Source organism: Asparagus officinalis, chromosome 2 (assembly GCF_001876935.1).
Source record: "Asparagus officinalis chromosome 2, Aspof.V1, whole genome shotgun sequence".
In the NCBI taxonomy this organism is placed as follows: Eukaryota; Viridiplantae; Streptophyta; class Magnoliopsida; order Asparagales; family Asparagaceae; genus Asparagus; species Asparagus officinalis.
Window position 1 is genome coordinate 81,029,195 of NC_033795.1, and position 61,653 is coordinate 81,090,847.

General features: G+C 35.3%; 3 protein-coding genes and 1 long non-coding RNA gene across 4 annotated transcripts in view; 3 read left to right on the forward strand and 1 right to left on the reverse strand.

Annotated features, from left to right (window-relative positions):
- LOC109829690 lies at positions 2,087–3,730 on the forward strand. Its single transcript, XR_002244117.1, has 5 exons — positions 2,087–2,518; positions 2,704–2,839; positions 2,945–2,990; positions 3,235–3,334; positions 3,416–3,730. It is a non-coding gene; the product is annotated as an uncharacterized LOC109829690 (long non-coding RNA).
- Positions 15,907–28,318, forward strand: LOC109831797 (acyl-CoA-binding domain-containing protein 4-like). Its single transcript, XM_020399233.1, has 18 exons — positions 15,907–16,240; positions 16,413–16,483; positions 17,607–17,670; positions 17,746–17,817; positions 19,769–19,972; positions 20,064–20,141; positions 20,418–20,525; positions 20,614–20,680; positions 20,766–20,827; positions 21,802–21,941; positions 23,163–23,289; positions 23,379–23,493; positions 24,581–24,669; positions 25,321–25,404; positions 25,481–25,666; positions 26,026–26,181; positions 27,395–27,454; positions 27,851–28,318. Exons 1-18 carry the CDS (start codon positions 16,091–16,093, stop codon positions 28,025–28,027), a joined length of 2,010 nt encoding a protein of 669 aa, XP_020254822.1. The 5' UTR covers positions 15,907–16,090; the 3' UTR covers positions 28,028–28,318.
- Positions 28,534–48,840, reverse strand: LOC109831798 (tubulin gamma-2 chain). The gene is made up of 12 exons (XM_020399234.1): positions 48,624–48,840; positions 39,689–39,889; positions 39,111–39,222; positions 37,938–38,338; positions 36,473–36,526; positions 36,287–36,391; positions 31,918–31,992; positions 31,783–31,827; positions 31,432–31,560; positions 29,596–29,700; positions 29,452–29,524; positions 28,534–28,749 (listed from the first exon to the last, which is right to left on the reverse strand). Exons 1-11 carry the CDS (start codon positions 48,750–48,752, stop codon positions 29,456–29,458), a joined length of 1,425 nt encoding a protein of 474 aa, XP_020254823.1. The 5' UTR covers positions 48,753–48,840; the 3' UTR covers positions 28,534–28,749; positions 29,452–29,455.
- LOC109831405 overlaps positions 57,813–61,653 on the forward strand; it is a 4,410-nt gene continuing 569 nt past the window's right edge. Inside the window, exon 1 of the mRNA XM_020398730.1 lies at positions 57,813–58,843. Within this exon, the coding sequence (XP_020254319.1) occupies positions 57,976–58,843 (868 nt within the window). The 5' untranslated portion in view covers positions 57,813–57,975. The remainder of the gene's footprint in view (positions 58,844–61,653) is intronic.

Here is a 61,653-nt window from a genome sequence, read left to right on the forward strand (position 1 = left end):
TGAATTATCTGCAATATTAGATCTGTTAATAATTATCTGTGTGGGCTTATTGATGAAATTATGAATTATTGGTTATGTTAATTTGTGGTAAAATTATCTGCGCGGATGTGATGAATAATATTAAATAAATTTTAATTATGTGATAAATAGTATTTTCAGGATAAATATAATAGATTAAAGAATTTATTTTGATGATGGGGTTATTTTAGAATAATTATAATATTTTTTGAATTTATGTTGTGGAAGGAAATTATTTAGAATGATAAATGTTTTTAAAGAAGTTATTTTGGAAAAGGATTATTTTTATGACCGTGTGATTGATTAGTTGAAGAACACGACATTTCATGTACATTGACACCGACATGTTGACACTCTTATTTATACTCATTCATTGTCATAATTTCATGTACATTGACACCGACATGTTGACACTCTTATTTATACTCATTCATTGTCATATATGCATACGTAATTCATCGCTAGTCTATATAGTCATGTTCATCATATGATTTGCATAAAATAGTTATATTTATTTATTATTTTTGTTTTGTTGATAACCGTTAGTAGTTCATGTCCTTAGTGGCCTAGCGTGTCGTGTATAGGACCTAGATACCTGTGTTTGTGTGTAGCGTTGGGGTGGGTCTGAGGAGTTGTGATATGTGGTATTGTTGATTATTCCAGGCTCGCACCAACGATATTCCTGTGTAGCGTTGGGGTGGGTCTGAGGTGATATGATATTGTGATTATTGATTATTTCCAGGCTCGCACCAACGATATTCCTGTGTAGCGTTGGGGTGGGTCTAAGGTGATATGATATTATGATTATTGATTATTTCCAGGCTCGTACCAACGATATTCCTGTGTAGCGTTGGGGTGGGTCTGAGGTGATGTGATATTATGCTTGTTGATTATTTCCAGGCTCGCACCAGTGAAATTCTTGTGTAGCACTGGGGTGAGTCTGAGGGGGGTAGTGAAACGTTGTGCGTGGATGATTTGTGAACAACCGGTTATTCATGAATATGAGTTTTGACTATATGTGAGAGGTAGACCAGTGACCTGTGTAGGATGGCTAGTTGTGTTCTTTTCATACATAGATTGGAGTTAATATTTAGTTATCTACAATTTGAGACATATGGTATATACATGAGGGTTTCCTTGTTTGGATTATTTCGCTCGACGTACTACGTCTCTTGTTGTAGATTTTTAAATATTAATTCCATCTATTGTATGATCTTGTTGCTTGGATGATTTCTGATCGCTACCTGCATGATCTTGTTACTTGGTTGATTTTTGGATTCGTCTGATTATTAGTATTCCAGTTGTACACCTCTATCGTTATTACTACTATCATCACATGTTCTATTTTTATTTCTGCTATAGCATTGACCACGCATATATTATCATTACTGTTATTGTATTTGTTCCTGCCTTGGGGGATCTTGCCGTGTGTTTCACACGCTGACGTACTCCTATTTTCTAGGTGTACGTCAGATTTAGGAGATGAGCAGCCTCAGTTCGGGATAGTACAGTAGCCAGAAGATTCTTAGCAGGGGTGTCTTGCAGAAGGAGTAGAAGAACCAGCTGAAGCGTAGTGGTTTTCTTTCATAGTAGTAGTTGGATATTAAAACTCTTTTACCGTACTTTTCTTTAGTTTGATGATAGATTTAGTTATTTTATCTCCTTTTATTATGGACTATGTATTTCTTATTTCCTAGTTGAACTGTTATTGTAATAAGGGTACGTTTGACCCATATTTTATGTCTGGGATGATTTACCATTGATGATATGCCTATTTTTATTCTGGGTTGTCTTTATATTCTTGCTATGTGTGATCGGGGACCTGTGACTTCGTATTGTACTTATTTCCAGACGCTTAGCGTATTGGATTGAGAAGAAAAGAAAAGAGAAAAAAAGTAGAGTATATTTCTTCTCAATCTAATACGTCGCGGGCTTGCTCGCTTCCCGATTCCCGGTATTTTGGGAAGCGGGGCGTGACATGGGTACCAAGTCCATTTCATCTGAAGGCCACTCAGCTGTTCTTATAAATAAAAATCAGATCTAATCAGATCTTGATCCTTACGGGGGGGGGTCTCCTCTTTATGATTGCACCTGGTTTCTTGAGGTTTGTCATCTTCATATTGTTTTCATCTTGTATTTCAGACTTTTTGAAATTGACAGTTTATAGTTAGTTGCTTGATATGAAGTTGTAGCTTGGAGTAAGGGAGTCAGAGGCAGTGGCCTAAAGCCAATTGAAATCAGTGGCCCCTCAGGAGTCGGCAAGGGAACTCTGATATCAAAGCTAATGAAAGAATACCCCTCAATGTTTGGGTTTTTTGTAAGCCACACAACTTGAGCTCTGAGATAGAAAGAAGTCAATGGGGTTCACTATCATTTCACAGAACGAAGCCTAATGGAGAAAGCCATACTAGAGGGGAAATTCCTTGAATCTGCATCAGTACATGGTAATCTTTATGACACGATCATTGAGGCAGTTGAAACAGTAACAGGTTCTGGCAAGGTAAAAATACACAATTTTTGTAATTATCTGCCCCCAATCATTTGATGAGCTTGAGAAGCGCCTTCGCTCTCGGTATATAAGAGATTTTAGAATGTTTTCAAAAGCGTAACTCACTATACAGACATATATTCTCTTATATTATAAATCTTATGTAGTGTACTTGTGTCTTGTTGTGCTTTATGTAGGGGAACAAAAACTGAGGAACAAGTTCAAAAGAGGCTAAGAAATGCGAAAGCTGAGCTCGAGCAAGGAAGAGGCCCAGGTCTTTTTGACCATGATTTGGTTAATGATGACCTTGAAAAGTGCTATCAAAATCTGAAGGTTCTCTTTTACCACTTCTCTCTATACATAAAGCCATACATTTCAATATTCTAAAGTCTTATGTTTTGCCAGACATTTCTGTAATAAAATATTTGTTTCATGCAGAAATTCCTTGCCCTAGATGAAACCCCTGATGTCTCTAATGAGTCAGGTGACTTATGTTGTTTCATGCAGAAATTCCTTGCCCTAGATGAAACCCCTGATGTCTCTAATGAGTCAGGTGACTTATGTTGTCATAAACTTCTTCTAGCATAACAAGTCACGGAAAGAGAAGAGGGGGGAAACTTATATTACTGATGGTTCGTTTATTTTTCTTTTAATTTCTTTGTTCCAATTTGTTAAACGTATTAATTTTTAATAATATCGTTAATGCTAAATTCTCTTGTATCTTGCAGCATTGGACAAAATTCCTCTTATTCATTCTGTGTCTAAAAAGGATCAGAAGACTCTGATAAACTGTGGCAGGAGCCAATTCAAATCTACAACTCCTACCATGTATGTTGATTTCACTATGCTCTGCAGATCAACACTTGAATCATTCATTTTAATTAATTCAAGCTGCTGCTTCTCTTGTAGGTTTTTCATCGATGTATCTCTGCAATCAACTCATCAACATATAATATTAATAGGTTCGAACAACTTTAACAATCCATACATCAAGCAACCGGAGCAAGATTTCTGCACTATCACTGACATGTTATTGATTTTGTATTACGACATAAGAGATGATACAAAGTAGTGTTTGAACACCAAAAGAGCTAGCATGTTAAGTTGCAGTTGAGACATGGTTATGTTTCATTCGTTGCTATTAGATAAATCATTATGTTCCATGATCTAAGTGAAATCAGGTTGCAAACATTTGTCTCATGGGTGGTGATGCCTACAGTTATAGTATCATTGTTTTTAGCCTGTGCTAAGTCAGCTTCAGTGGATCTATGCGACATCTAAAATACATTCTAAAAAGAAACTTATTTGATCCCAATCTGAGAGTGAACTCTACAGAAGCTCAAAATATCCAATGATAAAGATAGATATTTATAGTATCTATACTGTTTGTTGCATGACTATTAATTGTTTTGAGGAGATATAAATAAGTAAGACTAAAGAAAAAAAATTGATGTAACTATTTTAGTAACATTTACATAGGATGATTATGATTAAATAGGTCGACTACTGTCAACTATATATAACTATATATAGGTAGCATAGGTTGATTGAAAATCAATGGTGTATATCAAATAAACTTCTTTTATAAAATTATTCATTGTTTTCTATTATTAAGGATGCAAACAATCTATTATCACCTAGTTGATACATAAATGTAACTACATTTTTTAATCATTTCTAATTTTTAAATTCTATCAATATGCATGTTTGAAACATGGTTTAAATGAAATGAATTAATAATAAAATATTAAATTAAAAAATTTACCACGTTCATTGCACGTGCAACCCAACTAGTACCTTTACGTTTTTAAAACTTTTTTTTTTAGCCTGAAAAACAGGGTGAGGTACCCTGTTCATAGATAGAATATAAGAAGTTTAGAAATTTACAACAGATCTAGTTGAAGGAACACTATAGGAGAAAGTGAGTAAGGAGGGGACCATTGTCGTCACCTACCACACTTGACCTACAGCATTCCCGGCAACTATAGACAGACCAAAAGGAAAACAAACACAACGTAAAAGATAGTATTACATCAAAGACAGTGGCTAATCATAAAAAGTGCTAGACACAGCTAGCGGCCACAAACCAAAAAGTATCATCTACCCAAAAAAAACGTCAACTTCCAGCAGAGATAGAAAACAACAGGGGTTACGTGTTGTTAGAGAGATTGTCACCAGCGACATCAGGGTCATTTGTCTTGGCGAGTTCCTGGAAGCCGAGGTTGAGAGATGCCTTACGAAGCCTCCCAGCCGTCCTGTCCTTTTCATTACCTGACCAAAGTATGAAAAATCTCGCAATGTTAGAAGCTGTGATAAGCGGGATTGGCTGAATTTCCTTAAATATAAGAGAGTTTCTACTGAACCAGATCCACCAACAAACACAGGGCAACAAGATCTTCCATATTGCTTTGGTATCCGAACAAATATGAGGAACTTTGTGAAGAACAAACAACTTTTCCGTAGTTGTAGGCCAGATGTTAGGAGGAAAGAGGGGGAGAAAGGAATTCCATATTGATCGAGCAAAGGAGCAATGGATAAAAAGATGGTCGTGAGTTTCTGTTACCAGATGATCGTGAGTCTACAATTTTTTAGTTATCGATCATGAGCTGATTCTAAGCCATTATGGGGTGGTTTAGTATGTCAGATGGCGAAGCCGTGTTGGCTAAGTTCAATTAACATGTACGTTAGAGACTTAATAGTTAAGACCATTGGTGTTGCTGTTATATGAGTCAAAAACATATTTTCCTATTAAAGAATCTAAACCATTATGTAGCAATTATGAGATTGAGATCTGCAACTTTTCATAGATCATCTATTGTTATACCGGGGGGTACTTCCAAAAATCTTAAAATGCTAATGAGTTAATTATTTTAGTTAAAACCGATTTAACAATTCATGTTTTTTATTGCTTTAACTTTGAGGATATTTTTTTCGTCTCACGAAGGAATAAATTAAAACCCAACTATGTATATGAAAAATATAAATTTAAATCATGGAAAATAGCTGACTTAATTAAAATCGACATAAACATATTTATATAGAAAACTAGCATTACAATTCTAACAATTATGAACAAACATATTGTAATTCCTACTCTGAAGTTTCTTACCAACTAACTAAACAAGAGATTCAAACACTGTTGAACCACATCACAACATAAGATGAGAACTCATAAATGTTACATCTCATTATTTTATAATCTTCAAAAAAAAAAAAAATCAAAAGTCTTCATAGAATTCTCAATTATTGGACATACGATGGTTAAATAATTCAAGTAACATTTGCCTCCTGTCACCGGCTGCTAACTCTCACTAATTGGTCTAATTCTAGGTTTAAATTAGATTAAGAGCGTGATATTGTAATTAACAATTATAATCACAAATTATTAATCATTATATATTAATTAAATCCTCTCAGCGTCTCCTAAGCTGGCGGACAAAAAGGTGTAGGGCCCTTTGTCCTATAGCTGTAGGCCTGTAGATTATACAAATATTAATTAGTTAAAATATATTTATTTTATATATATAATAAACCAATTATAAATTGGGTCAAGTATTAACTGAAATTACAGAAATGCCACTGTGCCAACAGCCTCACGACAACTGAAAAGGCCGGCACCCTCTCTTGTTCGGTCCTCTAGTGATGGAGACTACCCAAGTTTATAACCATGATGGGGACATAAAGGTAATTTACAACAAAATGCGGAATTTTAAAACTAAATCTAGAGCTTTGACGGTCATATATATTTGTAGTATAAAAATGAAAATATCTGAACGTAGACGAGTAGTTAACATGCATGAGAGGTATGCGTGTGAATTCTTAGAAAATACTGCGTGATAATAGCTTGCCATCTTTTTCCATGATCTCATCGTTACCTCCATTTTTTCCCCTTAATTAATTTTCTCCCTGTGATTTGAATTTTGTTTGTTGATAGGTATATTATATACGAAAATCTTGTGCATGAGAATGTTATTTCTGCTCAACAATTTACTAGCTAGTATCTTGTTATAGTAACGATGGAGGGAAATTTTTGCACATCAAACAAAACAAAGTATTATTGAAATGATAATTAATGACACATGCTAAACTAAGTTTAGGATAGGATTATGTGCAAAACCCCCAAAGTTAGGGAATGTGAAATTTTCTCTAGTACGTACGATAATGAAAATTTTCCACTCCCCTAATTTCATATTCCACAATTTTTTTTTTCACCTTTCGATGAGAGGATTGGGATCTTGGACTTCGTTAATTACGAAAAAGATAAAATGGGATATTCCTGTAACAAGGTTGTAAATAATAGTTGATACCGATGGCTATTCTTAAACACGTGATTAGACTTAAGCTTTGATAATATCATTGATTAATACAAAAGGATATGTGTACAAAAAATTCCTGAGTTGGCTATTAATGATGGCCAACTCATTATCTAATAAGAAGGGGACACCTCACTTGTCCCCCCTATTGGTCCTATATTTTGGGTCACTGTAGCAAAGCTCATTTGGATATTATCTAAATTCAAGCTATATATGTTGTGTATTTAGGAGTTGTTTTGCTACAGGAACCCAAAACATGGGACCAACAATGGAGGACAAGTGATGTGTCCCCCTCCTATTACATAATGAGCTGGTCATCATTAATGATGATTAGTTCATTATGCAATAGGAGTGAGACACGTCACATATCTCCCCTGTTGGTCTCATATTTTGGGTCATTGGGGATTTTTTTCTAAGAGATGTTTTCTTTTTCTTCTTTAATAAGAAAAAAATTTGTAATTGCTAAGGTTAATTTTTTTCAAAGAGGTATTTGCGCTTCGAGCTTTCTGAAAGAATTCTTTTTTTTAAACATTAAACTTGTGAACGGTTAAAATCGGAGGACTAGTTTTGATAAAGTTCTCAAAATTAATTATATTGCATATATAAGGGGAAAAAGCTTTAACCTAGCTAGCTATTATAACCTAGACTGTGAATTGATCCGAGAAAACGTAAAATTATAATATAAACTCAATAATTAATGATGGCTCAAGAGAAACTTCTATGAGGGATCTAGGAGAGGGTTGATTATAATATACAATCCTGACCTAGCTAGCTATAGGATTAAGCTGGCTAATTATTATTTAACAACTGCTTCCCTCGTAGGATCTAAAATTTTAGGCTCTGCATTGCAGCTAATATTAATACGCGTTTTCTAGAAAACGCAATTAATTGTTAGTTTTTGACTAAGCACCATAATCAGCACACATTTTAAGGACTTAGTGCCACCATTAATGTAGTTTGTCCCTTGATCAACAACAGTACAATAAAAAGAATTTAATTGGACCCTCTTCACTACAAGAAATTAGTGGAGAGACCACTATTTTTAATCTCAATCGTTAATTATTTAGTAGGCGGTCATGATGCAATCTAAATCTAACACTCACCGTACCACGTGTATTGCCCTGAAAAAAAAATTCACAACTACCAACTAGATAATCAATGGTTGTGATCATGTAGTGGTCCCTCCACTACTTTTTAGATGGTGGAGATGATCCGAATCCCAATAAAAAAATAGCTTCGGGTTCTTTTCACCGAGAGCGAACCGTAAATCCTCAATCATAATCACCGGTCATTTAATATACGGCTGTGATCTTTCCTCGGTGAGAAAGTTTGATCAATGTTTGAATGATCAGTGCGAGAAAAGAAAATTTATGTGCTAATTAGTTACGCTGAGAACAAATCATTATTAGTCTATAATTAAATTAATCAATTATAATTAAGAGAGTGGTCACCCTCTTCAAACGGAGAGGATCAAAATTGATTAAAAAAAACATACTCATGCTTGATTAAATGGTCAATGAAATGCCCAATGAGCTTTAGTAAAGTAGACCCAATGAAAAGCATGTCTATGTCTTGAAGTGCATGCTCGCTAGTATGCCCCCCCCCCCCCCTACCCACCCAGCCCCCCCCTCCTTGTGTTAACTAGCTTATTGCATGGAGACACTCTATGACTATATAATATGGTAAATCCAGTGGCTTATATGTCGAGTCGTTAGCTTTAAAGAATAGTGATTATGATATGAAATATTTTTTCTTTCTAATTATTATTAATTTGCATTAGGTCTTCCCATCTAATCTACGTGGCAGTTGTAGCTGTGACGCCTCAAACATTAGCTCTGCATCATGTAGCCCATAAGATCCGCATTGCATATGTCCACATTTACAGAATGCTTACGCTTAAAAAGAGGTGGGCGGGCGGTCCCCGCGCGAACCCCCCCCCCCCCCACCGCAACCCCCACCCACCCACACCCCACACACACACACATACCCTGGCCCCTCAACGCTGAGGGGGGGGGGGGGGGTTGAGGCAGAACAATGTAGAATAAGTTTGTTATTCCTTGAAAAGCTACAACAATTATTTTCAATATCCTATAACAAAATATAAAGTTTGTTGCCAATTATAATTCTTTCGAAGAAATTTTGAAGACCAAAATAGTATTTAGATCTTTTGTATGACTCTCAATAAATACGGCAGACGTTATATATATATTTTTTTGACAGAAAAACAAGGTGAGGTACCCTGTTCCAAATATATTACTAAAATATAAAAGAAATACAAGAGAGTCTGAAGGCAGACGTTATATTTAAATGAATCTTATGCATCTTTAAGTATTTAAATTTTAAGACGTTGACTCCCGAGTGGGATAAGTAAAATCAAATTCCTGAATTTATTTTGAAGATACTAGAAATTAAATCAAAGTAGAGAGTTTGATACGGAAGGACATGCGTTGCTTTTCCTGAAAAAACAAAGGAAAAAAAAATAAGGCACTTTCTAAATTGACGGTTGAAATGAGCTAAGCTCTAAACATTGCGGAAAGTTTGTGTAGTTTTTCTTCTAATAATCATACTCCCTTTAAAAAGTGTGATTTTGAGAAAAAAAATTATAGATAAAAATAACTTTGATCCTTTTAGATATTACATTGCTATCCTATCCTAATTAATACAAACAACACATTAAATGAGAAATTATGGGTAAAAAAAATTGAATATATCATACGCATGTGGTTTACTACATGTGAAAATGTATGAATTTATGATAAGGAATTGATAATTAGGACTTAACTTTTATCTTTAAATTTTATCATCTATGATAATTAGTAAAGAGATAAAAAAAAATTATCTTATCCTTTTAACTTAGGAGATAAGGAGTCGATACTTAGGAATTAGCTTTTGTCTTTAAATTTAATTATGTATAGTAATTATTTAGGAGATGAAAAAAGTTGTTATCCTATCCTAATATTTTTGAACTACAACATCGTGAATGTATATATATAATTGCACATGAAATTGGATTGATAAAAACTAAGCAATTGATCAATTAGGAGTCATTTTTATTTTTAAATTTCATTGTCTATAATAATTAACAAAGAGATTAAAAAACTTTGTAGATATCAAAGATTTGAGGGCTATGTATACATAAATCCCAACTTCATTTTTTATTCATGCTAACTTCTTTTTAATTGGAAAAAAAATTCATTAAGATATATGCACTGATCAGACATTAAGGGGGTGTTTGTTTGCATGCAAGTGAAAGATGAAAGTGAGGAAGTTACTTTCATTTAACAATTAAAGTGTTTGTTTTCATGTAAGTGGTTATGAAAGTGAGATGTAAGAAAGTTGTCACATAAGATTTAATGCAATTTTGACTTCCCCTAAAAAAGTGGTGAAGTCACATGAAAGTGACAAAAAGGTAACTAATTTAATTAAATAATTTTAATTATATTTTCTAATTAATCTTATTTTGCCACATCATCTTCACATTGCACTTTCGATAATAATTTAATTTTTCAAACAAACATTGTATTTCACTTGCGTGCTGACATAGATGTAAAAGTCATTTGCAAAAAAAAAGTAACTTACATATTTTAAATTCACTTTCAGATTGCCAAACACCCCCTAAACTAAACAAGATCTATATTGTGGGCCCACAGTGAATTACATTTAGGCCTATCTGGAATTATAAGCCTCTACAGTCATCCCTTTAATACCAACAGTTATCAAACTCAAATTGTATATACAAGCATTATGCCCCGTGCTCGCATGTAGTACTTTTTTTAAAATTTTAAGGGTTTGTATGTAATTTTTAGACTGAAGTGGCTATTTTTAATTTTCAAATTTTAACTGGGGCTATAATTTTAGGTTTTTGCATGGAGCTAATTGTAACATTCATATTTTTTTTGGATAACTGTTTGTAATAGTCAAATATTTATAGTTTGCTTGCAATGTTTAGATTATTCAGAAGGATTTTTGCAATTTTATTTTTTCAGTGGGATTTTTATAATTTTCATATTTTCCAGGGGCTTGTTTGTCATTTTGAGGTTTATTTGTAATTTTTAACATTTAAAGGGGAATGTTTGTTATTTTTAAATTCTTCACTGGATTGTTTGTAGATTTATATTTTTTCAGAGTAATATTAATAATAATATTTTTTAGGAATTATGTACATTTTTATGGATTAATCTACAAATACAAATGATTTTAGAGCTATATTGGCTTTGAGGAATAATGTTCAAGTGTAAAATTATGGGTTTAAGGCAAAAAATCAAAAAGTTTTCAGGGATTTTCTGAATTTTCATATTTACGAGGAGTTTTAAAATTTTGTGGCCTTAGTGTAAAATGACTAAAATTTATTTTAGGAATAGTGACATTTATTCTTTTAGGTACTGTTTGGCAAAGAGTTAAGAGAGGGGTTAAGGAGACTTAACCCCTTCTTAACCTGCAAAACACAACAAATCTATATAAGGGTTAAAGTGAGTTAACCCTCCATAATTTGCCAAACATAAAAAATATAGAAGGGTTAAGTTAACCCCTCTAGAGGGGTTAAAATGAGTTAACCCCTCAAAATGAGGGGTTTACTAATACTCCTATTTAGATGGAATAAGAGTTAACCCTTCTAATTAAGTAATTATAAAAAAAATAGTCAAAATCATTGTTATTCCCAAACACTAAAACTAATCATAAGGGCTAAAATAAAACTTATTTAACGGGTTAATAATTTAGTCCTTCGGATTATCAAATGCGCTAAGTACATTAATCCTTCTCTTTAACCCCTCTTCATTAACCATTTGCCAAACGGGACCTTAGATTATCAAATGGGCTACCCCCACACACCCCCACACCCACCCCAACAAACCACCTGCGCCACCAAAAAAAAATTCCCCTAATCTTGTCCTCTAACTTAACTTATAAAATATCACCATAGAATATTCTGTCAAAATTATATGTAACAATTTCTCATCTATTCCTTTATACAAATAGGAGGATCAGAGATTCACTGTTCATGCTACAGTAACTGCTACAGTAGCATTTACTGTAGCATTATTACTGTAGCTAATGATTACTTTAAAATAGTACTGTAGCACACGGGTATACTGTAACATTTAAAAGGTACTGTAGCAGAGCGGGATACTGTAGCACTTCTAAAAATTCAAATCATACCATATTAAAAAAAAGGGATTACTGTAGCAAAAAAACCCGTGCCGCAAACTAGTTACATATAAAGAAGAGAATAACAACATATTAGTAATAATAGAATATCATATTAATAATAATGTTATGCTATATAATATAAAACAATAGCATATTAACATACAAAAAAGTATTATCATTTAAAAATAATATGTACTTATTACAGTACAAGATATGACAAATACAATATAATAATATATACATTACATTATAGGGCCATCTGCCTATATACCCTCCAATTCTTCTATATTTGCATATTTATCCCCCAAATGTTTATTACGAAGCTAGTGTACCCTGAAATGGTTTATTTAAGTAATGTTTCTGGAATATATTAGTGCAATTTTAGAAGCCTTCGGAGGTTCATTTCAAAGCGCTAAAAATTATTGATGGTTTGGTGTAATTTACCCTAGAATATGATTATACCCTTCTCATCTTCTTCTTAGAGCACTCCTTTAATTATGGGAAAATGATTTAAGGACCCAAAATATGGGACCAAGGGAGGGGACATGTGAGGTGTCCCCTCCCTATTGCATAATAAGTTGGCATGGCCAACTCATTATGCAATAGAGAGGGGACACCTCACCTGTCCCCTCCCATTGGTCCTATATTTTGGATCCCTGTAGCAGCACTCTTAATTATGACGAGAAGATGACTGAGTATTTGCACTTTTTAACTAAGCGAGCAAACTGATGAAACTAAGGGAAGAAGCATTAACAAAGAGCAAACACAAAAGACCAAAATTGACCTTAATTTGTTCTCAAATGTGTTGATTTTCATGATTTTTGTTTAGCAATGAACGCTTCTTTGGATCTAGTCGATAACATGACAAGGTCACTTTATATTAAAAGAACAAGAGCCAAATATATTCCAGAAAAAAGTAAAATAGTGTGCGATTAATTCCAAGGCACGTAGAATCGGACGTAGCATTCTACAATTCTTCCCTCTAATCTTTCGCGTTTATATTAAAGCTGGTAAATTTCAAAATAATCCCCAAAATGTTGTGAATTTTTCGCTTAACTCCAAATACTACTTTGCAGTGTTTATATGATATTTTTGTTTAAGAACTCAGAACATGACAAAAACGTTTTAGGGATTTTTTAAAATTCCGGTGGGAGTTCCAAGCCTTTTGAGGTTAAGTGCCAAATGGCCAAATTTAATGGGGGGTTTGGTGAAATCTACTTAAAGGAAAATTTGCAAAATAGACCTATTTTGTTAAATATTTAGCAAAACATATCGTTTTGCTGAATATTTAGCAAAATAGATATTTTTGGTCTGTTGGTCAAAAAGATGTCGATTTTGCTAAACAGACTATTCGAAACATACGGGACTAGTACTCTCGTATGATTTAAATCATACAGGACTACTAGTCCCGTATGTTTCGAATGGTCTGTTTTGTAAAATCGATCTGACATGTTGGTCAAAAAAAGGTCTACTTTGCTAAATATTTAGCAAAACGGTCAGTTTTGCTAAATATTTAGCAAAAGAGGTCTATTTTGCAAATTTCTTCTTACTTAAAAGTTTAGTAGCAGATAAAAGAGGAGGAAAAATCCGGTGATGATGATGTTGATGGCTAAAAGGGAGAACTTAATTATATTGGGGCATGGAGGCTGTCACCTTGATGTAGAAACTCCATGAAAAATGCCTCCATGTATAATTATATTCGTTGAAGGGGAAATATAAATTTGTTGCATCAGCTAACTTCACCGCCGATTTGAAACTTTTATAGCATATTTTTCTCTAATAAAAAGGGTAAACTAAATTTTAGATAACCCCTTCATCTATATCTTCAATAGCGGGTAGCCCCTTCATCTAATAACAAAGATTCCCCCATATTTGGAAGGACAAATGAAGAGGCAGAAAGTGAACTAGGCTTTAAAACTTAAAGTGACTTATAATTCAGCCCATTTCCCATTTAATTTCTTTTTTTAATGAACATATGACTCTGTGAGATTTCGAGATCGAATTTCATCTCAGGGCCTGTTTGGTTGTTTTCCGGAAAAAAAAAGGAAATGAAAAACACACATTTTCAACTCATTTCAAGACTTTTCAACACATTTTCCGTTTTTCTTTTTTTTTTCGTTTGTTTCGCAATGAAACCTCTGCCACGTCACATTTAAAGAAAATCTAGCCGCAAAAGCAATACTGTTTTCAGCAAATAAATATTGCCTTTTAATCATCTATTTTTATTTTTTGTGCTTGTTTGAACATAAAAAAAAGGAATTGGAAATCAGCAGCAAAAGCAATAGTATTTTTAGCAATTAAATAATTCTTTTTATTCCTAGCCATTGTTTCAACAGTGCTTTTAGTAATTAAAAATTCTCTGAAGTGACATTTCCAAGTGTTTTCAGAGGGTTTTGGTCTGAAATGAGTTTTCAAAAAAATTTAACGTGACATCCTACGTGGCACCCTCATTTCTTTAAATTACAAAACGAAACAAATGTGTGCTTTGAAAATCGGTTAAAACCAAAATCCTACGTGACGGGGGAAAATTTCTTGAAATCATACATGGCGGGGGGTTCTTTTTTTTAGCAAACAAACAGCCCCTCAAACAACTTAGCTGTTATAGATAATAAAATATAATATAACATAGACAATATTTGACTATGATCGCAATGAAACGAAAGAATATATTTAGCCAAAAAAAACATGATGATTATTTCGTAAGCATTGTTTAAGCATTGTTTGAGGATATTCATGGCTTCAGGCTTACTCGTGGACCACCAATCAGCCCAAAAAAGAACACTAAACATGGCCCATCAACAATGTGACTAGCAAATTATACACGGGCTAAAGTACTCGGGCCAGCCCATAATTATACTTCACCTCACAGACATCATTTTCTTGCCAAAAAAAAAAAAAAATTATTCACAGCAAATTAGAGCAAATATCCAAAAATTTGGATTTACGGTCAAAGATCTGCGTGGTTGAACTCAGTGCGTTTTCACTCTTCCTACTTTTGACATCTTATCAAATATCTGATAGGTTCATATAAATCTTATCTAAGATAACCACCAATCAAGCATAGGATTATTATGAGCATGAAATTATAATGGTTGCTGCCCACCTTACTTTCTATAAATAGGGGCTGTTTGGTTAATTTCCTAGAAGGCCAGGAAAAAGATTTTTTTTTTTAATTTCTTAGAAACCCATGGTTTCAACCAAGTTTCTAGAAAAAATGGTCTAAAAAATGAGCCCTCTTGGTTTCCAAGTGTGAACCAAACATTTAAAAAAAAGTATCATAAGAAATGGTCTTGTGTAATATATTTCCCTAGCTTTTTTGGGTAACCAAGCAGCTCATTTTGAACGAAAAATTAGCTTTTTTGGAGCTTCTGTAATGAGTATAAAATTAAACCCTTCGTGTCCTCGTAGTTGTTTAAAAATGGAAAAATCACATAATAAAACTAGTAAGAGTTAAAAATTTTATAAATCATATTCATTAAATGATAAATAGAACTATAAACTTTCAAATATGCATAAGAATATCATATATTATTATAAAATATTCTTACGATATTAACAAAAATTGTTAAAACATTCCCAACATTATGCAATAAAGAGAGAACCGTTACAGAATAAGCAGCAATAAAGACCTCCGAAATATGTCATGTGACAACTTACATTAGCACCCATGTGAAATTTTTTACCTTAAAATTTTTTATGACAACTTACATTAAGCAAAAACTATAAAAATTAATTGTTTTGTGACATTTGGCCCTTATAAATTGTATTTCAAAAGTGAGACGAGACGTAGCACCCCAAAACAAAATATAAGGAGGACAAAAATCCAAAGCTAGGCATCTTACAGTGTTCCTGCGGAACAGCGAGAAGTGTCACCGTCTCCTCACTCTCTCGCATAAGCAAACTCCCCCCCCCATTTATAAGCAAAACAGCAGAAGAATAAACATCCATTTTTTTTTCATTCTCAGATCCCCACATCGACCGCTAAAGAAAATAAAAAAATAAAAAAAAAAAGAGGAGAAGAAAGGAATCAAGAAACAGCTCCAGATCTCAAAGAGATCCTCCCTCTTCTCCTCTCTCTCCAGATCTCCTGGATCTCGAGAGATCGATCTCCTCTTCGATCTCAATGGCGAGGGCGAGCTCCGGCCTCGCTTACCCCGAGAGATTCTACGCCGCCGCGGCCTACGCTGGATACGGCGACGGATCCAACGGCAGCGGAGCGACCTCCAAGTTCCAGAACGATGTCGCGCTCCTCCTCTACGGACTGTATCAGCAAGTAAGGGATCTCGACCGATCTGTTGATTTTTTTGTGTGTGTTGGATCTAGGGTTTGGATCCGAGGTTTTGCTAGGGTTTTCTTTGGTTTGACCTGTGAATTGGAGTGGAATGCATGTTTGATTTGTGTAGTTGGGTTGAATTTGTGGTGGTGTTGATGGATTTTCTGTGCAGGCGATTGTGGGACCTTGCAATACGGCGAAACCTAGGGCTTGGAATCCAGTGGAGCACAGCAAGTGGACTAGGTTGGTGATTTTCTTATGTTTAATGATAGTATATTTGGCAAATTATCTATTTTTTGTGAAAACGTTCGGAAAAAAAATTATTTAATTTTTTTTTAGATTTTACGTGAAATGAGAATGCAGTTCATGTATCGCAACTAGCCTGCATCTTTTTGGAAACTTTGGGGGTTGCTACTTATGAGATCAAATTAAATGTCCAAGATTGTAGGTTTAAACATTTGCCAGTTTAAATTATAGGACTTTTATTCGATTAGCTCTTTGCCTCTTTCTGCTGTTGTTTAGTGGTCTAAGGACTTGGATTCAATTTGAAGAGAAGATTGGTCTTTAGATTTTGGGTGTGTTGTCAGAGTTTGGAAAATCTTCAAACAGATCCATCTTGACCTGGCATTGTACTTTGTGACTGATATATCAGCATTTAAATGTTTTTGGTGCGTGGGATGAAATGATTTTATCTTTGACAGTCTGCAAGGGAACAGAGGGCATTAGCTGTTCGGTGAGGCTTCTTTTGACCTATGTGCATAATATGAATATCAAGTAGCAATCACAACTCCATATGTTTAGTTGTACTGCCTTCATTTGAGTAGTATTACCCTCTAGCTTCATTGAAGAGAAAGGGAACCGCTGGATCATTTTCTATTTGGAATCACAAACGGTGATACTTTTCTTTACTTGCAGCGGATTTTCCTTCTTCGTATAAATGCACTCTTGACCTATGATATGCTTGTAAAGATGTTACATGAATGTGCCAGAAAGTGATTGGGTTCTTTTGCCATCTTTTTGTGGCTGGAAAACATGATTAATTCGCAATTGATAATGGATTTTTGCTGAAGTTCAATGAACAAATGTATTAGCCACCTGAGTTTTATTATTTTTATTGCTTTCAATTTTATATGACAGTAATAGCTACGCTTGTTTATGCATAACTGCTTTGTAGTCATTATCCATCTTGTTTATTCCATTTATGACATTTTTTTTGTACATCCAACAAATGAATCTTTTTGACTGAAACTTTTAATACTTTTACCGATTGTGTTATAGTATCATCGTTCAGTGGTTGCTTCTAACCTTTTTAGAAAAAGTATCTGGATTTCTAGTTAGCTACTAATGTTTTACATGGTCCTTGCAGTTGGCATGGGCTTGGAAACATGGCCTCAACAGAAGCGATGCGTCTTTTCGTGAAGATTCTAGAGGTGCATACTAAGCCTTTCCTTGTTTATGAAAACTTGTGAGATGTTAGCTGATAATTGTTTTAGCATATAAAATAGGAGGAAGATCCTGGTTGGTTTTCGAGGGTCCCGGAATTCACAGTGGAGCCCATCGTAGACGTTGAAATGCATGTAAGTATTTTTAAAATAACTTGGTTGGGCAGTGATTTGTTTTATGAAGAAAATCCACTTTCTTCATTGTTTCATATCATCTGGTGCATATATGTGTAGATTTGTTGTGACAATGTGTATTTTCGTGGATTGGTATCATGGCAGTTGTGGAGAATCTGGAGATTGTGCAACGTGTTGTAAGAATGTATTTCATTAGTTCCATAAGCAGATAGAAGGAATTTCCTAATATACAGTTCTTAATTCAATGAATAAATTATTATATCAAGTTATTTATTTTTTATTTTTTATTGAGAAGAATCTAAAAACCTTTGGGTAATTTCACCTCATGTGACAGTATAATGTAGATAACTACATATCATGTTTTGGCTAACTGAGATTTATAGCAGAACTTTTCTCTCCTTCCTCCTTCCTATTCTTCTTTCTTTTTTGGCATGACATAAAATATAGATGTGGACTGTTTTGAATAACATTAATATTTTATCTTGTGCACTTGACTATGTCTTTATGCTCCATAATTTACTCAGCTTCAACCGGAATAAAGCGGAAGAGCACTATGGACCACTGTATGAGTGTATGCTATGCATTACTCATTTCCTTAGTTTAGATAAAAAGAAAACAATTGTTGCCAATACCATTGATGAACATCATGTCTCATGCTTGTCACCTGATCCTGTGATCAGTGAGGAATGTTGCATACCTTCCCAATAATGATAACTGGTATTTCACTAGCATGTTCAAGAATTTAGTCTGAGTAACTGGAGTAGAATGATATTTAGTAGGACTGTGAAATGTGATCTAGAGGAGACATGCTAATAGATAACATTAATTGTAAAAACCTAGAAAATTTAGTCATTGCAAGCATAGATATTTCACTGGCTAGAAGGATGCCCGTTCAGGTGGCAATTCCATAAGTGTCTTAAACCTGATAAAGATATCCCAGGTGAGTTATACTAGTTGCATGCATATAGTGGAGAAGTCAAATATAATGTGAGACAAGACAGAAAAATAAAGTCTGCAGGAAATTGCTGAAATCTAAGCCAAAATGAGTCCCAAAGGGAGTTTAAAATGGGTGTAGTTAATTCTAAAACCAAAAGTAACATATAGTGCATTGATTCTAACATTAGAGAAGAGACATGAAATTAGTTCAATCAGATGAGTACAGGTTCACATTTTAGAACCTATATTCTTGTAAATTATTACAACTTGTTTATGAAGGGCGAAAAATGGAAGTTTAAAGTGTGTTTGGCTTAAAAGGCCTTTGAACAGCTATGTTGCTGATTGTGCGATGGAGGATGTTGAATACCATGTCAGACTTCCCACTCAATTGCCAGCTGACGAATTCTTTTAACTAACTTGGCACTTTGGCGAAGAAGGATTTTAAAATTTTAAAGCATAAAAATCTAGCGACTTGTCTTAAGAAAGAGTACAGTTTGAAGAATTTTTCCTATAGATTGTCACCTTGTAGAATGAATAGTTCAAATGAGCATGTTTGTTGGATCATGTACATGAAAATAAAAACTGACGAGCCTGATCTAGAACCTTATTCCTTAAGTTGATAATTAGATGGCTAAATTCTTTTTTTATTTTATAGTTAGCAACTAAATATTTTCTAAATAAAGTATGACAATCCAATGTTACGCAGAATCCAGTATACCAGTATTTAGTGCTTTGGCAAGATTTAATTGGTTCGTACGGAGTCAAACTGCATTCTTTTCAGGGACTCTGGGTTATTGTTACTGGCATTGTTTAAAACTGTTAAACTGACAGCTCCCTTTGTGTACTAAAGTTAGCTATGACAGACTGTATAGAAATTTTTTCGTGGTTAAGCTTTCTTACATTTCATTTAATGTGTGGATGAACAACAGAAGGCCATACATTCAAATGAAAAATGTCTCTCTAAAATCTAGGGTTTGCTCGACAATTTTTTATGGCCTGTTTTTTGTTGTCGCAGAAGCCAAAGATTGAGTCATTTGCGGACCCCGCCATCCCAAATGGTAATTTATTGGAAGAGCCTAAAATCATTTCAGCAGAAAATGGAACCATGCCAGAGACTGAGGATAAAGATATTATAATGGAGGGGCTTGGATCAATTGGTATTTATGATCAATGGATTGCACCTTCAGTATCTGGGCAGCGTCCAAAGCCTCGATATGAGGTGATTTACTGCTGAGCTCAATTGAGCCAATTTATAATGTTAATTTTTTAAATTTTTTCTAACGTTGGAGTTGAATGATTTAACTGTGCAGCATGGAGCAGCTTTAGTGCAGGATAAAATGTATGTTTTTGGTGGTAATCACAATGGCCGTTATCTTAGTGACCTTCAAGTAAGGAGAGTTTTCTACCTATTTTTTAGTTGCGAGGAATTTAAATTTGAAGTTTGGGTTCAATGATATCTGAGATGTTCACATCACGAAATATTTTCTGATGGTAACTGTGTGACTTATTTTGGATATTCTTGCTTCAATTGTCAAAATAACTCACAGATGACGATCACGAAGCCTGTTTTTCCCATTTTACATTTATCCCCCGTTTAATGAAAAGTAGGTCGTCAATCGGGTCTAATGTATATTTGTGTTTTTTTTTCTTTATTTGGGGAGAAGGTTTTGGATTTGAAGAGGTTGATGTGGTCCAAAGTGGAGGCTAGAGCCGCTGTAGAATCTTCCGAATCGAATTCAGTAACTGTTTCTCCATGCGCTGGTCATTCTTTGGTAAAATATTGTTCTCAATTGCAACCATGATGTTGCAGATGTAGTCTGGTTGAGCATACACGTTCACCTTCTACTTTTCTTTCTGCAGATCACCTGGGGACACAAAGTTCTGTCTGTTGCTGGACATACAAAGGATCCTACTGAGACCGTTACAGGTTTCAACATTTTTCATTTTCACAAATAACTTTTCTTATTCAGTCTCATACCAAGTGATCGTGTTTTCTGTGCTTTTAATGATAGTGAAGGAATTCAACCCACAGACTTGTACATGGGCAGACTTAAAGACATATGGGAAACCTCCGGTTAGTGTTTTTTGTAAGACAGTCTGAACTGTCAAATTCATTTTGAAATGCTAAATATAAGCCTATTTTCATTATCTTTGAAAATTTAATGCATACTCTGTTGATATGTCATATCAAGTCAGTTCCATTTTTTTTTTCATTTGACATAAATGCATATTAAATATAACATCATACAGAGGCTAATGTTTTTGCTATTGATTGTACGGATATGGTTAATGGTGATTTTCTTCAGATGCAAAATGGTTTCCACTTCCCATAATAGTTGTGCCACGAGGATGGTTATATATCTAAATCTCAAAATTTGTCAATTTCAAGCGATACTTTAGATGCATGGCCTTGAGGCACTTGTTTTTTCAAAGAAGTATAACATCTAACCCTCACCTTTTGTTGTTATCACCATGATTATCCCTTTTTATCTATATTCTACATTCGTGAGTTCTAAGATTCAAAATGAGTTTCTTGGTCTCTGTCCATTTGAAGATGTAGCATAGACAAGTACTAATTAAAGTAGATACTGGATTTTGTTGATCATTCTGTTTTTTTGGGGGTTATTCTCAATGCAGAGAACTTGTATATTAATATTACAGCCTTATAGCAGACATTCAACAAGAGTTTTGTGATTGTTCTCCACAACCTCCACAGTCCACCTCTCTCTCTCCCTCACAGCAGTAAATCAAAGAGTGGTTTATAAGGAAATACTATATCGTTCATCATTTTTTGTTACGGTGAAAACCTTTATATGATATTGTTGCAGATATCCAAGAAAACTTTTGCGGTGGTTCTCCTGCGTACTGTCCACCCACACATCCTTCTCCTTTCTAAAACAAGCACTACCTATGCCACGTAGGCAGACACAAATCACACATATGTTATGTGGTTTTAAGTGTTTATTTGCATGATTTACAATAAAAAACATGTTTGTTCTGTTTCTAGTTAAATTTATATGATTCTTTATAAATCTGCTTTCCATGTAGATTTCACGTGGAGGACAGTCAGTGACCCTTGTTGGAGATACTTTAGTCATGTTTGGCGGTGAAGATGCAAAGAGATCTCTCTTGAATGACCTACATATTCTTGACTTGGAAACCATGACATGGGATGACATGGATGCTATGTAAGACATCATTTCTCTTTTTGTCTCTTTGGGTCTGAGATATATCATTTTGCCTTTGTCAGTACCTATCACTAGTCTACAGAATTTGTGGAATTTCTTGGTGAATTTGTCCTTGATTGCACACACTTAAATTGATTAGTAAAAAAAAGCCGGTCCATCTGCTGGTTTTTGGGCAAGCTCCTTTCCTGCTCTTGCTATTGAATTTGCGGAATTGCTTGGAGAATGGATTCTTGATTGCACACATTTAAATTGCTTCGTAAAAAAGGTTGGTCCACCTGCTTGTGATTTAGTGGTTAAAGATTTGTGGGCAAGCTCCTTTCGGAAGTATATACAATTGCTGAACCTTATAAATGTTTCCTGCCATCTCTCTTATTCAACAGATAAAATTTTACTGGAACTTTTAGAACTCCTAAAAATAACAAATATACTCTCTGCAGTATCCATTTGTGAGGCTTGTTTTAGAGAATTCTTGCAACCTGATAACACTTTCAGTGAGGGTCTGAGGTTTGGGCCATTTTCCCCTTCATTCTATGAGCACTGGGAAGAGCAGGTGGTAGTTGGGTTGGAGGATATATATATAAGGATCTTTCCTCCTGCAGCTATGGTTTCTTTCTCAGCATATTTGCAACTTGAATAATCCTCTTAACCAAGCATAAGGTTTTTCCTATATTTACTTTTTCTATGACGCCATTCAGCTAGTGTAGATGAAGGCGTAGGGATGTAGAAGGAGCAGATACTGGTATTAACATGTTCATTTTTGTTTAATCCTGCTGTCTGATATGGAAATCATGGGATATTGGAACTATATATGTTAAATAAATAAATAAAATGATTTCGATTTCGATTTTGTACCCTGTTTGGACAACAAACTGGTATAATCAAGCATGACCAGATGCTATGAATTTCAAAGTTGTAATCTCTTTATATTGTTCTTTTCCTCTGATTTTTGAAATTGCCAAGTTTCTCTGTTTTCAAACAAGGAACCTGGTCGCTGGATTTTGCTTAGTTTAAATGTGAAGTGTTGCATTAGCTGTTTAATGCCTTTTATGTGTACATAAATTAGAATCTCAAAATTTTGAAATTAACTGAGGATATTCTTTGCAAATTTGAATAACTTGAGATTATATCATTGCTGACAACGCATAAGTGGTGATGGGAGTTGCAGAAAAAATATTATTTGTCCATTTCAGTGATTTGAATATTTTCTTTATTGTCTTTCAGAGGCACACCTCCTTCTCCAAGATCAGACCACACTGCTGCCTGCCATGCAGACCGGTACCTTTTGATTTTCGGCGGAGGATCTCATGCAACTGTCTTCAATGATCTACATGTTCTTGATTTACAGACTGTAAGAAACTTACAACATCTTCATACGCTAATGAATGTTTATAGGATTACTTTTAGCCATTTTTTAAAAGATGAATGGCTTTCATTCAGATGGAATGGTCTAGACCAAACCAGCAGGGTGTGACTCCAGGTCCTCGAGCTGGCCATGCAGGGGTAACAGTTGGAGAAAACTGGTTTATTGCTGGTGGTGGCGATAATAAAAATGGTATTATATTGTATTTTATGGTGTTACATAAACATTTCTTTGGTATATTGTATTAACGTATCACGAGCTTGTCAGTCTTCTTATTGGTTGCTCCATCTTATATTCCATTTTTGACTCCGAGAAGGAGAAAATGTCTTTTGCGCTCCAAAACTTGATTTTCTGGTTCTTGTCAAACCTTTGTCAACTTTTCGCGAAAAGCTGATCAGTGCAGTTTTAATCATATCGAAATCAAAATGAAATATATTTTTTCTGCTAATCAATTAAAGATGGATGTAACAACTTAATGGGGTCACTTGTTGCATCTCTTATGGCAAACCTTTGAATACATGCCCTTGTCTCTTTTAGAGGGGATTTCAACAATTTTTTTTTTCTTTACTGTGTTTCAGTGTTTTTTAGTTTCATGTTGGTAGAGTTCACTCCAAAGATATTCAGATAAGATTCAAATGTTATAGAATCTGTTCTCCTTTGATCTAATCGTTAAAGTTGGTGATAACTTATATTATTAATAATGATCTTCATGTTCTATTTTAACTCTAAGGAACCGAAAGGTGAAACGGATAAAGTTGATGCATTGATACTGGAGGCCACTAGGATGATCGGTCTGTTTCATACCCAACATATGAACCCAACCCGTCACAGTTGGATAACTCTAGGCACGTAAGGTTGTTTTGAGACTAAATTTGGTTGAATGTGCTGAAATATGTCTTGTGGATAAGGCATAACTTGTTTATGAACCTAACTTGCTTGGATAAGGATACAATGCAAACATGTTGTTTGTCACTCTTGAAAAATAAGTTGCCGCATTTACAAGGATACTGAATATGGGAATGAATAACTATATTTATTGAAGTTTTTAATTATTTTATATAGAAAATGAAGGATAAAGGGCATCATGTGTAGAACATGAAGAAGCTTGAAATTGTATGAGCTCTATAAAAGAATGCCCTGCTGTGTGTATTTAAAAGAAGCTGCTCCTGGTTGTTTCGGCTTATTCTGTTTTTGGGTACACGAGCACATGCTTGCATGTATTAACTATTGGTTGTTTCTACCTGATCTTTCTGCTGCTGCTTGTGCAAATTTGTTGCAGGGATCTCTGAAACTCTTGTGCTTAACATGTCTACATTAATATGGTCTGTTGTTACTACTGTTCAAGGGCGTGTGCCACTTGCTAGCGAGGTATCCACTTGCATTTTGTGCTAGTTAGGTTTTACGTTGTGTATTTTTTTACTGTTTACATATAGAAACATTTAAAATTTTGACGATAATAACATTTTTGTTCTTATCAAGCATATCCAAAGATGAACAGAAAAGGGTTGGGTGTTTGTAGGAGAATTTAGAAGACAACATGAGTATCTTCGCCACTGTCACATCTTATAATAAACTCATATTATTTCCATTTGACGTCAAAATAAGAAATGTCCGTCCCTTAATCACGAGACGTTGCTTTGGGCTTAGTTAGAGGCATTTTTTATTCTGGGAAAGAAAGAGCTCAGCGGGCGTGGTAAAAATTGTTTGGCAGAGAATGATCATTGACACCTTTTTTTTTCATCTTTCTGGTGTTACTTTGTAATAATGATATTTATCAATTATGATATTTATCAATAATGAAACCAGAGGTCAACAAGATTCTAGTTACTTAGATAATCTGTATGTAAAATCCGAACAGTAGTAGTCTGTCCCGTATAAGACACAAGGATATGTAAGTTTATGCCAGTAAACATTACTACTGCATAAATATGTAAATTTACCCCTTCTTCTGCACTTCTGCAACAACTCTGTAATCTGGTAATTTCTTTAGGTCACTGATATTTCGAGGTTCTGTTGTAGGGCCTCAGTTTAGTTTCAAGTACCTACAACGGGGAAGATTTTCTTGTGTCATTTGGTGGATATAATGGGCGCTATAGCAATGAGGTGAAGTAGATACGATCGCATTTACACTTTTCTATACTGTGAAGTTTTCTCCATTCTTATCCATCTTGATTGTCAGGTGTATGTTCTTAAGCCAAGTCACAAATCAGATGCACAATCCAAGATTGAGAGACCTGTATCAGACAGTATAGCCACCCTGCATCCAGCGGTGAATACTAGCCGAGATGCGGGGCCTGAATCAGAAGCAGCTCAAGATGGGAAAATAAGAGAAATTGTGATGGATAATGTTGATTCCGAGCCCTTGGTAATATGACATGAAAATTAGTGGATTAAAGCATCTTAGAGCTTTTACAGTATTCTTTTTTCATACAAAATGGAGTGATTCAATCTTGGCAAATGCTAGCTTTCATGCTTTCAGAGTATCTTTTGATTTTAACGGCAACAATAGCAGTATTAGCCCAAAAAAATTGAAGCAAGATGGTTTGTCTTAAATGAGAGCATGTGCTGACAAAAGCCGAAAATATATTAAGTAAACTATAAATGATTTGTTGCTAGTAGTTTGGATTTATAGGGAATGGTCTTTAGATTTTATTAGGTATTCAAATTTCTGACATGTATATTATGTGAAGTTTTTTAACTTCTGCTCCTGCCATAAATTTTTAGAATGTTAGAAGTGAGGAAACAAGCGAACGAGTTGTATCAGCCCTCAAGGCAGAGAAAGAAGAACTTGAAGCAACACTTAACAGGGAACAATTGCAGGGAATCCAACTGAAGAAAGAGCTATCAGATGCAGAAGCTAGGAACATAGAGCTTACAAAGGCAAGCTTTACTAATTTGTTTCTTCTTCCATGTTAACACCTCTCAATGCCTTGCTTTTTTACCTTTGTCTGTGTTTCTTTCCTTCTTCGTGAAAGAGCATAGTTGTCCCAATAATTGGATCTTCTCGTTTCCGTCTACTTGTTCATTGTCTTGTTCATCATTTCTAAGACGGTACCAATATGGCTCTTTTCTCTTGAAATGCATAATGAACTATCTGCATTATGCTCGCTCTAGAGCATATTGATTTATTTAGAAACTATGTATTATTAATGCATTTATAGTCACAACATTGACAGATCTTCTGCTGACAAGTCCATGTTACCTATTCTAGGAAATTGTGGATCATAATCAATATTGTATACTACATTCGAAATATTTCAAATAATCTGCTAACTGTTTTTGCATAAAGGTTCAAAGATGGTTACACCTAAAAAGACTATATATATATTTAATCTGTCTTTGCATGTTCATGTTCAAACAAGCATGTATTTGCGTACTAAAGAGCCCCATATCTTAATTACTGTAATGGTGGAGGCATGAAGTCTTTGTCCCTACCTCTGATTGCAAAAATGTACAGTTACCAATGAAGTTGCATCCCCTATTACAGAAAAGTTCGAGTCACTGCATAATTTTGGAAACTTATGAATTACAGCTTTTCTCATATGCCCTTGGATAACTTTTTTAACTTGTTGCCAATCAAGATGCATCACTTATAAAAGAAAAGTTTGAGTCACTGCATAGTTTTGGAAATTTAGAATCACGTCTTTTCTCATATGCCCTTGTATAACGTTAAATTTACATCTCTTGTACATTTCGGTCCTGTTCAAACATATTACCAGAATACCAGTACAGAATTCATGAAGTTTCATATAGTTGCAAAAAGGTTCCATATGCTAAAAAGACTAGTATATATACCTTATTGCGTTCATGTCCATTAACTTACTTAGAATTTACCGTTCTTTCAATTTTTTTTTTATTTCTCGAACTGCAGAATAAAATAACTGTTTCTCCAGTTGGATGTTGGAAAGTCAATTAATTTGCAGACCTTTAATAAAGTAGAGTTTGAAATCCAATTTCTTGATTAATTTAATGGCTCATTTGAGAAGCTATAGGTCACGTGGGAAAGGCGAAAAGCTGTAACATCACAAAATCAGCATGCAGATCAAACTCTTAGCTTTTCATAATTTTTTTTTCCTTCTTTTGAATTCTGTAGGAGCTTCAATCCGTTCGTGGCCAGCTTGCTGCTGAGCAATCAAGATGCTTCAAACTTGAGGTATGTTACTGCAATTTGACTGATTTCTCTATTTTAAACAGGTTAATTGCAGATGGACCCTGTGTAGTATAATCCAACTGCAGATAGACCCCTTGTAGTTCTATTGTTGCATATGTAGACCTCCTGCTTGAAAATTCTCTCACTCTTTTACCATCACGGGGTCCCTTTGTCCCCATAGGAAAACAAAAATTCTGTTTTTCTCTTGAGGTTGAAGAGTTAAAGAAGTTTCACTCAGGGGTCTATCTGCAACAATACAACTATAGGGTGGGTGTCTATCCGCAATTAACCCATATTAAACTGTATAGAATTTTCTCTGCTTACGCAAAAAAAAAAAATGAATTAAAATGTAATACAAGCCAAGCCATCAAATATGATAAAAGGTTTTGTTTATAACAGGTTGACCTTGCTGAGTTAAGGCAAAAACTACAAACAATGGAGACGTTGGAGAAAGAAGTCGAGCTTCTTCAGAGGCAGAAGGCTGCTTCAGAACAAGCCGCAATGAGTGCTAAACAGAAGCAGAGCTCTGGCGGCGTCTGGGGTTGGCTTGCTGGAAGCCCTCCCGAATCTGAGTAACCAAATTCTAGGCATCAAAGTATCTACAACTCGTACAGTCGTGACAGTGATTTTGCTGATAGTGTCATAATTCACTTCTTATTGTTCGTCATTGTTCTTTTAAAGTAAAGACAATAATTGATGAAAAAAATTGAGATTGCGTCATATTCTCCAATTGTGTCGTATACGAGTGCTGGAGCATTGTGTTTAAACTTTTTTCTTCCTTTTGTTTTTGTTTCTTGATATTTAGGAATTGTATCCAAAGATCTTTTTCTTGTATTACATTTGTCTCTATATTCTGCTTCGACTCAAGCTTCGCACCTGGCGCAGTATTTGTTTCGGTTTGTAGCGTACATATTATTCGCCAGTTGTGTGATTTTCACACAACAATTATTCCCCTCATTTTGAAAAATCAGAACTAGCGTTATCTTTTATGCTTTCTTGTAGGCACGCGTGCTACACTGGTTGAGGTGACGCATTCATTTTTCTCAAAAGAAAATTGAGAGGGTGGGTAAACGGGTCCCACATTTAGATAGAAAAGCCAGTCCCAACACAACGAAAATGGAGACCCCGCCGTATAAATTCTCACGAATACAAGGCCACACCAAAAACACCACGAATGGTAATTCTATCCGTACATACATATGTACACACGACAAAATAACTTCACCTTTCGGATAACAGAGACGAGTTCTGTAGCGATATTCAAGCTCGTACCTTTTTTGCCTTATCACGCGCCCTACCTGTTTAATAAGAAGCCACAGCCACGTAAACACGAGTTTTCACATCAGAAGATGGTGGAGATTACAACCTAACAAAAACGCTTATAAAGTACTGAGAATATGAGCTTTGCATAGCACCAGACGACCAACCGATGTTGTCGAGTACAGGGAGAATGTAAGGAGGTGAGGATATAATTTACTTCTAAAAATTCTCGTGCCCTAAGGTTGAACAAACTAATCATGAAGCGTCAAACACTGCCATATCTCTCAGAACTACAAAACAAAGGCACCTTTAATAGGAAGAACAAAGAAATCAGAAGATATGAACAACCTCCAGAGCCTCGTGGGACCGTGATAATAGAAACTGCTAGATACATAGCTAAAGCACCACTCAAGAGGGGCAAAAAAAAAAAGAAAAATTGGATGCATAATGTTCTGCTGTGATCGCCGAAAAATATTTGAGATAGTTTTCTTCAGGTTGAGTGAAAACCTCATATATCTACAAAACTACTTATTACCTAGATCCATAAAATTTTCAAACATACAATGATTATTGATTAGTTTAACCAAGGTAATGTGATTTTGATTGTAGTAAATTCTGAAAAATAGAAGATACTGCTCATTTGGAAGGAGCGACCAAGGTAATGTGATTTTGATTGTAGTAAATTCTGAAAAATAGAAGATACTGCTCATTTGGAAGGAGCGTGTACATATGTTGCTTACTTGATTACATCGTCAATTTCGATTCCAATGCTCCAGCAACACTGGCTTCTCCTGTCAATGATCTATCAGCATCCTGCATTTAATTTGTTATTAAGATTACTGTAAGTGTATTTAGTTTAACTTCACAGTTTCAGTGTAAACTACCTCCATCCCCCATTTGATATAATCTGGTGACTCGCATGCCTTGTATTCATCAACCAAGCTTTCTATTATTTCTCGGGACTCATCAAACTCGGAAAGATCATTATCCTGTTGAGGGAAGCGAATAACTCAAATAAAACAGATGCTCATTCTACAAGTCTATTATACACACTAGGTTCTTATCTCTGTGTAGATAGAGGATCATGGTTTGATGTGTTTTCTTAAAGCAGAACAACAACTAATCGCATAAAAGATAAAGGGTTAAAAAAGATTACACTAAGAAATGTATGGTCTTTAACTGCACAAGAAATACTACAGAAAGGGAGACATGATGGTTAAAAACTCATGGGATCATTGTCTCTATCACTTTTTCTCTATTCCTTCTCACACAGTGAAAAAACTTTAACAAGACCCTCAAAGTGTTGAAGGGTGAAAAAGGATTCCGCCAGCGAAGCACAAAGATCTGAGCAAAGACTGTCATTGTTGAAAGCTTTTACAACGAGAAAATACAGGTTTCAATAATTTGAATCATGTCCATGGATGACCAGGAGGCAAGGCCAATGAAAATAATGAAAAATAAAAAACCAACATAGGCTCCCAAGTTCAAAATTAATATCTAACCAATCTTAGAAGCTGTATAGCCTTGATGTCAGTACATAAAGCCTAAGCCGAATTCCAAAATTCAATGAGACTTTTCGTTTGAGTTACCAAGGAGCTGGAAATAACCTGTCTCTCTTCCAATAAACCACAAGCTAGGAATCTCATTTTATGAAAAATTAATTAAAATGATGGAAGAAGGAACAATCCCTGCCTCAAAAGGAACCATATAACTGAATGACTTTGCATATCAATCAACACAACTGAGAGTCATAATTGCCTCAAATAAAGCTTCTAATCTAGGTTATCCGGATCTTCATATGGGCTCCCGTATCCATGTCCGATACTTCCCATATACGTTTCCGTGTCCGACAATCCTTGGACACTTCTCAAATATATGTATATGTTTATTCAGACATGTACTCAATTATATATGCATGTTTTAATTTAAGACACTCGTGATACATTTCTTGGATGTATACCTTACACTTCACCTCAAATTTATGCAACTTGTTGGATCCTTTTTGGGTTCGTTTCATCACACACCAAGTTCATAAGTATGATTTTAAAGGGTCATTTGGGTACCTAGTTCAAAAACAAGCTGCTTTTCAATCTATAATCTACTTGATAAAAGAAACTTAATAAGTTATAGGGTAAATATCGTAACATGTGAATGAATGAAAACACAATATCGATCTCATATAAATAATTTATTTCAGTATGTATATACGTATATAGCAGTGTCCTCGTATCATATTTTTCACAAATGTGCTGTGTCCCGTATCTGCCACCCATGTCCGTGTCTGCATCCGCAGTCATACCCGTGCAACATATCTCCTAGTAATAAGAAACGCATTTCCCTAACCCAATACACAGATATTTTTATCCACATAAACATCAACACAGAAGTTTATCTTTCAAAAACAAATCAAACTTGAGAAACTATTGAGGGCTCTCAAATCTCGGTTGAAATAAAATTAGCTTTCAATAAACTGATCGATTACATTAAGAGCACTAATCTTGAGTTTTATGTTTCTGTAGTTATCTGTCAATTAAGAATGTTAAAAGAAACACTCTCAAATTTCTAGAGTTCATTGATAATGCAAGAAATTACATGTAAACCCCAAAAGATCTGTGTTTTGCTTAATACATGCAAAGACCTAGAAAAACTCTTGGAAAACTAGTAAGCAAGTAGAATATATAGGAAAAATATCATAAAAATGCTGAATTTTGTAAGCTTACAGCAAACATTGGGAACTTCCGATAGTTGTCAAGGAAAGCCTGTTTTTTCCTTAGCTTCTCATACTGTCCCAGGCACTTGCTGAAGAGATGGCGTATGCTAGTGTGGTTTGCTAACATTAAACCACTAACCTATAAAATTCAGAAGAGTTACAAAACTGATAGTTGATATTGCATGCAAGGACCATGAAACAACCAATTGTTTGTTGAATATTAACTCAAAACAACTGATAAGCATGATTCCTCTGCACATAATATACTTCTTTCCTCCTCCAGTGGGGATTGGGGAACAGAAAGTAGAGGATGCAATTTATTCGTCTAAATATTGAATAGATGAAAGTAGGGTGCCCTTACTCTATGCGTAGTTTGAACATAAGGAGATTTTCTAGACAATGCAACCTGCAGTTAATCACAATTAGTGACCAGAGCAAATAAGAATGAGGAAGTTCAACGGAATCAATGGATAATTTTGTATACTGTTCAAATAACCTGAATGCTAGCAGGTCCCCACTCGATGAAATTTACAAGCTTTCTTTCACGGATTCTCTGCAAGCTTTCATGTACCTGATTTTAAAGTGAAAAATAAAAATATTAACATGGAAATCACAAAATTGCTACGACAGTCAAAATTTAATGGCTGAAAACAAAGGAATTATAAGAAGGTCCTAGTATCAATATGAAGAAAAAGAAACTGCTAGTCTATCATTTTTTGAGTCATACTTATGAATAGATCGGGACAATCAGTGTTTTAAATATCGGCCGTCATGTCGGACATGGCGGCCGATATGACGGTTTTATACCCTAGCCGCCATGATATCCTTCATTTCAATGCGTATTGCGTTTCTGAGGTCATGTCGGGGACATGTCGGAAAATATCGGGTATGTCGGGCGCCATTGCGGCCAAGAAATATTGGCCAAATTTCAAAAAAAGCGATTTTAAGCTTATTGGGTCAAGTTTGAAAAACCCGACTCGGAAATCAGGTGTCTACAATTGGTTAGTGATCCTAACATCAATAAGTTATGTACTTTTTTATATGTTTAGACAATAAAATTATCAAGTATGTGAAGATTCCATTTATGATATTATATCAACCTATCCGATATGGCAATCCGATATTTTTTTCATGTCCACCGATATATCCCCGATTTCCGCTATCCGACATGAATTTTGGCCGACCGACATGAACCCAACATCCGACATTTAAAACATTGGGGACAATAATATTCCAAAAAGCAATCCTAGATAGGTTTAACCCTTCGCATATTCCAAAAGATTTACTATGCCAACCCAGAAAAATAGCGTAGTATTGCACAAAAATAGCATACAATATTGCTCGACAGCATCCTGCATGTTATGATAGCCATCTTCCACCTTGAAAATTGAAATTTACTTAATTTTATACTCAAATGTTACTGATAGCTACTTAAACATCATGCAAGGTCAAAATCTCATACCTAGGTTGTATAAATACAGATATATATATATAATGTCTCTGTTAGAGTATAAAGTTATTAACTCTTAACCCTCACAAAGCTTTTAAAGTTTTGGTATTGTGAATAGAATTTTAAGATGGTGTTAGAGCAACATGGACGTTAAATCTCACCAAACACATAGTTAAAGCAGATTTTATTAAGAAATGTTACTGCTAACTAATGTAGCACGAGTTTCAATCCATGCTCCATGTATGTCGGCATGTTAGAGTAGAAAATTTTATAACTTTCAACCCTCACGATAACTTTGTTACCATTTTATAAATCAGCACTCTCGAAGTTGTTGGGTCCTTTTGTTTTGATGATGTTTAACAAACAATTTACCACTAATGTTGTTTGTCTAGTGTTTGTGTTTTCGTATTTATTCTAGGAAAACAACGAGTTAGAGGTTGAATGGAATAACGCTTCAACAATCATATCCAATGGAGGTTGACGGAATAGGTGGTTGAAGCCTATGCAATTCAAGTTGAAGATCCAAGTTCAAGCTTCATCCGCAAAGTGTACCAAGTTAAGCTATATCAAAGATCAAGATTACTTGGGTAATTTAGTTTTAGGTTTATATTATGTGTGTTAGATACTCTAAGCTCAATATTATATACACACACATTATATTGGTTTCTATGTATATATATAGTTATATATATACATGTTTTGGTTTTTATAAGTTTTCAAGTTTAAATATGAAACAATTGAATATAATTGGGAAATATATTTTTGTTTCATGTTTGTACATGCTTATATATGATTTCATAAATAGCAAGTTTATTTAGTCAATGAAATCATGTTTATTGCAAAATATGTAAAACATTATGTTTTTGGTTTATAGACTTAACAACAATAGTTTATATCTTTTATCAAGTCTATAAAATTATTTTATAAAGTTTTAAAAGTTTGTTTAAATCAATATGTCAAAAACATATATGTTTAGTTTTCATGTTTTTGGACATTTTTGTAAAATGATGAGATTTCTCATTTGAGATGTGTTTTTTAAAAACCAGTTTTTGTAACATGTGTATTATCATGTCTACAATCATTTCCCATAGTTTCATAATTTTTAGAATTTATTTGCTAATTTTAAAAAAGGTTTGAAAATAAGTTTTACTATTTGATTCAGGCTGATAACCTGTTATCAGTCGACTAGTAAGTCGACTGATGACATCAACCAGTCGACTGATGTGTCGACTGAAGAATATGTCTGGAATCAATAAAAAGTTTCTGTTTTGTTTTAGTTGACTGACCAATCGACTAATGAGGTCATCAGTCGACCGATCAAATCATCAGTCGACCTCAGTCGACTGACGAGCTAGAAGCTGACTCTAACGGTCAGCTCATCAGTCGACTGACGACCTAACGGTTAGTTTTTTCAGCTTTCTGTTTTTTTTATCTTTTTGCTGGTTTTGTTGGTTTCTTCTTGGCTTTGGGGTTTCCTATAAATACCCCATATATCCTCAGTTCATTTTAAGAAGAGAATGTTTTAAAACAAGTTTAAGAGTGTTTTAACAAGGGTTTGAGTTTTGGTTTAAGTTTGTTTAAAAAGCTTTTAAGCATTTCCAAGTTTCGGTTTGTGAAGATAATTTCACAAGAGCTAGAGAATATCATCCATTGGTGTTTGAGCATTCAACTCTTCTCCCTCTCTCTTGTTATCATATAGAAAAGTTTTCCTAAACTCAATCTAGTTATTTTATATGTTTGATTTTCATTTCCATTAAGCTAGAATTTATTTGAGTTTAGTTTGATTTGATTTATCTTTTTGTTCACACACAACCTATTGAGCTTATTGTATTTACATTCATAGTATAATTTTGGGTTGTGGGTTTGTGACTTAGAGTGTGAGCTTATATTGTGTTCTCACCTTGTTTAGAGAACAAATCATTTGTTGTTAGTGAGCTTAATTGTGAGGATTCACTTTGTATTACACTAGTATACCAAGAGGAGTGTGGTGAGAGACGGGGTCGTCCCAAGAGGAGTGGGGTAGATGGTAATGCCTAGAGAGAGGTTGTAATTCCTAACACTTGAGGGAGACACGGGTTAGAGACCAACACTTGAGGTGGTAGTTAGTGTGTTTATATTGTGAGTGATTGTAAAGTTTTCGGTGAACTAGAAAACCGAGTGTGATGTGTATACGTTATTTGGGTGAGCGTGAAAAACCTGGTTGTGATAATGGAGATCTCCTCGAGGTGAGGAGCGGAGACGTAGGTCGTGGGGACCGAACTCCGTGATCATATCGTTTGTTTGCGTTTGTCATTGGCGTTCCTTTATATTCGTGCTTATTATTTATATCGTCTTTGTCAATTGCTTATTGTTTATATCGTCCTATCACTTTAGTAGTTTGTTTACCCTTGTGTTCTTTGTATATCCTTGCACATATATTGTTCATATCTCTTGTGCTAGGATATATTTGTTAGTAAAGTTTTTATTTGGCATTAAAACGGATTAGATTAGCATAAACCCTATTCACCCCCTCTAAGGTTCCTTCCTAATGGCATTAGCGTGCTTTCAGAAGTGACGTCACATGTTAGAGCACAGGCGAGGCTAAGCATGTAACCATTTCCTAGGTTCAGACCAATATATTAGATCTCAGTTTTCAGCACAGGTCCAATTAAGCTCCACAGTTAAAGTGTCACTCAGTTGGGAATGGATAAACCTTACGATTCTCCTCTTATCGAGCAGTTTTTCTTTTTGGTGTTAAAAGTGTTTTTCCGCATGAGCTTCTCTTGTATAAGTAATGGAATGGGACTTCTCCTAATTCTTTCAACAGTTCATTCAGGCTTTATGTGCAACCCCACGTCGGTTAACTACACCAGGATCTTCAGCGGTGATTCATGTTATATAGACTTATAGAGGTTTCCAGGTTAACGACTAACAGTGCACCGAGGGTTGACGTTTTATTTATTCCTCGACAGAGGCTGCTACTGTCAGGGGCATGCTCAATCTGCAACTCCATTTTGGTTAAAAAAAACTTTCGAAATGATGACAAGGCAGTCAAAGATCTCATTGGCAATTATATTTAAAAAGAAAGGGTAGAATGAAAACAAAAACTTGTGAGGAAGCTACTTTCCAGCTGCTTCTCAAAAGAAAATTGCATAGCTTTCATATGGAGGTTAAGCAATAATATAGTTCCTTAGCAGTAAGATATTTGCATGGATACATGGAGTTCTCAAGCGGTAGAAAAATATAGAAAAAGCATGAGATATTAGCATGATTCCATGAACGGCTGAGAATGACAGATAACTAGATTAACAATTGAGAATGATATTTTGATAAATGATGAAGTTACTGGAGAATAATTACCTTAACGATATTTTATAAGGAAAAAAACTGCTATAATAAAATGTTAACCCGTAAGTATATCTCTTTCAACAAATACCTGTGTAGGATCAACTTCTCCTTGAATAATGTTCAGAATTGATATATATTTTGCTTGACTAGCTTCTTTTGTGCGAGCATATGAAGAGACCATGATGTTTTTCGTCTACAGAATGGCAAGAAGCACACTAATAATTTAGATAAAGTATAAGCATAACAGATCTTTGATTAAGCAAGAGAAACTTGCCTGTAGTAGTCTTCTCATTACATCCAATACAGTAGTCTTCCGGATAACATTAACCTGACAATGAAAGAATGTCCAACACAGAGTTTGAACTTTACGAAGTAAGTAAATTTTAGGGGGAAAAGTAATGTAGAGATATGGCAGATATTATCAAGATCAAGCCGAATCATTATCTGTGTAGGTCAAATGGCAGATCACACTTTGAAATCATAGATTACTGAGACTAGCAGAATAATGAATCAAAAACATTGAATAATACTCCCAAAATCAAAAGAAATGTTCCCTTAGGTTGCACCCCTATTATTTATCTCTTTGCATTAGTTATTTACGAACCTATGCAACATACACAAGATGATATATCATATTCTATGTTATTTGCCAATGATATTATAGTATTAATTGATGGGTATCGACCGGATAATTTCAGTACAAAGGTGGAAAGAACCTCTCAGCTTCCAAAGAGTTTAGAATTAGTAGAACAAAACTAGAATACCTGGAATGTAACTTTAAATTGTGAAAAAGAAATGAGCATATAGCACATATTGATGGTCAAGAAATGCCCAAGACTAACAATGTTTGTTATTTAGGATTACTTCACTTCTTGTTTTCCCTCTCTACTTTTCTCCATTTTCTCCTATTATTCTCCCTGTAACCATCCTAACTTCTCTAACATGTTCTTTGTTGTTCTGCTTTCTCTTCCAGATTACATGTGTTAAATAATATTGAGGGCAGAGGAAATTAAATTGGTGTTTTTACCAGCAATACGGATCATTTCTCTTAACATTTTGGTTTACCTTCCTCCAAATTTCTTCCATAAAAACGGCAGCCCCTATTTTTGCTCATAAGGCAGCTAGTAAATATAACAAAATTAATTGTGTCAAGCACTTCAGAAACATTTTTCGCAAGGAATTCAACATTAAGCTAAAAAGGTAACATATCACCGGATGGAAGCGCTACCAAGATCTAGTTGCTATCCCGATTCAACGTTCATGTGGGAGTGAATTGTAGATAATTTGCAAGAAGGAAAAAAGGAAAATATAATTAACCACAGACTACAAAACTCACTGACTGTTCCATGGCTTTATGCCGTAAGAGCGTAATTTCTCATGTTTAAAATTTAGACAAGCTTTAGAAACAAGAGATATTATGTGATCAGGAAACTAGCCCTGCAAAAGGTCACACAACTAAATCTTAGCAGATGCTCATAAGAAAGTTTCTTGTGGTAACTTTAGCATTTAAGGATCCAACATTGAATATCACTGTATACATGATCAGAGCTGAAGGAACAAAACATGCTTTTGAGTTTTGACATTTGGGACATCTAGGCGTACACGATTTTCTTGATATACATATAGTGTTCGCTGTGGATGCTAGCCACAAGGCAAATCAATATAGTGAAATCTTGAGTTGAATTTGTCTACAAGCATATTTCTTAGAAAGTAAAAGCTACATCTAAACAACATCTAACCTGGCGCTCCACAGTTAATGGTGTATACCCTGTCATCAGAAAATGGCATCTTGGAGTAGGAATTAGAGAGGCAAGAAGTCCAACCAAATCATTGTTCATGTATCCCGGATATCGCAAGGTGGTTGTGCTTGCAGACATAACCGTCGAGACCAGGGAATTTGTCTGTGCAAATGTAGGATTTGTAAGGTGGAGACGCTCTACAGCAATCCGATTCAGTGCCGTATTGTCAAGAACAACAACACAATCAGCATTTAATGTAAGGCGCTTCAGAGTCAAAAGTGAATTGTATGGCTGGACAACCACATCACTCGTTTCCATTTGGTTTGGAAACACACTATATGTCTGGACTAGTTTTTTGCTGTAGCGGTCATTAAGAGTCTCCAATATATAAGATCCCATTCCTGCATCAAAGCAAAGGTTAAGAGATATAACATTATCAAATTGCTTGTGCTTACAAGACAGAGATAAATGAGACTGCTTCTCGTAGTTTTTTTACTATACAATACAAACTGCCTACCTGATTATTTAGCCTCCTTTGCAAGATATTATATTCTCTTAGAAAAGAAATGACATAAAGTTATGCAAGATGCATTTGTCTTTCTCTTGAAACTTCTATGAAACAATAACAACACTCCAAATGGCAAGCAACACCTTGTAAGGAGAAAAATTCCATCTACCACTTCAGTGGTCATCATAACTATTAATTACTGGCACATAACCTCTCTCCACTCTATAATCAGCATATTAAGGTACATTGTTTAATACAATACAACTACATAATGTAACTGAGATAAATTTGAGGCGCTGTGATAAGACCAAAAATACAGTTGATTATATTTTTAACAAAGTTCATCAATGTATTATGTACTACTCCTACAGACAAGTTAATTTATCCCTGATAAAAAACCAGGAGAAGATGCAACAATTCTGAAAGGAAATGAGACAAAAGGCCAACTTAAGAGAATAAATCACCTATTTATATTAATTAAATGAGAATTTCCTAAGATGCTAAATTGCACATCCAGATTCAGCGGGAGGACATAATTTATTGGAAATTCATCTCTAATATGTATTAGTTAAACAGAAAGGCTTAAGAAGTTGCACCATGACTTAGATAAATATTAAATATGTGACAGAACAAAGGAAATTCAAAGAAAGTTAATAAAGAAGAACCTGATCCTGTTCCTCCAGCAATTGAATGACATAAGACAAAACCCTCAAGGCTATCACTTCCGTCTGCCTCTCTATCAACCATGTCCATGATATCATCCACCACTTGCTCTCCCTATTAAGAAACAAAGAAATAAGCAGGATTTAAGCCAGCATGAGATTCATGACATCCTTGCATTTAGAATTTGCAAGAAGATGCATAAACGTAAGTGTTTGATCAATAAAGAAGAAATGATGAGAAGTCGGAACTTCTTTTGAAAACTTTTAAACATAACAAGACCAAATTTGAAATTTTTACTTGTTTTAGGAACATGAAACGATGACTTTCATGAAGGTATACAATGCTAAATGTGAAATGCATGCAAGTAGACGCAGGAAGAAACCTCTTGCTAAATGATAACTTGAAGACTTAACTGAACGCCCAAATTATGTGTTTGATACCACACCTTCACTTTTTGGCAGTGAGCTTAAACTTAATAATAGCAGCAAAAGCCTATTTGAGGATGGTTCAGGTTTATATAACCCGCTATTTATTCAAGCAAAAGAAAATGTGTACCAACTAAAACATCATGTTGGCAAACCTGGTGATACCCACTGGCCCAATTGTTTCCTGCACCCCCTCCATGTTCTGAGACAAATATGTTCTCGTGGTTGTAGAGGTTTCTGTAGTCACTGTTTTGTATTCCATTGATAACTCTAGGTTCAAGGTCCATCAAGAGAGCTCGTGGTATGTAGTGTTGATCATCTGCTTGATAAAAGAAAACATCCTTCCTATCTCCTCCCTGCAGTAAAGTTGATAGAATAATTCAATAAAGTGACTAGTTGAATTACCAACTAAACATAGAAGACACCACACAAATGGAAATAAAGTAAGGATAAAAATCCTTGTACATATCAAGTTCCAAAAATGCAATTTGATATCAGTAAGGACATGAGTTAAAAGCTATGGGGATGCCACAAGATGCAATTTCTAGGGTACTCAATGCTCCTGCCTTCTGACACAGCTTCCCTGAGTTAATGTATGATACTGTTTCTTTAAAACTAAAGAGGTTCAACAATTAAAGCTCAAAATAATAAAATAAAATAAATAGTATGAATGTAATTTATGAACAAACATAGTGAAGAAAAATATCCTTTTCAATTGAATGCAGCTCCATGATAGTTGAAGAGGAAGAAGAGACAGTGAGGTGAAGATCTGAGCTTGAGCTCTCCTCTGATTTGTGTGATCTCTCTCTTTCTGTGAGTTTTGTGCTCCTGTGAGCTTTGTGCTCTCAACCCCTTTGTGTGATCCCCTTTTGTGAGTGACGGTTGGAGGAGATCAGTGAACTCTCCCTTTGTGTTCTTGGTGGTGCACTGTGAGAGAAGAATAGGACTGATTTCAGCAGGCTTCTGAGCCAAATATCATCGACGACGATCCTTAACAGTGGTATCAGAGCTCGGTGAGTCGTCGCCCTTCCAATACCTTCAAGATTATCTGTGTTAATTCGCTGCGTTTAACTGCTGAAATTTATCTGCTGAAAAACCTTTTTTTTGTCCCACTGCGGTTATCTGCTGAAGTTAACATTTGTATTTTATTGTGTTTTTTCTGTTTGAAAAAATGTCCGCTGCTAATCAATATAGTATGATTCAATATGGTATGGCCCCGTTCAACGGAAAATCTGATTTTAGCATTTGGAAACAAAAAATAAAATGCATTTTAATTCAACAGAAGTCGTTTAGGGCTGTTGATCAGACTTATTTAACTTCTGACACTGAAAATAAACGGGCGGAAATGAACGAAAATGCTTGTTCCACAATTTATTTGAATTTATCTGACTCTGTGATTAGAAAAGTTGGAATTTTAGAATCTGCTAAAACCCTTTGGGACAAACTTGAAGAACTCTATACTGAAACCTCTTTGCCCAGTAAAATGTTTTTGCTTGAAATTTTTTTCAAATTTAGATTGGATATGTCTAAGGACATTGAGGAGAACCTAGATGTTTTCACAAAACTTATTTCAGATATTAAGTTAACTGGTGATAAACATATAGATGATTATACTCCTATTGCCCTTCTAAATGCTATTCCTGACTCATATAATGATGTGAAATCTGCTATTAAATATGGTAGAGATGAGGTTACCCTTGATGTTGTGGTCAATGGTCTTAAGAGTAAGGAATTAGATTTAAAACATTCTGGGGGAAATAAAAATTCTGGTGAGGTTATGCATGTGAGGGGTAGGCCTCAGAATAGGTCTAATTACCAAAAGAATGCTAGTAATGGGGAATAAAGTAAGAAAAAATTTGAAAAATGGAAGGGGTAGATCTAAGTCCAGGTTTAAAGCTAAAAAATGCTATAATTGTCATGAAACTGGTCACTTTATTAAAGATTGTCCTAAGCCTAAGAAAAATCAGCAAAATGAACATGCTAATATGGCTGTCTGTGAGGGCAAAATGGGTGAGATTTTCATGATTAATAATCTGTGTGATTATGCATATTTGAACTCTGTGTTATCTGATCCTTTGTGTAAATCAGATTGGTTGGTAGACTCTGGTTGTACTTTTCATATGACTCCTTTTAAAACCTTGTTTTCAAACTACAAGAAAATAAAGAATGGCTTTGTGTTAATGGCAAATGAAAAGAAATGCAATGTTTTAGGAACTGGTGATGTATGCCTTAGGTTTTCCTCTGGTTCTGTGTTTACTTTGAAGGATGTTAGGCATGTTCCTGATTTACGTTATAACTTGATTTCTTGTGCATCTCTAGAAAATGATGGTTTGGAGGGAAAATGGGGTAAAGGGGTTATGAAAATTCAAAAAGGGTCTCTTGTTGTTTTTACTGCTGAAAAACAAAACAATTTGTATATTTGTCATGCTGAACCTGTGCTTGATTCTGTTAACTCTGTGATAGGTGATAAATCTGTTTTATGGCATAATAGATTAGGTCACATGAGTAATAAAGGATTAGAAATTTTGCATAAAGGAGGTCACTTTGGTAGTGATAAAATATCCCCCATCCCTTTCTGTGAATCTTGTGTGCTAGGAAAACAACATAGGGTTACTTTTCCTACTTCTTCTTTTCCTAATCAGTCTAAGTGCACTAGTGTACTTGAATATTTGCATGTTGATGTGTGGGGTCCCTCTAGTGTGCCTACGTATGGAGGGAACCAATATTTTCTTTCCATAATTGATGATTATTCTAGGAAAGTTTGGGTTTTACTCATGAAACAAAAATCTAAAATTTTTGATAAATTTAAAAACTGGAAAATTATGATTGAAAACCAAACGGGAAAGAAAATTAAAACTCTTAGGACAGACAATGGTCTTGAGTTTTGTAACAAACAATTGAATGATTTGTGTACTACTTGGGGTATTAAAAGGCATAAATCTGTTCCCTACACACCCCAGCAGAATGGGGTTGCTGAAAGGATGAATAGAACTCTCTTAGAGAGGGTGAGGGCTATGTTGGCCACATCTGGGCTCTCCAAGAAGTTCTGGGGAGAAGCTGTTTGTACTGCGGCCTATTTGATTAATAGGTCTCCTTCTGTTCCCTTAGGAGGAAAATGCCCTGAATTTGTGTTCACGGGCAAACCTCTTGATTTAAATAATTTGAGAATTTTCGGGAGTGCTGGCTATGTGCATCAAAAGATTGATAAGTTAGAACCTAGATCTAAGAAATGTGTTTTCTTAGGATATCCTGAAGGGGTAAAAGGTTATAGGCTTTGGAATAAGAGTGAACCGGGGTTTAAGGTAGTGATAAGCAGAGATGTTGTTTTTAATGAAAATAAATTTCCTTGTTTACCTTTACATGTTCCTATTCCTGAAAATGATGCCCCAAATGAGGTGGAGCAAAAGCCTATTATAAATCAACCCAAATCATTTTCTGAAGAAAAATTGAATGATACAATTATTAAAAATCAAGATGAGATTATTCCTAATGAGGTGGAGCATGATATGCAGGATATAGATAACATGCATGATTTAAAATCAAGATGAGATTATTCCTAATGAGGTGGAGCATGATATGCAGGATATAGATAACATGCATGATTTGAATGATTATCAACTCACTAGGGATAGAAATAAAAGAACCATTAGGAAACCTGAAAGATATAGAGATTGCAATTTGATTGATTGTAATATGTCTGAGTTTGCCTTTAATGTGTTTGAATCCCTTGAGTGCAATGAACCTAAGACTTATAAAGAAGCATTAAGGTCAAAATATTCTGAAGAATGGATTAGTGCTATGAAGAGTAAGATGGAATCCCTAAAAATTAACCAAACATGGAAACTTGTTCCTAAACCTGCTAGTTGTTCTGTAGTGGACTGTAAGTGGCTGTTTAAGGTGAAACAAGAATCTGAAAGTATTAGGTTTAAGGCTAGGTTAGTAGCTAAGGGATTTACTCAAAAGGAGGGAATTGATTATGCTAAAATTTTTGCTCCTGTTGTCAAATTCACTACTATTAGAATTATGCTTGTTTTAGTTGCTCATTTTAATTGGGAATTAAAACAAATGGATGTAACTACTGCTTTCTTGCATGGTGATCTTGATAAAAATATTTATATGCACCAACCTGAGGGCTTTGTGGACCCTAAATTGCCTGATCATGTGTGTTTGTTAAAAAAGATTTTGTATGGTTTAAAACAATCACCTAGGCAATGGAATATTAGATTTGATAAATGCATGCAATCTTTAAAGTTTAAAAGGAGTTCTGCTGATCATTACCTGTATTATAAGAATATAGACTATGTGCCTGTATTTCTTGTAATTTATGTGGATGACATGTTGATTGTTAGTCCTTGTTTGAAGTCTATTAAGCATGTTCAAAAATATCTTTGTGAAAATTTTAACATGAAAGACTTAGGTGATGCTAAAAGAATCCTAGGCATGAATATTATTAGGGACAAAAACAAATCTACTCTAGTTTTAAACCAAAGTTCATATGTTAAAAAAATTTTGAGTAAATTTGCTATGTCTAATGCCAAATCTGTGAATGTGCCTCTTGCTTCCCATTTTGTGTTAAGTAAGGATCAATCTCCCAATACTGAAACTGAAATAAATGATATGAAGAAGGTGTCATATTCGAATGCTATAGGATCAGTCATGTATCTCATGGTTAGTACTAGGCATGACATTGCATATGCGATTAGTTGCTTGAGTAGATATATATCAAACCCTGGTATGCCTCATTGGAATGCCTTGAAGTGGCTTTTAAGATATTTGAAATCCTCTGTGAATGTAGGATTAACCTTTTCTAAGTGTTCTGAAGGTGTCAAACTTGCTGGCTATGTAGATTCTAATTATGCAAATGATAGGGATAATAGAAAATCTACCACTTCCTATGTGTTTACTTTGTGTGGCTCTTGCATAAGTTGGAAATCCCAATTACAACCCATTGTTGCTTTATCTACTACTGAATCTGAGTATGTTGCTACCACTGAAGCTTTTAAAGAAGCTATTTGGCTTAGGGCCTTATATCTGAAATTGGTTTTCTTGATAAAAATGTGGTTGTATTTTCTGATAGTCAATCTGCTATTCAACTTTGCAAAAATCCTGTTTTTCATGATAGAACTAAACATATTGATGTTAGATTTCATTAGCTTTGTGATTTTTTCCCCTTTGAACTCGATGATCGTTTGGTAGAGTTCGGTCCTTTGTGGACTTGGTATGCTTGGTGATTTTACCCCGATCTTTGTGATCTGAGTTTACTTAGTGTATTCTCTTCCATTGCTTGTATCTTCTTTGTAATTATACAGGTAATAATTTGGCGATAATGAGTCCTGCAGTTCCGTGTTTTTTCTCTGTGCACTACCTTGGGCCAAAGATGGAGATTGTTGCTATTTGTTGGCCCAAAGCTTCTGGCCCGTTACCAAAAGGCACATTTCCTTTTTGTTTATTTGATGTGCCCTAGCTTTTATCTGATGTGCCCTAGCCCCTCTATTTTCTTCTCCTACCCGATGGTTCTCACCTCCCAGTCTTCGTGATCTGATGGCCGCCGCTTGTGAGCTCCCATCCGTAGGTCGGCTCCCTCCTTCGTTTTCTTTCCTAGCTCCTCTCCCGTGTCGGCTGCCCCCATCCCTATATATGGGTAATGGGTTGGTAGTAGCTCGGTAGAGGGATGAAGAGGAAGAAGAGACAGTGAGGTGAAGATCTGAGCTTGAGCTCTCCTCTGATTTGTGTGATCTCTCTCTTTCTGTGAGTTTTGTGCTCCTGTGAGCTTTGTGCTCTCAACCCCTTTGTGCGATCCCCTTTTGTGAGTGACGGTTGGAGGAGATCAGTGAACTCTCCCTTTGTGTTCTTGGTGGTGCACTGTGAGAGAAGAACAGGACTGATTTCAGTAGGCTTCTGAGCCAAATATCATCGACGACGATCCTTAACAATAGTCTTACAGGAACACACATGTGATTGAATTCTATTGAACTGACCATCTTATATTACAAGTTACGATTCGCAAATATCGATCACACGCACAACGCATATAGTTATAATAGATTTGCCATATGCATGAATATTGGCCCTTTGTAAACATGTTAATTTATTGACATTTTCATGTTAGATTTCCCAGAATAGCAATCCATTCGGAGAGCTTTAGAACCTTTTTGCTAGGCAATGACTACGATGACATGACCTGACATTTTCAGTGGATCTTGCCTGCTTAGGATTGCACAACAGTAAAGCACCCCCTTAATCAACTATTACTTACAAAGAAGTGTATATGATTTCAAGTAAGTACTTATTCCCTAACGTTACACTTATCAATCTTAGATGCATAAATTTCAACATTATATACATAGAAGTTGGAAATTTCAGTAATGGGCTAAAAGCCTAGACTGCTAAAACAAGACTGCTAAAACATGAACCATACAGAGAGAGGATCAGAAGAAAATCTTAGATAATTGCCAATTTAACTAAGGAGATGATATTGTGGCTAGATGAATTATGAAAAAAATTGGTAACCTATGCAAAAAGAAGTATATTTAGGGGCTGTTTGTTTCACCAAGGGCTAGGAATAGGATTAGGAATCCTATTTAATTTATGGATTCCAACCTAATCCATAAAAAATTTATAGACAAGTTTTAGTTTTATGGAATCCTATTTTTTTATCATTCAATGTTTGTTTCACCCAAAGGATTAGGAATCTCACTTTTATAGAATTGGTCCAATTCCTAATACCATGTTTGGTTCAAAAAGACCCTTTTTTTGGGATCGATACTGTAGCAACGGCTAGCCCATTTTACATTTAAAAAATCACTGTAGCAACGGATTGAAGCCACAAAATTCAGATTTCAAGCGAAACAACACTGTAGCCTTCTGCATATGAAAGAAATTACTGCCATAATAGTTGGATTCAACAAAGATAATACAAAGCGAAACAAGTTTTTGAGTGAAATCTATTGAGTTACCAATATCAATATTTCTTGACAAAACACAAGCATACTTTTTGAACACTTCATCGAGACAATACATAAAAATTAAATCTTAAACAGTTTTATTGTATCATATCTATTTAGATTCCCAAATTTCACTATCCAAAACCAAAACATCGACTCATACGCACAATATCAGCCTCCCATTTGATCCTAAATTGAGTCTCAATCAACACTAGAGATAACTATCTTGATATAAATCGAAAGCTACAACTTTAGCAAGCTAATCACTGTAATAATTCTACTCAAAATTAAAACTTCTAAACATATTACTACCAAAATTCCATCAAAATGTATCACACCGCATAATGATCCAATTCAAAAGCAAGATAAATACTTACCTTGCTTCGATAAAATCTTCTTAAGATAGGGATCAGACTCAACGCCGATGTAATCCCCATCGGTGCATTCTCTATAGATCGAAGCTCGCCTTGAGACCTTCATGCCTATGAAAGGGTGGGGATCTCCAGACGCTTCCCTTCCTTCATCTCCTCCTCCGTGATCTTCTTGCTCTCCGCCCTTGTCTAGGGTTCGAGGCACGTCATCGCCATTGTTGTCGAGTGAGTGGTCGTCTAGGGTTTCATGAGAGGGGACCTGGACTCGCCTCAGCGACTTGAATCGGTCCATTGGAGATCGTCACCAGCAGCGAGCGAAGGGGATCGAAGTGTGAGAAGAGGAACAAACCCACCGATGCCACGAAGGAGGAGAAATCCTGAAGCCAACATCCGATTGAATGCCTCGTCTTCGGAAAAGAAATCGAAGAACCGCGGGAAAGTAGGCGCGAAGAAGAGATGAGGCGAGAGAACAGCGGTAACAGCCTCAACCCAGATCTAGGGTGAGTACACCATGGCGGAATCCGAATAAGAAAGAGGAAAGGGAGAGAACAGAGGAAAGGGAGAGAACAGGGGAATGTCAGCTTTTTGCCCCAATTCCTCTCAAACGGAGAGGATTTGGGAGAGGAAAGGGAGAGAACAGGGGAATGTCAGCTTTTTGCCCCAATTCCTCTCAAACGGAGAGGATTTGGGTTTCCATAAAAATCCACTGTTTTGACCACTTTATGGATTTGGTAATCTATAAAAAAAGTTTGAACCAAACTCAAGATTAGAATTCATTTGGAATTCTTTAATTACGAAAATGCCACTGTCAGAGCCTAAATACTAATCCTATTCTATAAAAGGGTGAAACAAACAGCCCCTTAGCATCGTTGGCAGTGTGAGTGATGGTGTTGTTGATGATTATAATGGTGAAATGAAGCAAATTTTAAAGTACCTTTGAGTAGAAACATTATCGGAAATCACACCAATTTCTAACTGTTACTCATCAATTACTTCTAGCTATGTCAGCAGAGAAGAATACTCATCATCAGCTGGAGTGATACAGGGGTAATATTCCATTAAGAATTGTTCTGTTCGAATTAACACTACACCATTCTTTGGAAGTTAGTGACTATGTGTGCTTCTGCTACGTTATCCCGTCAGCAAAATGAGAAGGTAGCAATACAAGACTCTCTCTTCAAAAAACTTTTCCGCCTGAGAATGTTGTGCATTTAAGACATACTACACTAAGGATTCTAGAACCAACAACCAGAAGGTCCAGATTTTAGAACTACCGCTTATTACATTACAATCTATCCACTCTACTTGATACTTCGCAACGTCAATTACCCATAGAACCTACCAAACTTTCTCGTAGCCTTACTAGCGGCTCCAATCAATGATCTCATCAAAAGAACATAAATGTGACGTTTGCTACCGCACGTCCACATAAATTTAGGCCCGTTGAGGAAATTTTCACTTGCATTCAGCACAGACTAGAATCAAGAATCGAACGAGTCACCTCCTATGCCCTAATCTCCCGCCTTGACCGAAATCAGACATCGTCATCTCGCAAAAATAAAGAAAATTCGCCAAAAACTCAACACCGTCACCTAATTACTCAATCGGATGAAAAAAATAGCAAAAAAAATAAGGCTATTCCCTATTCTATCGCCGTCACCTCGTATAAATCAACGGAAATTCACTATTAATCCCACATAATAATCACTAGAAATTGCGTAAAAAATCAGAAAAAATTCAGGAGAAAAGTACGAAGGCGCAGAATCGATCGCGACCTGAGTAGCGAAATCTTCGAGGAGGCCGTCCTTGCCGATGCCGTGCTCGAGGCAGAGCTGCTTCCAGAACTCCATCCCGATCTGGTTCCCGCATTGTCCCACTTGGATCGTTATGATCTCTCGCGGCATTTTCTTCGATTTGAGGAAGCAGGAGTAGAGATCTAGGGTTTTTGCACTTGTGCGATGAGAGCTGGAATTGTTTTTAAAAAGAGGGAGGGAAAATGAGGGGTTTTATTTATCTATGCGTTTTTTCTTGTTTTTCTTTTTCTTTTTTGGGTTATTTGCAGTTAGATGCCTTAAACTTACACCGGTTTAGACTTTGCTGCCATAAAGTTTACGTGAAAAACAGCCCCAAGATAAAAATTTCTTTTACTTCTATATATCTTAAAAGAGAATTTGTAAATATAAAGACTTATTTTCTTTTGTATAGAACAAGAAAAATGACAGATGAAGAAATTGATAATAGCAAGATCAATTTAAGTTACTTTACTTTTCCAAAATAACCCTATCTCGAGATACAAAATAAATTGACCTCTTGAATAGTAATTGGCTACAAAATTTTGCCATTGACAAAACTTTAGAAAGAGATATTTGGCTAATTTAATAATATATTAAATTTTAGATTCTTAAACTAGAAAATTTAGAGTTGACCTTATATTATTTAGAGCAATAATGTATAAGCATCATATGGCAATATTTTTGGTAACATATATTTTTATATAATTTTTAATTTTTAATTTTAAGTGTACAATAATCTAATCTAATGTATTAAAAGTTCGAGAGACGCAAATTTAAAATATAATGATAAAAAAACACGACCGTACTTTGCACGGGGTACATACTAGTACCTTATAATGACTCAACAACAGGGTATACAGTAGTTCAATTATTTAAATTCGGGATTTTCTAGGGAATGTAGAATTTGGGTGCTAATGTTAAAATTGGTGCGGCTGTTTTATTAGGAAAAAAGGTTGATGCCAATGTAAATGTTGCGGTATCTAAATGATAACAACCCTTTCATTTATTTATTTATTTTATCTGTTGGCCTGCGCTTTTTCCTTGCTATGAGGGGTTGTTTGTTTCGTTTCCCCCAGAATCTAAAACCTACTTTCCTTCACTTTTTCACTTTCCTCCACTTTCCAAAACCCACTTTCCTTCATTTTCTTCATTTTCCTCCAATAATATTGTGACAACTCATCCCATCACATCTCATTTCATACTTTTAAAAATAAACAAAACACAAGAAATGAATCACATCAATCAACTCATCTAACTCACTTTCCCTCACTTTTCTTTATTTTCTATCATCTTTAAAAATTACTCACATCATCCAATAATATGGTGACAACTCATCACATCTCATTAAAATTTCCTTCCATCACTTTCCTCCAAAAAATTTTGTAAAATGATTTTCCTAAGTATGTGTCACATCATCCAATAATATAATGACAACTCATCTCATCTCATCTATTTTCCCCCACTTTTAAGAATGAACCAAACACAAGAAAAGAACCTAAACAAGGAAAGTGAAGGAAAACATCAAAAATTACTCACATCAACCAATAATATGGTGGCAACTCATATTCTCCCCCAGTTTCGGTTATAGCTTTGACGAACCAAACCTCTGAAAGTGGAGGAAAACATCAAAATTCACCTTCTTTTCCCCCACTTTCCCCCACTTTCGGTTTTTTTGCGAAACAAACAGGCCCTTATCATGAGCGCGTGGGAAAATAAAAGGGTTCTCTATTTGATGAGCGCAGAATTGGATCCATACTCGAAGGGTCTGTTTGGCAAATGACTCCAAACTGGATCAGCTTTGTTTTATTTTGTAACTAGGCCAGAATTGAACCGGTTGGCAGAATTGAATAAGTTGGGAGCTAGTTCAATTCTAGTCCCGTTAAAAGCATTTAAAATAAACTAAAAATAGTTGGGCCAGCGGTGGCCAAACTTATCCCGACCACAAAAAGATATTAAAACTAGATCAGGTTTCAACCCGACCCAATTTTAGTAGTTTACCAAACAAAGCCCTTAGATTTATTTTTTTGGCTAAATGGCATTGTGTCACTCTTGTAGCACTTAAATATCTTAAGTTACAAAATATATCAAACAAAAACCTTGGGTTGGTGGCTTTTTGAATTTGGCTAGAGCCTAACGGGTTATAAAATTGAATGGACAATAATGCCCCTCCTTTGGAATTAACCCCTATATAAGACAAAGCAATAAATATTACAATGAAGGAGGGTAAAAAGCATTTAATTTGATGACATGCCCTGGGAATATTCTAGGAAATATTATCATCATTGGTTAATAGAAGGTAGCAACTTGCATCTTTTTACCAACTGGGAATACTTTTTTGTTATGTTTCGTAAGTTAGAGACGTTTACTGCTGTAGAAGTGAAACTGTAAGTTATATAAGTGCCATTTTGCCTTTTTATTATTATTATCATTAATTGAACTAACAAAAGAGAATGTGATGGCCAGTCAACAAAGAGAAGGTTTTGATCTTTGTCCCATTTTATGAAAAAAATTAATAAAAGTATAGTTAAGACTAAGTGACCGGACATGAATATAAGAGAACATGGTTTCCTTCCTCTATTTGATGATAAGATAAGAAATTGCTTCAAAACAATTTTCAAAAATAGAAATGATAAAGGCACACCCTTTACCACACCTCCAACCACACCATCTCTCTCGCTACAGTGCACCGGGTCCACATGAGATTTTATTTGGGCCCGGTGCACTGTAGCGAGAGAGATGGTGTGATCGGAGGTGTGGTAGAGAGTGTGTCCCTAGTGCCTCTCTTTCAAAAATAGGGTGATAGTTAACAAAGAAAGAAAACCATAATTTAACTGAACAAAAGAACGTAATTCATGTAACCTACTCTTGAAAGTTAACATATAGGGTATGTTTTAATTTTTTAGATAGACCAAAAAGATCCCCTTGCATAAGTTTCGACAATCTTAAAAGAGGATAAAATTTTGGAAGGTTGTAATCATCTACGTGATACTCTTTTCATTTCCTTTTTCCAGTTCCATGATTTTGAATTATTTTATTATAAGTGAAATTTGTGTCAATGCCCCAAAAGTAATAAGTTTATGTGACCTGAGCCTTCTAATTTTTCTTCATGTGTTGCAGCCCTTAAATTACAGATCTATGTGATTCAGACATTTTCAAGTAATTCTCATGCCAATTAAGCACAAAGAGAGAGAAATAAATATAAAAACCCAAAATACCTTCTTCCTCCTCTCTCTTCATTCTCTCCAAATCTAAATCTAGTCCTTCATCCTCTCCTCTCCTCCTCTCTCTTCATTCTCTCCAAATCTAAATCTAGTCCTTCATCCTCTCCTCTCCTCCTCTCTCCTAACTCATTTACTTCCTCATCTCTCTCTCTTCCTCCTTTTTTCTCTCAGATGCCGACATCCCCCTCCATCGTCGCCGACCTTGCGTACACGCTCTGGCCATATTATTCGTTCCATTTCTTCCATTAAGTTTTCTCGATCCCTTTTTCTTTCCCCCAAATTAAAACTAAAAAAAGCTCTAATTTTTCCTGACACTGAAGGCGAAGAGATGACGAAGAACACGGCGGAGGAGGTGGTGCGGAGGAGGACGAGAAGGAGCCCGATGTTACCACAAGTTCCACAAAACATCCAAGCTATCAGTTTTTAAAGAAATTTGTAATTTCTATTTGAACATCGTGGAAATATGAAAGATTTAATGATATACAGACTTGATGTGATTATTTGAATAATTTTTGATGTTACGTTCAAGTCCAAGGTGGAATATTAAAGCTAATGAGTTAGAAGTGAAGTCCAAGGTCTTGTATGTTAAGTCTATTGGGTTGAATAATAAGTCCAACGACTTGTATGTTAAGTCTATTGAGTTGAATAATAAGTCTAATTTATTGAATATTAAGTGTAACGGGTTATATATTAAGTTTAATTTGGTTCGTGTTAAGTCCGGTTTAGTTCATGTTAAATCCAGTTTGGTTCATGTTAAGTCCAGTTTGGTTCGTGTTAAGTTCGGTTTATTAAATTTAAGTCTAATTTAAATCATTTTAAGTCTAATTTAAATCACGTTAAGTCTAATTCAACTTGTTTTCCGACTTAAAACAAGTTGAATTAGACTTAACATGATTTAAATTAGAACTAACAGGAATTTAACATGGTTAAAATTAGATTTAAAAAAATTAAATTAGATTTAACATGAATCAATCTGTACTTAACATGAATCAAATTGGACTTAACATGAAATTAGACTTAAAATAATTTGAAATAGACTTAACATTATTCTGACCATTCTGGCCACGTTATTCGCTCCTTTTCTCCTACTATTTTTTCCTGCTCTCTCTTTCTTTTCACCCAAAAACTAAAAAAAACCCTCAAATTTATAGGAGTTCCAGTCAAAGGATCGGTCAAGTTCAGTTTGGTTTGTATTAAGTACAATTTAAATCATTTTAAGTCTAGTTTAAATCATTTTAAGTCTAGTTTAAATCGTTTTAACTCTAATTTAAATCATATTAAGTCAAACAATTCATGTTAAGTCTAATTTATTTCCTATTAATTCTAGTTCAACTTATTTTGAGTCTAATTTTGTTAAGTCTAATTGATTCATGTTAAGTCTAATTTCAGTTCCTATTAAGTCTAATTTTAGTTCACGTTAAGTCTAATTTCAATTTATGTTAAGTCTAATTTTAGTTTATGTTAAGTCTAATTTATTTCCTGTAAAGTCTAATACAACTTATTTTAAATATAATTTTATGTTAAGTCCAATTTGGTTCATGTTAAGTTCAATTTTAGTTCCTGTTAAGTCCAAATTTATTTCATGTTAAGTCTAATTTTAGCTTATGTTAAGTCTAATTCGACTTATTATAAGTCTAATTTCATGTTAAGGTCTAAATTAATTCATGTTAAGTCTAAATTCAGTTCATGTTAAGTCTAATTTCAGTTCATGTTAAGTTAAATTCTAGTTCATGTTAAGTCTAAATCAACTTATTTTAAGTTTAATTTCATGTTAAGTCCAATTTTTTCGACCCTAGAGGGGGTGGAGGGTGAATAGAGTCAATGCTAATCTAATCCTAATTTTATGCTAATTAAAAAACTTTCTTAATTAATTAATTTTTGCAAAAGATATATGAATTGAGTTATGAGCAAGAATGTAAATTACAAGCACAAAATAAATATACACAAAGCAAACCCAAACACAAGATATGATCACGGAGTTCAGTCAATCCTTGACCTACATCTCCGCTCCTCACCTCGAGGAGATCTCCACTATATCGGTACACCCGGTTTGGAAGCCGAAACTTCTCTACACACTCCGTTTTTTAGTTCACCGAAAACTCTACAAGTCACTCATAATGTACATACACAAACTACAACCTCAAGTATTGATCCTCACGTATCGCCTCCATCAAGTACTCGACTTCACTATTTTTCACTAGGGTTTACTACCGACGTCACTCCTCTTGGAATTGACTACGTCCTCACCACACACTTCTTTTGGTGTAAATATGTATTACAAAGTGATGATCATAAATGAAGCTCAAATACAATAATTTATTCTCTAACAATGAATGATAGCACAATGAAGCTCACTCTCATAGTATCACTCACCACAATCCACAATATAATGTATGGATTTAATCCTAGAAGCTCAATAGGGATGTGTGTGTGATAAAAGAATTGGGATGTGTGTGTGATAAAAGAGTACAAATAAAATCTAACTCAAACGGAGCTAGCAATAAAATAGATATGAAATTCAAGAGTAAAATGCTAGATAATTGAGTTAGGAAAACTTCTCTATAAACACAAATAGTAGATAATAAAAGATTGAGGATGAATTCCTCAACCAATGATGTAAGCTCCTCTTTGTGAAAACCAAACACCAAACTTGAAACAAACTTAATCAAACTTTAAAACTCTTTTAAAATTTGTTTAAAATATTTTGGGAAATAGTTAATGTAAAGGAGTATTTATAAACCTGAAGAAACCAGCCCAAAAATCCAACCAAAACCCTTAAAAACATTAAAATAATCAAAGCTGTAAACTAGTCGTTATTGTGCCAACGGTTAGTTATAAATCGACTTAACAGTGCACACAAACCCACTTGGCAGAGGAAAATAACAGTTTGAAAAACAGGCTATAAGTCAACTTATATAGGATCACAAGTCGGCTTGCTATAAGTCGACTTGGCCAAGGAAAAATGCACTCTCAAGGGCAGTTCATAAGTTGACTTATCAATACTGATAAGTCGACTTATGAACATGCACAGAAATTATGCATGACCAAAATCTGACTTTTGAGAGGCTTTAAAAAATAATAAATAATTTTAAAAAATATAAAACTTTGGAAAAAGTTTGTAAACATGAATACAAACATGGTGGAAAAGGAATTTTTCAATTTGCACTTACCATTTGTGAAATCTCATAAATATTCAAAAAATACTAAAATACATGTGTATTTAAACATGTTAATTTTGACGTTTTGCTCAAATCAAGTTTAAAAAACTTGTATAATGTTTTTTTATGGACTTAATAAAAGATGTTTATAATGTTTGTATAGTCCAAAGCATATTAAAATATATTTTACATAAAAACACCTATGATTTGAGAAATTTCACAAATAATGTGTGTAGAATTTGAGCTTGAAGAATTAGCACACATTACATATAAACCTATACTAAGTATACCAAGAGTGAATCATATTGATGACAGGCGCAGCACAGGCGGCATGGCATTTTATCTAGGTGACAGTTTGGTCACTTGGACATCACAAAAGCAGAAGACGGTGGCGTTATCATCCTGCGAGGCAGAATTTATGGCGGCAACTGCAGCAGCATGCCAAGGCTTGTGGATGAGGAGTTTAATCAGCGAGGTGATTGGGAGTGAGCCCAAGCCGGTCACACTCTGAAGAATTAGCACACATTACATATAAACCTATACTAAGTATACCAAGAGTGAATCATATGAAGCTTGAAATTGATTGGTTGACTTGATTTGCATAGGCTTCAATATCAACGTAGCTTATTTTCCTGTGTATACTAAACAACCCAACAAAATACTAAAAACAATATTAGTCGTAAATTATTTGTTAAATCATCATCAAAAGAAGAAGGCCAACACAATTTGGTTCATGTTAAGTCCAATTTTAGTTTATGTTAATTCTAATTTTAGTTCATGTTAAGTCCAATTTCAGTTCTTATTAAGTCTAATTTTGGTTAATGTTAAGTCTAGTTTTAGTTCATGTTAAGTCTAATTCTTTTTCATGTTAAGTCTAGTTCAACTTTTTTAGTCTACTTTCATGTTAAGTCATACTTGATTCATGTTAAGTACAATTTTAGTTCATGTTAATTCTAATTACAGTTCATATTAAGTCTAATTACAATCCGTGTTAAATATAATTTTCAGTTCGCGTTAAGTTTAATTTCAGTTCATGAAATCAAATTAGACTTAACATAAAATTAGACTTAAAAATAAGTTAAATTAGACTTAACATGATTTAAATTAGACTTAACAGGAATTAGATTGGACTTAACATAAAATTAAATTAGACTTAATATAAAATTAGACATAAAACAAGTTAAATTAGACTTAACATGATTTAAATTAGGCATTTTTTAGTTTTTTTTTTTGGGGGGGTGGGCAGATCGACAAAAAATTTAGGGAGAAAATGTCACGACCCCATGTCTACGCGCCTGTTGGCGCGTCAAGCTGTGGGACCCACCGAGAGCAACTTGATGTTGACTAAAGTCCACTGCTAAATAATAGCAACTAATTATTCTTGGACATTGAGCCTTCTTCTATTTAAGGCCACTAACATTTCTTCAGCACTAGGTCATGTGGTGACTAAAAGTGTGTGTGTGTGTCGTGGGGGGGGGGGGGGGCAATAATCACCCACCTTACAAAGACAATGTCATCATCGTCACGACATGACAATTGACATATCCCAGTATCACTGCCAGGCGATGTGGACTCTAGAGGTGGCTCCTACGAGCTCTAGAGGTGGCTCCTACGGGCTCTAGATGTAGCTCCCACCGCATCCACACGGTGTAACACTTAGCCCCATATAACACATAGCTCCACACTTCCGGTTGGCAACTGCTCTGATACCATTTTGTCATGCCCCAGGCCCACTGGCCCGTTGGCGCGTGCAAACTGTGGGACCCATCGAGAGCAACTCGATGTTGGCTAAAGTCCATTGCTAAAATGCTAGCACTAGATGTTCTTGGGCATTGAGCTTTTCTAGTGAAGTCACTAATATTTCTTCATACTAGTCCATGTGAGACTAAAGTGGAGGGTATCCTAGAAAAGGAGCGAACAATATAACTGAAACGTGCATGTAAGGTCGACGGTGGCAGCATCTTCGAGAAAAAGGAGGAGGGGGAAGAGAGAGAGAGAGGTGGTCTTATTAATTCCAAACACGTGCGAGAGACATAAAAATAAAAAGAAAAGCAAAGATCAAACTTGTACCGGAGACAGTGGTCTTATTAATTCCAATATTTTGATGATTAACATTTCTTATTTCTGTCACTTTTGGGACAAATTTTTAAAACCATCCGTTTTTAAAATTTATTTTCAAAAAACGATCTGTTTCAATCTTAATTTTAAAAACGGACCCAATTAGTTGAAACTGGGTCGGTTTTTGAAAAAAAATTTCCCAAACTTCACGGGAGTTGATCTCCCGTGGAGTTTTGTTATGAAAAAAAACTTGACGTGAGTTCAACTCCCGTGAAGTTTGAGAATTTTTTTTCAAAAACCGACTCAGTTTTATCTAACTGGATCTGTTTTTAAAATTAAGGTTGAAATGAGTCGTTTTTTAAAAATAAATTTCAAAAGCCGATGGTTTTAAAAAAATCCTCCGTCACTTTTGAAAAAAAAGGAAAAAGAAAAAGAAAAAGAAAAAAGGAAAATCACATTCAGCTCAGTAAAGCAGCCGGGGCGATTGCCGCTGAGACCATGGGCCTAGTGGGCTTTTTATTGCAACTCGCAAGCCAACAAATAGTCACGTATCACTCTACCTCATCATAACTAACATGCTCCCCTCCTCTCCAATTTACAATCAGACCGCCAAACTCGTCAACAATCGCAAGACCACAATAATTAAACATCACCGGCTTACCACTACACCGAATCATCAGAGTAACGCCCGTTTGCTATCCTTTATATCCACGCTGCTATTGTGCGCACCCTTATCTTATCTGGTTCTCTCTCTCTCTCTCTCTCTCTAGGGTTTCTATTTTCGTGCCCTTTTCGATCCTCTCTCGATTTCTAGGGTTTCTGATCCCAGATCGGCCCATGGTTTCCCCTAATTTCTAAGATCTATAGGTTTTAATCGCTTTTTTCATTGATTACGCGATGATTTCAGTCATGAACGATTTCGATATCGATCGAAACCCTAGCTCGGCTTCAGATCTCTCGTCATTCGGCATGGAATCCCCAAAAGAAGAGAACAAACCGGATCGGATCGATCTAGAGATCCCTCCCGCTCTCGATCCGCCGCTGGAATCGCGAGATCTGGAGGAATCTAGGGTTAGGGTTTCGCCGACTAGGGTTAGGGTTGCGGAAGAGGATCGCCTCGATATGAGCGGATTCTTGATCGGAGACATGGTATGGGGAAAGGTGAAGTCTCATCCGTGGTGGCCTGGCCACATCTTCAACGAGGCTTTCGCTTCGCCGGCGGTCCGAAGATCGAAGAAAGCTGGTCACGCTTTGGTTGCTTTCTTTGGCGATAGCAGCTACGGTTGGTTCGATCCGGCCGAGATGATTCCGTACGAATCGAACTTTGGTGAGAAATCGAAGCAGACGACTCAGAAGAGCTTTGTGAAGGCTGTGGAGGAGTCGATCGATGAGACGGGCAGACGAGCGGCGCTCGGGCTTTCTTGCAGGTGTAGGAACCCTTTCAATTTCAGGCCCATGAAGGTCCCTAACTATTTCGAGGTCGACGTTGCTGGTTATGAGCGGAATGGGATCTACTCGAAGAGGCAGATTAATAGGGAAAGGAATTCTTTTCGGCCGAAGGATGCTCTTGGTTTTTTGCAGCAGCTGGCTTTGACCCCGAGAGATAAGAAAGTGTACGATGTGGAATGGTATCGGAGGCTGGCAGTGTGGCTCGCAGTGAGGAGGTATAGCGAGACTTATGCGCAGGCTTTTGGGCAGCAGCCGGTGAGGCCTGTGAGAGAGGAGAACGGGGCAGCACTGCAGGCTGAGAGTTTCGCTCCTAGAGGTATAAACGCTTTCATGCCCGTGTTAGAGGTTCATGATTTGTATTCGAACAACACTAACTGCATGGTTTTTGCGATTTGTTTAAGTTTATGGTCCAATTTCGTATGTGTAGATAGTTGTTTTTGTGCGTCGATGCTTGTTGTCTGGCGGGGTGTTTCCATATCAATCAATCACTGTGATGACCGAGATATGAAAGTTAACTTATTATGTTTTATTTCAGGAGGTTTTCGTGTCAATGTAAAAGATCGGCTAATATTTGTAACCTTAGGTTCTTAGGATTCTATCAGAGTATGCATACAAATGTCCATAATTTTGATCAATAATGTATGCATTTGATGGTCTAGTAACATTGCTTGGTTTCTGACCTCGATACATATTGTTAGGCTAGGTAAAAGGGAAGATTAAGCTATATGCAAGAAATCAATTTTTTTGCGCACTTACATAACAATGATTGGCATTAGAGTATCCCCAAAGTAGATATGCATCAAGGATATGTATATTGTTATTTAGGTCAAGACAATCAAGGGTTGTGTAGCCTTGGAGCATTACTATTTTCGCGGCTAGGAATGTTCAATCTCCTCCCTTTACAAGGCAAAGGGAAGTATAGATTTTTATTCTTTAGCCCCTTCTCCAGTTTCCCACATGTTTTGGCATGATATCATGCAATAGAGAGAGCTGACTTGTGTGATGTCCTGATAATATTCCTGTGACTTGTGTAATTACTTATTGTATACACTTGTCCTTAAGCTTTTAAACTGTAGTTGAACACCCAAGATTTTTTCATGCTACTTATTTTTTCCCCCAAGTAGTTTTCCTTTTCTTAATTTTAGTTGTAGTTTGTTTCATTCTTTTTTCGTTTTGTTTTTTGTCGAGTTTGCAAGTTCATTTAATGGAATTACAGTCAACATGGATCAATAGTAGATAGGTTGTATCATGTATTCACCGTTTGATGCAAAATGATTCATTTACTTGTTGATTCACAAAGGCACAAACTCTTTTACAAAAAAAAAAAAGAAAAGTAATTTCCTTCTCACTTAGGATGCTTGCAAATTTTAAACTACTTATGACTCAGTATTGATGCATTAAATGGTCACAAGTAATTGCTGCTATCTACTTCATGAAAACCGATGCATGTTTTTAACTTTTTGCCTTGCAAATTTTATTTGATTTATTCTGCTCAAATTCTTATTAACGTTCCTGTACGTTTTGGCGATGGAAGATTCAGCAATGCAAGGAAACAAGTGAATTAGTAAAATTACTAGTTTTTTTTTGTAAATGATCATTTTAGTCTATATTGGTTTTTTATTGCATTTAGTCATTTCTCAAAAAGCATATAATAAAAAAAGAAAAAAAAGAAAAATGTAATTTGTTTTGTTGGGTATTTTTTTTTTTAATATTAATACGAGGGTGCTTAAACCATTGACCTTTATTGCTTCTCGTAATTTCAGTTGCGTCGAAACCCAAAGTAAGATTCAGCCTGTTGGATACGACACGGCCAACAAAGCCACTTCCCCAAATTCTGTCGCAACAATCAAATTTGAAGTTGTTTTAACCAGGTTAGCGCACAAACTAAAGACTGTGTAAATGGGCAAATAAAATGGGAACAGACAAAATAGAGTCCCGTAGAAAAAAAATAAATCTGAATCAACTAATGCCACCTGCTAAACCAGTATCAATAGCAGAATGCCCCGATTTAGTTCAACGGTTAAATCAAGTTCGAGATCTCATGAGGGGTGTACCTATTGTTTGAAAGTATCACCAGATACCGCGCTACCGAGCAAGATTTTTTTTTTTTTTTTGAAATACGGTTGAGTGTGCTGGATGCTTGCTGCATTCATCATATATATGCCCATGAATCTTCATGTAGGATGAAGGAAGCGCCTGTGTTCTCGATGTGCTGTTCTTCGAGCACATCAAGTTTATCGTGTTTTAGGTATAAGCTTATTGTAGGCAAAGAGGTTGGGCTGAGATCGAGGCTGGCCGAGTTTTTATTCGCGTCCTGATAGGGTTATATCCTTAAAAGCCAGAAGCGCTGGCTTGTGGATTTTGGTCACTTGGGGATGGAACACAGTTGAGGGATTCCCTTGTTGAGCGTATTGGAGCTTTCAGATTTAGACTTTTGACCTGTGAGAGGGGATTTGTTTTAGGTTTGACTCGTCAGGCCCGTGCAAAAGTTTGTCTACCCCATGAAGAAAAAAACCTCGCTAATAAAATGAAAAAAAAAAAACACTTTTGGAAGCTGTAAGTAAAACCCTGCGTGGTGCGGCTCTGTTCATAATAAATGAGAAGCGATGGTGCGGCTCATGACACGGAAAAAATTCATCCGAATGATACGCGCATTAAAAAAGAGGAGGATTATCCAGCTTTCTGCTTGGGAGCTGGGTTGTTTTCTACTGTTTCTCGAGGACCTTCTTTTTTTTTTTTTTCAAATATTCTATTCGAATCATGTGCAGGGAAAGGACCAACACCTAAATCTACTGTTTCTGTTTTGCCTTGGATTTGCATGAATAATTGGCAAACCTTGGATTAGTGCAAAGCTGTGAGGTTGGAAGCTGGGGATTAGTTGGTTGATTTCGAGATTAAATTTTTTCTATGCGAGGCTCTCTATCAAAGCTTAAAATAGATGCAGAGGGGCATATTGGGGATTTTATTTGGAAGCAGAGGGGGACCAAATAACTAGAAACAAACAAAACAAAATTTTGGAAGCATCATCGCGTGCGCGTGGTCTCCGCCACCAAACCATTTATTCATTTATTTATAGCGCGACCCCGAAACATCCGTCGCTTATCACGTGACTCGTTCAGAAGAAGC

Excerpts from the sequence above, each read along its gene's own strand:
- LOC109831797 (XM_020399233.1), top strand. The coding sequence starts at position 16,091 with ATGGCGAGGGCGAGCTCCGGCCTCGCTTACCCCGAGAGATTCTACGCC. Across the intron at positions 17,818-19,768 it reads TCGTAGACGTTGAAATGCAT|AAGCCAAAGATTGAGTCATT; the intron begins GTAAGTATTTTT and ends TTGTTGTCGCAG. Across the intron at positions 20,142-20,417 it reads GTTATCTTAGTGACCTTCAA|GTTTTGGATTTGAAGAGGTT; the intron begins GTAAGGAGAGTT and ends TTTGGGGAGAAG.
- LOC109831798 (XM_020399234.1), bottom strand. The coding sequence starts at position 48,752 with ATGCCGCGAGAGATCATAACGATCCAAGTGGGACAATGCGGGAACCAG. Across the intron at positions 36,392-36,472 it reads TAATGAGAAGACTACTACAG|ACGAAAAACATCATGGTCTC; the intron begins GCAAGTTTCTCT and ends GCCATTCTGTAG. Across the intron at positions 29,701-31,431 it reads GGAAGTTCCCAATGTTTGCT|GATAATGATCTTTCCGAGTT; the intron begins GTAAGCTTACAA and ends TTCCCTCAACAG.